The 72,089-nt window shown below is 43.9% G+C and overlaps 1 long non-coding RNA gene across 1 annotated transcript; it reads left to right on the plus strand.

Moving 5' to 3' along the window:
* The first annotated feature begins 592 nt into the window (after nt 1–592).
* Nucleotides 593–57,704, plus strand: LOC106022296. The gene is made up of 4 exons (XR_001197315.3): nt 593–768; nt 48,842–48,992; nt 54,593–54,723; nt 55,748–57,704. It is a non-coding gene; the product is annotated as an uncharacterized LOC106022296 (long non-coding RNA).
* Nucleotides 57,705–72,089: the final 14,385 nt, after the last annotated feature.

The following is a 72,089-nucleotide window of genomic DNA, read 5'->3' on the forward strand; positions in this document are numbered from 1 at the left end:
GCACGACCTGCGTTGTAACTTAATCGCGGAAACCTTGCCCTAATTTTCAGGCAATAGATCTGGAGAAAGGCAGTCAGGAAGAAACCAATGGTCCAGGTCCCTGGATGTAGACTTTAGTTGGATCGAAAAATCAGCGGGTTGGAAGAAGGATGGGGATTGTATTTTACCCCTATGCCCACACATGACCGTGGGTTTTCTGTCTAGATCTTTAAGGATTCGGGCCCTAGCTCTCTAGAGCTTGTTCCTGTAGTTCTCTTTGCTCAGTCTCTTTGGGCTACCCTTCCCAGCACTGCGGCACGCTACACACCAGGCTTTTCACAGCCCCCGGGAGGAGGCGCTGGTGGCCGGGATGCCTCTCATCCCTTCAAGCCCGAGTGCTGGAGCCCCCATTCACAAAGCCCCTCTTGCAAAGGGGACACACACACACTCACGCCGCCCCACACGCACTGCTTGGAGGGCAGTTTGATCTTGTCTCATTGGCGTCTCCGGCCTGAAAAGAAAATCGTTTGGGTAAACAGCCAAGCTTCCAGGCTTAACGCCCCGCTCCTGCCTCCGCCCCTCTGTCCCCTCCCGCCTCCCCCGCTCCCCTTCAACCCCACCCGCCACCCACACTCCGCTCCGGCTGCCGGGCCTCCAGCGAGTTCTGCGCATCCGGAAGGGAGCCAAGGGATCCCTGGTTCAAAGGGCCGCAGCCCGAGGGGATGCCCTCCTCGTGTGCCCCGGGGTGCAGAAGCAGACTGAAGGGCGGTGGGACCAGCCTGGGCCACGGTAGGAACCTCGAAACCTCATGCACCCTTATATAGCTGGTCCCAAGGGAGGGCACAGGGGAGTCCCGAGGCTGGTCGGACATTTCGTCAAGATCTAAGCCCTGGCCAGGCCAGCAACCGCTAGCTGCTGCACCTGTGGGCTGTTCTATGGCCTGGATGGGCCATCCTGGTTCCCACCACTTCACCACAAGCGTTTGTTCATTTGTGTGACCTAATAGGGAGGCGAGACTTGAGTTTCTTTGGCTGCCATGCGTTGCATAGACCCCATAGACCCCTGGGTTAACGATGACCAGGCCCCCACAGCCTTCAAAGGGCCTGGGTATTGGAGTAGCCTTGAATCCAGTATTAAGCGATTTCTGATGTTTGATCCTTCCCAAAGGAGAGCTCTTCACGTAACTGTAAACATAATTGTTATTAATATGGCAAAAAAGCGGTGCTTAAAAGGATACTGAATTCTCTCTAGCTCACACGTTTAAGCAGAGAGAACCTTGAGATCAGAAATACTGATGAGATTATTAGACTTGATTCGCCCCCACCCGGTTCTTTAATGAAAAATGTCCCTCTCCTGCGTAGTTCTGCGTCTCCCCCTCCTCCTTCTCCTAGTCGCAGGCTCACTCCAATCCAGGAGTCATTAGCAACACCCTCTGGCTGCATGTTTTGCGTCGGTGAAACATTGTGGCATCGTTGTAACACTAACTCTTGCACCGCATCTTGCGGCAGGAAGGGTAATAGCAAGAAAATAATTTTTCATCCGCAGGCTTTATTCTGTGTGTGTGTTGTGGGGGGGGATCTCAGAAAATAAGAATATGAGATGGGGGTTGATGGTGAAAGAGAAAGAATCGGAGAGAACAGGACAGAGAGAAAAGTTTCCAATTTAGAACCTCCTCCAAATGCTTGAAGTGCATTCTTCTCCGGTGACTTTCTCCTTTCTCTTTTTTTGTCTCTGCTCCTTATTGCCACTCCTCAGTGGATGATGCTAGGGCCCACTCTGGAATTGCCACTTAGCTCCTAGAATCTGTCAGTAGCCTTCTCCACAAGTTAGCATTCTCACCTCAAAGCCAGGGAACTTCTAAGAATCTGGCCACCCCTCTGCAGCTGGCCCCTTGAGGGACCCCGTTGATTCCCGCTAGGAATCTGAGACCTCTCTAGTATGGTCTCTCAGGAACCTGTTTTAACCTAGTGGAAAAGGGACAAGCCGGCCAGAAAACTAAACTGCCTATTTTCCCAGCTGAGCCCTATAATTTCTGAGCGGGAACCCTAAGAGCCTTCTAATCTGCCCTGTGGAGCAGAGAGGCAAGGCACTCACTCTATCTCCTGCCTGGCTGCCCAGGGACCAGGCTACCAACTCTGAGAAGTGCAAAGTTTCATAAAAGGCTCTCTAAGTTTGGTTTGCTCAGGCAGAAAAATAGAGGGGCTTGTATGCCACCACCTTCTTTTTCTCCCTCCACCCAGTGTCCCCAGTGAAATAATTTCATTTCACCCGAGGAATTTATTGAACACTCTACACACACACACACACACACACACACACACACACACACACACACACAGAGAGAGAGAGAGAGAGAGAGAGAGAGAGAGAGAGAGAAACTTAGAAAGGGGTTAAACAAATAAGTAAAAATTATGTTAGATGGAAACTCCATGTCTCTTTCAAAACAAATGGACCACACAGCTCTTCACTGGGCCATAAGCAAGACACTCCACAGTGGAAAATACCTTGTTTCTTATCACACTTGGCTCTGGGATGACTGGGATGAAAAAGAAAATGAAACAAAGACTCACCATAGCACATCCTCCAGTTAATTTTCTGTATATTTTACAATCTAGTCCAGTGGGTATATTTAAAGGTGAATAAACATCTTAACTGACCAACTGGTTGAAAAGAAGGCAAATAACCAGTTGCGCGTTGGAGGAAAATAATGTTGTGTAATTCAGAATTTCTGGCAGTTGCTACTCTCGTTGGTTGAAAGGTGGGCATGCTAAGGACTGCATTTGGCAACTTTTTGTTTTGTAAGGCTGGAAACGGATAGGAACTAGACTCCAATGGGGCAGACACTGGCCTGGCAGAGCCTCTCTGATACCCCACGGGTCAGAATGAATGGATTTCTGTGGAAATCATAATTGCGAGGTTATAACTTCATAGGCACCCGCTTCAAGGGGGACATTTGCATTGACCACAGCTGAATGACTCAAAACACACTGCAGCCCGAGCTGGTGGCCCCCTGCCAACATGTCTCATTTATTTTATCTTTTCTCTGAAAGTAGCTTTACAGCTTAGGTGACTACCCTTGTTTCATGAAATGATGCTTCTGTATTTTCTTCCATTGTGCAGTTACTTTGAGCTATGTGGGTCACAGATGATATCTATCTATCTATCTATCTATCTATCTATCTATCTATCTATCTATCTATCTATCTATCTATCTATCTATTTTTGCCTATGGGGAAGGAGGCCTAGGCTTTTTGGCTTCTTTGGAGATGTTAATAAAGGAAAAACTACGGGTGTAGAAGATCAAGTTAGGCTGCCAGAGAGTGGAAGGCTTGGCTGCGTCATTCCAGTTTCCGAAGCGAGGTGGCGCTCCAGGGCACTGCACTGCGCCCGGGTTTTAGCAGCCGAGCAGCTTCGTAGCGTTCGCTCTGGAAAGCGGCCTTCCCCGAGCGATGATGTAAACGCAGAGTTCCCAAACCTTCCAAGCGGAGTCCAAGGGTGCTCAGACCCTCCTAGGCCTAGTGGCCTACGAGGGTAACAGAAGACCCGAGGTCACAACTAGGGGCGACAAGGTGATGGCAACAGAGTGGGCAAACCCGCCAAGACCGGGTCATGCTCTGCGTTGGGTCTTTCCTGGAATCTGCAAAGTTCTAATTCTTGGTGGGACTCCAGTGGCTCGGAGATACTGCAGAGAGAACTGGGCCGACTCGCTGCAGAGTCATAGTCCCCAACTGCACTCAGCAAGGTTTCCTCCCCATCCGCCCACCTCAAGCTGCTTCTTTGGCCTCAGCCTCCCCCACACCCCCAACCCCGTCAAAAGAAAAAGAAAGGCGAAGGATGAGAAGGGGGAGGAGGAATAAGAAGAACATGGGAATCTGGTGCACCGCATTTTGTTCCCCAAGCTAGGTCTTTTTTTTTTTTCCTTCTGGGTTTCCTTTTCTCTTTATTGTCAGTTTCTTCCCGTCTCTCCCTCTTTTTTTGTACGTTTTCTTCCCTCCTTTCGTTATTCCTTGTACCCTTATTAGTGAGGGGAGAGAGAGAGAGAGAGAGAGAGAGAGAGAGAGAGAGAGAGAGAGAGAGAGAGAGAGAATGAACACCGAATAAATGGTAGATGGTAGCAATCGAATTTCAATCCAGGCAGTTTCGTTTCCACATCGCTTTTGCATTTCCCGGGGCTCCAGCTCAGAAGCTGCAAGTTAAAGAGGAGGGACGGAAAACGTCCTGCGCTCACTTAGACCACTTTGAAAACTATGATAGAGATAATAATGGCGGTAATCTAGCTGAGCAGCACTTCTGTATTATGGGAGTGTCACCGTGGTTTTGCAACCCTGCTTGGAGGACCGACAAGCATGCAGAATTTGTCCTCTTGGTCTGAGACCCTCTTGTCAGCTACTGGTTCTGCTGGGTCCCCTGACTCATGAAGTGCCCCTTCTTCCGTGCCCTTCCTTGTAGCCATTAGGCCGCCAGGAAACTTACAAGGGTTGAAGCTTGGGTCCTAGCTGTGCTACTTCCAGCCCCCCCCCAACTCATTCACTTTTCTGTAAGTTCTGAAGTAGAAATGGTGGGATTTGTTTTTTAAAACCCAGTTTAGGAGTCTAAAGAAACTCAGAGGGTCAGGTCATTAGGAATGTTAACGGCCTACCGAGAATTATAAACATGATCTGAAAGTCTCTTCCAATTCATTTCTTCAAGTATTTATTTGTGCTAAGTGATGAAAGGTGACAGTTGTGAAACAGACAGCTTTTAAAAGTAATGAAGTCAGATGAGCCTTTAACCTGTCGATTGCTATAAATCAACTTGGAAAAAGACAAATAGGGACTGTTATTTGGGCCCCTAACCTCCAGCATTTGCTGTGCTGCATTGGCCTGTCAGCGACTGGACTCAGCGAGAGTGGCAATGGGGTGTGCGTGGGGAGTCAAGTGCCACAAAGACCCAAAGGGGGGACATGTTGGTGAGCCTGTGTGGCCACTTGTACTTGAATACCAGTGGCGGGTTTAGGCTACTTTAATGTGTCCAGGCCAGCCTGATGACAGGCCCTAGGACAGTGGGGAATTCAGAGAGGCCATCACTCAAGGGACTGAATGTCACATTAGAGAGGAGAGCTCCCATCCAGCCCCACTGTCTGTCAGGGTTTGGAAGACTTCCTTGGGAAATGGTGGTTGTGGGTCCTCCCTCCCTGTGTGTGTGTGTGTGTGTGTGTGTGTGTATGTGTGTGTAACTGTAACTAAATTTTCTCTATTACACTGGCTGGTCTTTACAAGAAAAAGCGGGCACTGAGGGCCTACAGGTGTCTGCAGGTTCGAGGGAAGCAGTGATGTTCCCCAATGATGACTTCTAAAAAGGCAAAACGCTGTGGTGTTTTAATACCAGTTCCCCACAACTTTCATCTCAGTCATAGCGAGGCCTGGGGTGATGCGTTGAGAGAGAAATAAGCTGAAGGGATGGGGACTGTCTTCTTGCCATGAACTCCTGCTCTGTCCACGCTTCCCACCTATGCTGCCCCCCGTTTTTTAGTTCAGCCCTGAGTCAGAGAGGGTGCCCCAGCTTCTGACTTCTGGGCTTGTCTTTTCCCCTCCAAATGCTGCGGGGGGTACAGATGTTCTCGCGGTCTTGTCTCTCCCATAGTCTTGGAGAAACACTGGCAACCAGTGCCATCCTGAAGTGCAGAATGGCTTCCTGAGCGCTAGCAACAGGTCCATGCTGAGATTCCTCTCTGTCCTTCACCGCCGCCGCTTTCCTCCCCTCCCTCGTTGCTGGGGTCCGCGGCTGACAGGGAGAACTGCGCGCCGGGCCGCCTTTCTCCTGGGTCACCCACAACAGCCCTGGAAGGGCAGACATCAGACTGAGCTGTGTCTTAGGGTAAATGCCTGGCTAAGCGGTTCTAGTGCTGGCCTTTCGCTGGACACTCGCTTGGACCGAAGAGTGGATCTCATTGGAGGACGACACCTAAAAGAAACCACAAGAAAGCGGAAAGGATCGCATCCTTCATGGAGGATCCAGATAAACACCTAGGCTTTTGGGTCTGACCCTCTGCATCTCTATCTCCTCCTGCCTGGAGACCTGATTTGAACCTCCCCCCAGCGACTCCAGAGCCTTCAAAGCTGATGTCCCTTCATTAGGGATGTCAGCGGAGGTTCAATCCCGGCTAGGAAGGCTCCAACTCTTTCAGCCTAACCTTGAGGCAGCTGGAGCTGGAATCCAGCGGCTCCAGCACTTGCAAGGGGCTGTTGCTGGGCCACAGTCATCTCCTTCCCCGCAGGAACCTAGACATCCCTGCTCCCAGGCTAAGATAACCAAGTGAGAGGGGAAGCTCCCTGACCAGCCAGGTCGAAACAGTGAAACTGCAACTTCCATTTTTTTTCCCAGGCAGGGAGGAGGGAAATTCGTCGGAGGAGGTCGGTGGAGACTCCTCCTCGGTTCCGCCCGGAGGCAGCCAGAGCTCTGCGAGCGGTGCGTCTCCGCCCGCCCGAGCGTTTCCATAAATCAGGCCGCTGGCAGGCTGCTAATTAGCTCTGGCCGAAAAGAATGAGAGTTCTGTAGCACACGGTGGGTTGGGAGCGGGGGCTCAGTAGGTGGGAGATCAGAATTCCCCAGGATTAACTGGGAGACTCCTTGGGGGCATCTCAGCGTCCCCTACCCTAGCCACCTTCGATCACCTACTGCTAGCAAAGGCCTGCCGGGCCTCCAGATCCCGCGCCTCCCGCACTGCGCGCACCTCTGCGTTCGACCTGGCCCGCCCACCCACGCCGAGGCCCCCTCTCCCACTCGCTGAGCAAGCCTGGCGTTAATTAACTCCCCCCTTCACCCTGTGCAGTATCGGAAGACTTTCAAAACTCATCCCCAAGTGTTTCCTTCTCAAGCCTGAAGGCTGCGTTTGGAACAACCAGCAGAAAAAGAGGGGGGCTGGGGCTGGGGCTGGGGGGGAGGGTCAGTTACGTCGGGATTTGAGATAACAAGACTTCCCCAGCGACTGTGTGGGTTGAAGGATGGGCTGCTGTAACCCTATCCCTCCTCCCCCAGTGAAAAGGCGAGACTGTCAGGCAAGATTAAAAATAACATTAAAGTTGGATTATTGATTTCCATGTAAATTGCCAGCCGCGAGAGCTACTTCTGTTTATTTTCCCTTTTCCTCCCCCTCGCTTCTAAGACCTTTGGGCTCTGCGCCCCTCGGAGCCATTCCCACCTTCCTCAGGGAAGAGACTCCCAGATGACATCACCAAGCAGAAAGGCGGCCTCCCTGCCCCCGGCCCCAGGACCCCTGAGCAGAGATTGACAGGTGTCTCTTGCAAGGACAATGCCTTCCAGGTGCCACCGTCCCAGTCCCACCCCTCCCAACCCGCCCACTTTGCTACCCTTCCCAACAGCTCCTCTACCCACCCACTCTTCTCTCCTGGAGGCTCGTTCACCCCCCCCCCCCAGCTCGTTGCTCTTTGCATCTGGGCACTGGGCTTCAGGTCCAGCCAAGGAACCCGGGTGGCGCTGGTGTTTGTGCCGGCGAGGCCGTTCCGAGATGCCAAAGGCTCCGGTGAGGGTTCAGGCGGTGGCAGTGCTCAGAGATACAGTTGAGGGAAAACAAGTGAACATTTTAAAGGAGCCGGAGCAGTCTCGGGACTTTGTGTCTCCACTCTCTGTTCTCCACTCCTCACCCGTGCGCGTGCAACACACACGCGCGCGCGCACACGTACACACGCACACACACACACACACACACACACACACACAAACAGACACGAAGATAATCCCGCCATCTGGCAAATTCCAAATTTGGCGACCAAGCTACAAAAGCAACAACATTTCATCCCTAGCCGGGGTGTCTGGTCCTGCCCTACTCCCCGGAGCTGAGGAAAGGGCGCTGAGCTCTGTGCTCGCTAGCTTCCATCCCTGCCGCATCTCTGCCCTGGCCTAGTAAACCTTCGGTGCTTTCTCCCAGAGCAACTACTTAGGGATTCAGACGAGGAAAGATGTAGTTGGGAGTCTTCCACCCCAGTACCGCAGCAGCTATGAACTAAAACCCAAATTCAGCTTTATTATGTATAACCGAATGTAATTCATATCTGGGCGGCCTGTCGGTGGCGATTTAAATAATTTGGTGATAAGGATCACACTTATTAGATTTCTTCAAAGACATTGGGGATGTCTTTCTTTTTTCTTTTCTTTTTATTTTTTATTTTTGAGGAGGGCATTTGTGCTAAATTGCCCAGTGCTGGTATGATAACTGTCAAAAGTTTGACATCAAAGGGGCTAATATTATTCAGTTACCAGAGAAGCTGTCTGTCTAAATAAGAATATCTTAATTACAGCATCACAAAGGTAGAAAAGGGGTCGTAACTGAAAGGGGAGAGGTATTCAGCCTCTTCTTTTGATGCACTATCTATATTAGACGGATGCATGTACTTAAGCAGGCCTAGTCCGATTTCCTTTCCTCTCCTCATCGGTTCTCTGAACTTTATAACTATATGTAAACACGGCGTCACTGAGGACATAATCTTCTTGGGTTCTTATTCGAAGAGATTTTCATCCTCTCCTGTTCTAGATTAGGCACTGGAGTCTGCTCCATCAATGAAGGGACGAAGGTTCCGTGGACAATAATGTGGCAATTGTCGATGGTTTGTGACCCATAAAATGTGGAGGTGACTGTTCTGGCTTTGGTATGTAATTATGCAAAACACTTTCCATAAAGACTTGCCATTCGATCTAATGGCAGTTCCTCTGGTCTATTTCAAAAAGGGAGGGCCTATGTACAGAGAGAGGAAAGTAACATTTGTTTTAACACAGGTTTTATGGGTGTGTGTGATGTGTGTGTGATGTCTCTGCCCAAAGGATTTTTCCAGTCAAATTAAAATAATTACCAGGATGTTTAATAAGTTAATCATAGCAACACGGCATCCAAACACGTAAAAGGGGTGTCAGCCCACCTTCTCTGGACCTGGGACTCCTTCATATTGGTGATTCATGCCAGGAGTCTGGACGGGTGCAGTTTCACCTCTGTCTCAACTCATTCACTGGGGCGACCTGTTGGCCTCTAAAACTCCTGTCAGAGGCCGAAACTAGGACAAGGGTGTCCCATGTCTCCACCTCAATGCCTTGTGGGTGGAATATTTATTTGGCAGAGGGTATTTAAATACAGCAGTTCTATCTCAGGAAATACACCCATCGCCTTTCCTCCTAGTGCTCTCTAGTTCCAAAGAATGGCAGGGCAGGAATGAATGTCCAAGGCAGGAATCATGGATTTGGACAGACATTTTAAACGGGACACACTCAAGGAGGTATTGGCATCACACTGGGCATGCTTGGTGCAAGGAAGTTTCCCCTGCTCCTTCCAGGCCACCTGAGGTTTTGTTTTGTTTTAAATAATAACAAAAGGAATCTAAAAGGCCAGGAGAAAAATAAAGTGGAATGACATGGGTGTCCACAGCCAGCACTGACTGTTGGTTAAAAACAAGATTTTTTTTCCTGGTGTGGAAGTGGCCCCCACCCTGCTTGGAGATGTATCTGCCTTCCCAGGGCTAGATGTCAGGCCATGCTTCCTGGCTGACCACAGCTCTGTGATGTTGTAGGATCGAGGCAGACACTGGAGACAGTACACTTTTTTTTTCCAAAGGGAAAATGATGATTAAAAAAGTGAATCATCTAAATATCAAAGTGACACATGGGGAGACCTGGAAAAATATTTAAGCTAATGAAAAGCAAATAAAGAAGCCAGCGCTTAGGCTGAGAAATTAAATATTATGTTTAAGATGGTGCTTCTGTAAGGGCTTGGAGACTTCCGATTCATGTTCACATAATAAACACCCAGGTTTGTCATCTGGAGGTGCAAATCTGAAAGATATTCCAACAAATGAAGTGCTGGCAGCCGGAGGAATAAAGAGATCGGTGCCTGTCAGGGGTCAGGCAGCCTGAGATTGCTTCTAGAGATCTTTTGAAAATTTCACAGGATTGAAGGCTTAGGGGCTTCACTGCGCTCGCATTTCAAACTCAGATCAGTGGGATCACAATCAAAAATAGAGGTCTGGAAAATTTTGATGCAAAGATGGCCATGGCTGTAGGGTTTCTCTCACTAGCGTTCTCCCTCCCTCCCTATCTCTCTTTGCCCCCCTCCCTCTCTCTCTTTTTCTAGACAGATACCCTGACATGGCTATGATCCTGTGGATGACAGAGTCATCAGAAAAGAAAGGCAAAACTGCAACTGCATCCTAGTCTCAGAACTTCCTTTTAGGATAAAAAGAATTTAGGTTTTTATTTCCAATGTGTGTGTGTGTGTATGTGTGTGTGTGTGTGTGTGTGTGTGTGTGTGTGAGAGAGAGAGAGAGAGAGAGAGAGAGAGAAAGAAAGAGAGAAAGAGAGAGAGAATGAGAGAGAAAGAGTTGATGGTTCATTCCCAGCAAATGAAGGAAGCTCAAAAGAATTTTGGTTTTTATACCTAACGACTAACTCCTAAATGATTAGGCTTGCTTGTTTCCCCACACTGGAATGATTTCTCATTCAGTTTACACTCCAAGACTAGCATCCACATTATCAACTCCATACATAGTCATGTCTATGAGCATTGCATGAATATACACTTAAACACAGGCACAGACACAGGCACATGCACACGGACAGGACACACACACACACCTTCAATCCCTAAAAGATTGTCCTGGCTGCCTTATTTTTTTTTTAACCCCTCTCCCCGAACTAGAAGAACTTCCTGGTTCAAATAAATCAACCGTCCCTGTGATTGGTCCAGCAGAGGGAAAACAATAAAAGAACCTGATAAGATGACTTAGCCAAGAACAGAATAATCTAAGAAACCCCGAAATGAGAAGCAAAAGGTCTGGGCAGTCAGGGGAGCACTGAGACATTGCCTTGGGAACAAAATCAACCACAAAGAAGCAAAAATGAAAAAGGGGGTGACTTGTGTATGATTGAGCAACTTCAGGAGCAGAAAAAGGAACGAATTCAACATTGCTGTGACTGTTTTAACTTGCCCTGGTTTTCTCAGGGAAACGAACAGGCTATTTTTTTGGGGGGAATGGTGTCAATTAGATTTGTCTTCTTAACCCCCAAACCAAGACCAGTAGAAGTGAGATTTCTGAGTGTGCTCCTGCAGTGCATATATTACGTGTTAGAAGTGTGGAGCGGAATGCCCATAACAAAAAAGGTCTCTTGGTTTTTGGGCTTGTGGACTCAAGCCATTAATAATGTAATAGTTTCATAGGTGGGTTAAAAAGGGGAAAATGTGGGGACTGCTCTGTTCGCGTTCCTAGATTCACTTTGAAGATTTGAATCTTGTTCTGGGGAAGTCAGACACTCCAGGGTTGGGGTGCCAGGCTAAACTCTATGGGGTGACTGATAAGCTGGACAGACTTCCACTAAGCAGAACGAACAGAACTTGGTCCCTGACCACAGTCCACACCCAGAATCCACCAAAGTCACTCAAGTTGCCCACTTGAGCCAGCAAACTTCCTCTTCTGGGAATTTTGAAGGCAGAGGATATGTGTGGGAGCAGCGGAGGAATTGAAAGAAACTCAAGCATGTCGCTAAAATAGTTAAAATACTTGAACAGAGACGCAAAGAACCGGGAAGGTGTGTAGTGCAGAGAAGGACCACCTTAAAGACTCCCAGCATCCCCTTTTCTCCCGCTGGGAAGGATGATGGCATCTAACTGGGCTTTAAAAGAAGGCTTTTGTGCATGGATTTGAAAGGACTTCTAGAGTCCTGGATGGGTGTCTGAGAGAGAAAATGAGCAGGAAGCAAGAACTTGAGGGAATGGGGAGAACTAAAAAGGAAACTCCTGACCGATCCTAGACTGTACCGCCAACTAGCTTAAGAAGACGGAGTTCCAGGGAGAATGGCATAGGTTCTGCTGTCCTAGGGCGACCCAGAACCCCAGAGGTCTTCTGATACCTGCAGGTGGCTGAGATTCTATGCAGAATGAGAAGGTCATGGAGGCACCTTGGCAGTGTTTCTCCTTAACCACAACGACAAAACACCTTAATGTAGAGATCTTGTAGGCGACCCACTTTGTTCACAGAACAGGGCTGAAACCATGCAATCTGGACCTTGCCAAGGACTGGCGCAGAATGTCCCTTCGGCAACTTCTTAACCAAGCACTCTAGCGCAAAGACCCTCGAGGGCAGCAACCCCGGATCACAGGCAGCCGGCGACCTCTCATGATAGTTAACAGATCTTTTTCTTTTTTAAAAACCACTACCAGCTCAGGGTAACCCTTCCCCCACTGTTACATTCTCTCTTTTTAAAAAAATACTGAATAAACAACAAACAAACAAGAGCTTAGGGAAGGAGCATACACAGAGGCTGCCCCGAGCTTTGGATGAAACACGGTAGCTAGATTTTAAAGCAGAGAAAGCCGCAAGCATCCCAAAAGCCTGAAACAGTGCGCAGACCGGCTACCCTGTTGCCTTTGGGGCAGAACGAAGGCGGAGCAGAGCTCTGCACTCCAGGCCCATTAGGGACTCAAACTCTCAGGCTTGGACCAGTGGTTCCCAATCAAGAGACCCAGAGCACACCCAACTCATCGTCTCAATAAGCTGACTGCCAGAGAAGGGCGCAGCCCACAGCAAGACCTGAGGCGGCTCAAGTGGAGAACTAAGAAAAGGGCACCAGAGACTGCAGTTTTGGCCTGGCCTCACCCAAACCGGTGCCCTCCGCAAAAGCAAACACTGAAATCCTAGGCGGGCGTAGCCGCACGCTGGGTGAGAATATTCCCAAACCACTTGAACCTCCATCATGCCTCGCCCAGGAAAGCTTCTGCCACCGCAGGCGTGAATTGTCCTGCCGAATGGGGGACAACATGCCAGGACCCCCGAGTGACCATCCTGGCATTCCTAAAACGTTATTTTTTTTAAAAAAGGTATAAAGAGACCCAAAACTCCAGGCAACGCCTTTTTTCTTGTTCATTTATTTATATATCTATTTATTTATTGGTGGGTGAGTGGATGGGTATAGCATCTACTAAAGAAAATCTGCTTTCAACTTCAAAGAATGCTAATTTTACCCCTCACTTAAAAGCTTGCTGTGGCTGACTGCGCCTCTTCCTCCTCCAGCCCCCTCCCTCTGCTTCCTTTTAGTTGATACTTTTCATGCAGGGTACAAACCGACTTAATCATGGCTCAAAATTTAGTACGGGAGGCATGAGCCTTGGCTCTTGCAAGTGTTCAGGGTGCCTGTAATCTGCAGTCAGTCTAGATCTGGAGACAGAATAGGAGCCAATGGGACCCTTCCCTAGCCGCCTGCAGACCATGCTGGCTGGGTAGAGGACACTATTTCCCGATTGGAAACGCCATCAGTTCTCAATCCTGAGTGCGTTCAGAGCAGCTTCCGTGGTCACCCCAGGCAACTCTGCCACGGATGAGAATAATCGCTCTACTGCCACCGCGGAGGCAAGGAAGAAAACAGGGAAAACTTTCGGAGACCTTTCAGGTTCTATGTCCAGTTTTTAGGACTTCGTGCTAATTTCTCAGCGCGTTTTGTCCAGATAGTTTAAGCGCTTTGGGGTTAATTAACCCATGGCCTAGCTGCCTTTACAATCGAGTGGGAAAAAAAGGGGCGGGGGCTCAGCCGAAGGAATCAGGGGAAGGGACCGGGGAAAGGTGATGCGTCTGGATTCAGTCGCAGTTAGTTACCGACTTCCCAGCTGTGCGGACGATGCGCGCCATTTACTGTAATTGAATTGCTGTTATAACACCTTTCAGGGGACAGCAATGCCTATCAAAAAAAAGTTGTGTTTGCGGCCTGAGGCTGCCTGTGCCCCTGCCGGAGTGGCAGGCCACACTCCAGGCAGAGCTGCCCTACTGGGGATGGAGCACCGCTTTTAGACCCAGCCTGGAGCCCCAGGAGAATTCATGCTGAGCCCGAGTCCCTGTTCTTGCTGTTTCTCCACAAACTCTCTGGAGTCCAAAGCTCAACTACAGAAGTGGCAGATGTGACATGTGAAATGTCAGACAGCGGGGGTGGGGGTGGGGGCTAGGGATTATGATTTTTGGTAGGAGTTCCACATCCCTAGGCTTTTGCCTTCACTTCTCGGTTTAACCGGCACTCAGGAGCTATCTTCTGCAGAGTTCCACACCGTTCTGCCCTGTCTGTCCTCTGGTGGCCCCAGGAAATAAGGTTGACTGCAGCATGGTTGGGGCCAGAGACGCCCCCAGCCCCCATCCCACCGCCCAGTGTGGAACTGAATTGTTTACTTCGTCCAGTACCCTCCACCCCTCTCTGGATCCACCTCCCAGACTCTACTTCCCACTTATGCCAGGAACCAGAGTGACCACCTTGATTCTCAACGTCCAGTGCGCATGCCCCCACCGCACGCCCCACCCAGTCCTTCCTCACCTCTCATACTCTTCCTCACTCCTGACTTCTCCTGTGTGCCCTCTGACAGGAAAGACCAACACCTTTCCGGCCGCCCCTCACTCTTCACAACTCCCCCACTCTTGGCAGTGTAGAGTTTTCCAGGCACGAAACACACGTTAGATCTTTTTTCCCCTCTTGATGGCCCATCAGAGTCCTCCAACCTCAGTGTAGTTTTGGGCTCACTGGCCTCATAGCTGTACATATACCTGTCCACCCTACTCCCTCAACAGGGTTTGCAGGGCCAGTTTGGTAGGCTCCAGGAAAAGGCAGCAAGTGGGCCCTGGGAGGCTTCCTGCGAGAGTGTTCAGTGTGTGATTTGGGCCAACCAAAGGAGGGTACAAACCGGCTTAATCATCTTCCATCTTACCCCTACAAAAACACTTTCTAGTCCAGGTACTGGACCTCAAGTACCTGATTAGGTGTGGGGAAAGGATTTCTGTCTTGGAAATACTCAGTGGGCAAGATTGGAGCTGCCACAGCGCGCAGGCACGGGGGTGGGGTGGGTGGTGAGAACCATGGCAGATTTTAGTCCCCTTCCACAGACCAGTGTGTGGGTCTCCATTTGACCCTCTTTGCTGGGAGCTCTTCAGCTGTCCTCTTCAGAGACTATAGGTCCATTGCTCTGGAAGGCATCCCAAAAAGTGAGGGTGTACCTCTCAGAGAGCATTGATTGCTATACAACTACCTCATTCCTCTTCCCACCCACCCAGGGGCAAGTTGACAGCCTTTCTTTACATCGTCTGGTATGTTCTGGAGGTGGAGCGAGTGAGTTGTCACCACCATACTCCAGAATCCAGATAAGAACTGGATGAGATGGAGTTGGAGATGGTCAGGATGCCTGCAAGGCTGGAATACTGGGGCTCTGGCTCCGAGCTGGCCTGGGAGCTGTGGTAAGGATGAATTCTGGTGAGAAACCAGGTCCTACCTTCTGCAGGGAGTCCAAGGATATTTGATTTGCACTTCCTCTGCATTCTCAAGACCTGCAAAATCTGCATCTGCCTTTCTAGGTTTCCTTGCAAGTATAGGGAGGCACTCAAGGGAACAGGGGCTCCGAAGCACCTCAAGGACCCAAGGAAGATCCAGTTGCAGGGCTCTGTAGTCAGGCAGCTCCAAGACTCCCAGTTTAAGGACAGCAGCGAGCTAGGGAGGTTTTGCCCCCTGCTCTGGTTTCACTGCACTGGTCCCTGCCCACCCCTGCCACCGATCCTGATATAACCTATATCCTTACAGTTTTGACATTCACATCTCCAGGCTTGGCTGTGGCAGTTTTCACAGTATTACAGTGTAAAGTTCATGATGAAAAACATTACCCCAAACTGCAAGGATTTGGTTGGAAAGAACAGAAAGGAGGAAAGCCGAATACAATTCTGAGTCCTGTACAGCTAAGCATCTTCCCTCTGTCCTCTCCTTTCTTTTCTTCCTTTCCTTCCTTCTCCTTCTCATCCCACCCCTTTTCTTTTGTGTGAGATAAGGTCTCAAGTAGCTCAGGCTGGCTTCAAACTTGCTAGGTAGCTCATGAGAACCTTGAATTTCTGACCTCCTTTGCCTCTACCTCGTAAATCCTGGGAATACAAACTTGTACCACTAAGCCTGATTGTATATCGTGCACTGGCATAGAGGGCACTCAAACCCAAGGCTTTGCAATGGCTAGGCAAGCACTCTGTCACCCACAGAGATACACCCACAGACTCATATGATTTCTCTCTGCTCTACTAGGAATTGAACTCAGGGCTTCATGCATGCAAAGGAAGTACTCTACCATTGAGCTGCATCTCCAGGCCAAATGCATTATTTATTCTCAGCCACACACAGGTCATAAATTGCCTCTCTCTTCTCTCTTAATCTCTCTCTCTCTCATTATTGTTAGGAATATGGGTATAAGGAGATAAACAACCCTATATCAAGCTGAACCAACCATCTAGAATGAAGCTAACCCCAGGTACAGCCATGTTGACCATGCCAGCAACCAACTTTAGCCTCAGACTGGTTCAGGAGATAACTCAATTCTCTCAGATACTATGGGATGAGTCTCTCTGGGGACAGAAGAGTGCCCATATCTAGAGATTTATGTTACACTGCAGGGCCCCTAGGAAGGTCTTTGACATCTTGACTGCTCAACTGTAAAGTAGTAGACAGACAATAGAGAGCCCTCCATGACCACTGTGACTGCATTCTTTTTCATGTTTTAGAGATGAGCTAGGGGTTGTGATGTTTTTCAAGAAGTCTACAATGATCCCTTTGTGAGAGCACATCAGTTGAACATTACATTTGTAAGAGAATGGGGAAGTAATACTGGTTGGAAGACAGTAAAGCAATGTGATCCACAATACCAGAACATCAAGTATACTATAGCATATGCTCGGTAGTGATGGGCACAATACTGAAGGAAATACAAAGAGAACAATACTTGTCCTAAGTAACTGTCACACTCTGCATGAGACCACATGTGTGCTCTTAGAGCAGGCCACAGAAATGCCCATTTATGTTAGCAGTTCCTGTCTGCTGATGGAGGAACAAATAGTAACAGGCATCTTCCCACATCTTGCTCTTAATCTACCTCTATTATGTGCTTATAGTAATTTTAGGAGAACCAACATTTGTAAGCAAGTAGACAGTGTGAGGTTGATTTTAGCTGTATCTCACAGTCTTTATGATCAAGACCTTACCCATCATTTGTTGCCTGTTTTCTGCAAAACCTCTTGGGTGTATGACAAAAAACATGTTCTGATTTCATTCAGTGCTCTTTTTAATTTATCTCTTTCAGAAGCATGTGACACAGTGAATTGCTATATTTATATATAGTAGATATAGACAGAGAAGTTCAGAAGGATAAAGTGACATACTCAAGGTCAGTGGCAGAGACAAGGTTTGCAACAATGTCATGTGACCTCAAAGTTTCTGTTGGTAAAATCAGTACTACAACATTTGTCATTTTTTATTGAGCCCAGTGAATGCCTACTTGCAAAGACATTTTTTTTAGTTTCTGTTCTATAATTCCATCTTCATAGTTTCTTAATTTTTTTGGTGGGGTGGGCTTCTCTGTGTAACAGCCCTAACTGTCCTGGAACTCACTCTATAGACCAGGCTGGCCTTGAACTCACAGAGATCTGCCTGCCTCTGTCTCTACCTCGAGAGTTCTGGGATTAAATGTAGGTGCCACCTTGGCCTTACTGTTTCTTGACTCTTTTTTTTTTTAATGAAGATATCTTTTTCACCTTAGGTATATTCCCACTTGCACAGGTCTTCACAAACTTTCAGGAAATTGTTTGGTTTTATTTATTTTTGTGTTACATTCTGATCGGGGGCATTTTTTCCTCTGCAAGAAGAGTCTTTGCTTATTCTTCATGAGTAGGAAGCTTTTGCACACATAGTCTTTGCTTGAGAAATGATTCTTGAGGAGCAGAATGTACATGGATACCAAAAATCTGCTAGGCAGTCAATACCTTGTCCACTGGAGAGTCAGCCCCAAGCTTATTCTACATTCTGAGGTGCCAGATGAAATTTCAAACTTTGGTTCCACAACTTGGGACAGTTCCGGTCTCCTACTATTGACCTTTTTGGCTAATCAGTGATGGCACTGGAAGCAAACTGAATGGACATGTTCAACCAAACACAAGGGATAACTCAGACCAAGGACATGAGTGATTCAGAATCAAATTTGGTTCCTTCCTTTGCAGCATTAGTGCATCATCTATCTTTGCTTATAAATGTGATTGTGAAAGAAATCTCAGTGTGTCTTGTTACTATTTTATTGATTCAAAAAGACAAAATGAGATAGTATTTAAAACTCCAAGTTGTAGAAAAGAACCTCCCTTGCCTGTATTACTCATCCACTGAACAGTGAGTCAAGGTCAGGATGTCTCAGGAAAATATTAAAACTCAAGATAAAATTACCTACTTAATTATATTTCAAGTCTACCCTGAATTTGGAGATTTAGAGGTGATGTAAAATGTGACTGGGGCTGAGAGGGTGAGAGTTTAGTAGTGGAGAAAAGATGATTATCTTATTGCTTTTCATGAGAACATGCTCACTTGCACATTTATGTATTTATTGAATTGGTAAGAGATGTCCATCATGATGCAAGAAAGAGAGGCAAGAAAACATGCACTTTGATAGCTAATGGCAGAACTTTAGACACTTGAAAGAAAAGTTCCTAGCTTTTGCCAGGGACAACTACCTGCAGAAAAGCTACATGTTAGAGGTGTTTTTTACTTGGGACTCAGAAGTTGTGGGTCGTAGGGACAGACCACAGACAAGGAAACCAGAGACAGTCCTGCTGCTGGGAAGCACAGAGCAAAGGCAGGGGTCATCCATGTTCTACTTCCTCTGGGGATGATCAAAATCACTGTTCTTTAGATCACTGCAACTTCCTTAAAGAAACTACAAATTTCCACACAGTTCTGTGTCACATTGTCTTCTCTCTGTTGTTTTTTGAGTGGAGAAGAACTAAAATGGTAACCTAGAAGTGGAAGTTCCTATTTCAGTCAAATTTAGATGGGATCAATTCAGTTCCCTGTGTCTTGGACATTGATATGCAAGATTAAGGCAGAGAGAACACAGTAAACTAGACACAATTGTAGAAGCAGCAGAGCAGGTTAGTACAGGAGGAATGGTATCCAAAAACAACCCTTCCAGAAGGTACTGCTAACTTTGCATGGGTGGCAAAAATGTTGGTACTTTTGGCTTCCTCCTCAGAGTCCAGGCCTCCACCAGAACAGATGAAGCAAGCTGTTTTGGTTAGTTCTCAATGGGTCTCTCCCTCAGGGCTGGAAGCTCCTCAGAGGCTGGAAGTCTGGCTGATTTCACTTTTGTATCCAGATCCTGGCATCGTGCCAGGCTCATAATTAAAGCTCAGTATATTCTGAATGAATGAATGATGCATGTTGAAGAATATTGGTTTTTAATTTATGTAATGATGGTGGGAGCATCTGAATATCTTTTTATGTTTGCTATTTGGGATGTTTAATTATGATTGCATAAAATAGTCATTGTCAAATGGTTTATTATTTATGGTGGGACCAGCATGATGGAAAGCAAGACTCTGGTATAGATAGTGAACTGTGCACTCAAACTTGACCTAGGATACTTAGTTTCAAGAAACTCAAGTGTAAAAAAGACCGATCAAGAGGTTTCCAATCAATGCTTTCTTATTTGTTGCTTGAGTGATGTCTGAGCTTGATGTTAGTACTCAACCATGTTCCTCACACTGGTATTTCTATAACTTAAAGCCATTGTAAAACCTCACAGGACTAAAACCTGACCTTTGACTAATTATCTATATCTTTATGTATAGCATTGGCAACTCTAAAGATACTTTCTTAGTTGAGTTAAGCAGTAAGAGAAGACGACATCTTTTTTTTTCCCAGACAGCTTCCTTTTTTGAATGACCTGAAAAATGGGAATAACCTGGATTCCTGAGAGCTAACATCTTATGGCCAGTATCTTGGGCAGAGGGCAAGGTCCATGCAAGGGAAGATCCATGTACCTAAGAGGCCTTAATGCCTTTCTTTTAAAATGCTGCCCTGTTAACAACTTCCAAAGCAGGCATCAATTAGAACTCAGAGACAAGTATGGAGAAAAGCATTAAATTAAAACAAAACATGATCAGTTACCTCTAAATTCTACCTTATGTTTTAGCTATTGTGCTGGCTGTCTGGCCTGGAGTAATTTCAAATTCCCACTGGTTTAATGGTGAGACATTGTCCTATTCTTTTTTTAGACATATTCCTTCTTTAAAAATTCCTCATACTGCCCCATCTCTCATATGAATTATCTTTTAAGAATTCAAGTTAGATCCAGGCAGTGGTGGCACATGCCTTTAATCCCATCACTCAGGAGGCAGAGGCAGAGGCAGTCAGATCTCTATGAGTTTGAGGCCAGCCTGGTCTACAGAGTGAGCTCCAGGACAGACTCCAAAAGCTATACAGAGAAACCCTGTCTTTAAAAAAAAGAAAAAGAAAAACAGAAAGGAAGAATTCAAGCTGCAAAGGGCTTCATGAGCAAAGAGGAACACATTTTTGTATAGTGTGCCTTCTGGTGTTCACAGCTCTAGGGAACAATTAAAATTTTCAATAAAAAAGTTTCTGGCTTTTGTTTGCTTTGAGTTGGAAAGGCTGTGTTAGTACTAATAATAATCTCTCAGATATTTGATGATGTCTGGGTATCTGAATGGTTGAGGAAATGTACAAATACCTAGCCACTTTCACATGACTCAAAGATAGGCAAAATTATGAGACTCACAGGACAGGACAAACTTTGGCTGTCAACATCACACTGTGGTTCTATAAAAACCTGTTCCAAGAGATGTAGATGGGAGTAGATGACACAGATACACACCCAGATCATGTTTTAACTCTCTAGTGTTCTGGCTGCTCTGCCCATGCTGTATAGCATAGGCTGACTTTGCTTTTATGATTCTCATATGAACTTCCTGTCGTATCTTGTCTGTCCTCCAAAGTTCTTCAATATGACACATCCTGTTGCAACAGTAGAAGATGGAATTTAGTGGAAAGTCTTACATCACTTGGGCATCCCCCCAAGGGGAATGCTGGCCTCAATCCTCCTCTCAGGTATCTTCCTCCACAGCCTTGGGATATGTTCTGCCAATATGCTCCCACCCTGGTGTACTGCCTTCCACTGATAGATCGGAATCTGTAAAATTGTGAACCCTATTAACCTTTTGTCTTTATAAGTTGATTATCTCAGGTATGTGTTATAGTCATACAAAGCTGGCAAGCACAATAGCCGGTATAGTTTTGTTTTTGTTTTTTTTTTCCCTACCAGCTTGGAGAAATCTGTTCTCACACGAATGCCTACTACTAGGAATCCAAATAAAATTTTTTTCAACAAATTTGTCTGTTTGGTATTTTCAATGCAAGAAGTCCTAATAAACAGCAGGGAAGGAAGCTCTGTGACTTTATTTATAAAATAATTGCAAATAATATTCTTCAATCTTTTATTATATTTACTGGATGCAAAAATCAGGAGGGAAATTAAAAGATTCATTAATCATTGAGTATCAACTATAAATACCTAAATGTTTGGGATTTCCTGTTTAAATAATGGAGCCAAGTCCCTACTTTGCAAGCATAGGTTTGACCTTGTACGTATAGATCCAATCTGTTTTTCATCTAAAGACAAAACAAAGAAGTAGCTGGTACTAATTCTGTCTCTTGCTGAGAAAGGCAAAGCTGAGAACAAATAGTTAATATTTACCTGTCAGAAAGCAAGCATTGCAGGGCACTAAGCTATTATCTTGGTATAAATCTGAAATTGAAAAAAACCTGCAGAAATAGAGGGAGTTACAGAGAGAAGATTTTCTTGTGTTTACTCTGTCTGGGGAAGATGAAGTATATCCCTGAGCTACACTACGTAGAGAAGGGTTGTGTATGAAGGGACAATTGTTAAAAAAACGACATTATCAATTTATAAACTCCAAAGTTAAAAATGATTTTCATTTAAAATCTAAGATGCCAGGCAATTTACTTATGTGAACAGTAAAGCTGCCCAAGCAGTCTTTACTTGTGCAAGATCACCTTTAATAATCTTCCATAGTAGTCAATGAAAAAATTCTTCCTATGTTGCCAATTTAGTGAGCATAAATTACTGGGAACCTTATATGGAATAAATTATGTTCTTAAGCCTTCTCAGATGTGTAGCCAGTAGAGATTTTAAAGCAAGAACACGAAATGCAAAATTTAGCTGGAAGGGGTGTTGGTGGCATTTGGAGCCCTCCCTGGGTTTGTTTCCTCTCCACCCCACGAGGGGATTACAGGGCCACATTCCAACCCCAGGCTTCCTTAGCCACATGCAGCTCTTCAGAAACCCGAGTGTGGTTTTCTTCTTAGATTTAAATAGAGTAACAAGGAATGTTGCAGTGCTGGGGTGGCAGTGGTAGGGAGGAGAGACAGATGAAAAGTAGGCCTGAGTCACAGAGACGACAAAAAGAGAGAGTGTCACTGACTCCAAATGAACTGTTACCTGACCGCTATAGCCTTGCTGAGAACCACAAACCACCACCCCTTTTTGTAAAACCATTGTAGGTGCAATTCCTAGGTTCTTCTGAATGCAAGGACAGTTTACCTTTCCACATTGCTGATGATGACGTGGTACTTGTACTGTAGAACTTGATTTCAATTCAGAGATGAGATGCTGTATCCTCTAAAGTGACAGATGGAATTTCAGCTTCAGAATTCATTACAGAAGGTGAAGGCCAATGATGAAAAATGTGAATCTACTAGGCAGTTCAGCAGATCACAATACAGTCAGACCTTTAAAAGTTAAATAAGGAGATTGGGTCTCTGGCAGGGACCACCCGCCCATCACCCATCCCCCTCCATCTTCGGGGCCGCTCCCGGCTTCCAGAAGAGCCGCCCACACAGGAAAGAGATCAGCTCCTCCAAGACCCCAACCCAGCGAGCCCAGCTTCAGGTGAGATTGGGTCTCTGGCTGGGACCACCCGCCCATCACCCATCCCCCTCCATCTTCGGGGCCGCTCCCGGCTTCCAGAAGAGCCGCCCACACAGGAAAGAGATCAGCTCCTCCAAGACCCCAACCCAGCGAGCCCAGCTTCAGGTGAGATTGGGTCTCTGGCTGGGACCACCCGCCCATCACCCATCCCCCTCCATCTTCGGGGCCGCTCCCGGCTTCCAGAAGAGCCGCCCACACAGGAAAGAGATCAGCTCCTCCAAGACCCCAACCCAGCGAGCCCAGCTTCAGGTGAGATTGGGTCTCTGGCTGGGACCACCCGCCCATCACCCATCCCCTCCATCTTCGGGGCCGCTCCCGGCTTCCAGAAGAGCCGCCCACACAGGAAAGAGATCAGCTCCTCCAAGACCCCAACCCAGCGAGCCCAGCTTCAGGTGAGATTGGGTCTCTGGCTGGGACCACCCGCCCATCACCCATCCCCCTCCATCTTCGGGGCCGCTCCCGGCTTCCAGAAGAGCCGCCCACACAGGAAAGAGATCAGCTCCCCAAGACCCCAACCCAGCGAGTCCAGCTTCAGGTGAGATTGGGTCTCTGGCTGGGACCACCCGCCCACCACCCATCCCCCTCCATCTTCGGGGCCGCTCCCGGCTTCCAGAAGAGCCGCCCACACAGGAAAGAGATCAGCTCCTCCAAGACCCCAACCCAGCGAGCCCAGCTTCAGGTGAGATTGGGTCCCCGGCTGGGACCACCCGCCCATCACCCATCCCCCTCCATCTTCGGGGCCGCTCCCGGCTTCCAGAAGAGCCGCCCACACAGGAAAGAGATCAGCTCCTCCAAGACCCCAACCCAGCGAGCCCAGCTTCAGGTGAGATTGGGTCTCTGGCAGGGACCACCCGCCCATCACCCATCCCCCTCCATCTTCGGGGCCGCTCCCGGCTTCCAGAAGAGCCGCCCACACAGGAAAGAGATCAGCTCCTCCAAGACCCCAACCCAGCGAGCCCAGCTTCAGGTGAGATTGGGTCTCTGGCTGGGACCACCCGCCCATCACCCATCCCCCTCCATCTTCGGGGCCGCTCCCGGCTTCCAGAAGAGCCGCCCACACAGGAAAGAGATCAGCTCCTCCAAGACCCCAACCCAGCGAGCCCAGCTTCAGGTGAGATTGGGTCTCTGGCTGGGACCACCCGCCCATCACCCATCCCCCTCCATCTTCGGGGCCGCTCCCGGCTTCCAGAAGAGCCGCCCACACAGGAAAGAGATCAGCTCCTCCAAGACCCCAACCCAGCGAGCCCAGCTTCAGAAGAGCCACCCACACAGGAAAGAGATCAGCCCCTCCAAGACCCCAACCCCAGCGAGGCCAGCTTCAGCTTCAGCTGCAGTAAAGAAGGAGACCAGTGGAGACAGAAAGCCCCCACCAGCACCCACTGGAAGAAGAGATGGGAAGAAGACAGAATAAGAGATCACTCAGCAATAGAAACACCAACACGACCCCACCAGAATCCAGGGATCCAACACCAGCAAGACCTGAAAAGCACTACATAGATGAAGAAGAGGAGACAGACCTTAAAAATTATTTCATGAAGATGATGGAGAGCCTCAAGGAAGAAACGAGGAAATCCCTTAAAGAAATAGAAGAAAAAACAAACAAAAAAATCCATGAAATGGGGGAAAAATTCAAGAAATAAACAAATCTCTCAAAGAATCTAAAGAGCACCAAGAAAAAACAACCAAGAAAATTAAGGAAACAGCTCAAACAGTTGAAGGATTGAAAGCTGAAATAGAAACGATAAAGAAAACACAGAATGAAGGGATGCTGGAAATAGAAAAGCTCGGTAAACGGTCTGGAATCACAGATGCAAGCATCACCAATAGAATACAAGAGATAGAAGAGAGAATCTCAGGTGTTGAAGACTCATTAGAGGACATAGCATCGTCAACCAAAGAAAATCTCAAAACCAACAAATCCTTAACACAAAATATCCAGGAAATATGGGACACCGTGAAGAAGCCAAACCTGAGAATAATAGGTATAGAAGAAGGTGAAGAACTTCAACTTAAAGGTACAGAAAACATATTCAACAAAATCATAGAAGAAAACTTCCCTAACCTAAAGAAAGATATGCCTATGAAAGTACAAGAATCTTACAGAACACCAAATAGGCTTGACCAGAAAAAGAAGTCACCTCGCCATATAATAATCAAAACATCAAACCTACAGAGCAAAGAGAAAATATTAAGAGCAGCTAAAGAAAAAGGCCAAGTAACATACAAAGGCAGACCTATCCGAATTACACCTGACTTCTCAATGGAAACGATGAAAGCCAGAAGATCCTGGTCAGATGTCCTACAAACGCTAAGGGAACAAGGATGCCAGCCCAGACTACTATATCCAGCAAAGCTCTCAATTACCATAGATGGAGAAAACAAAATATTCCATGACAAAGCCAGATTTAAACAATACGTATCCATGAATCCAGCTCTACAGAAAATGCTAGAAGGAAAACCTAGAGCCAAGGAAGATAACTACATTCACAAAGACACAGGCAATATAGAATCATACTTTACAAAACACTAAAAGAAAAAGGGAGGAGAAACTACACAAAATAACTTCACTAACAATAAATCAAGCGCAAACAAGGATCACCAATCAATGGTCATTAATATCCCTCAATGTCAATGGCCTCAACTTACCTATAAAAAGACACAGACTAGCAGAATGGATACGAAGACAGAACCCTTCCTTCTGCTGCATACAAGAAACACATCTCAACACCAAAGACAGACGTTATCTCAGAGTAAAGGGCTGGGAAAAGATCTTCCAATCAAACGGCCCCAAGAAACAAGCGGGCGTAGCAATCCTAATATCTAACAAATTAGACTTCAAATTAAAATCAATCAAAAGAGATGAAGAAGGGCACTTCATATTCATCAAAGGAAAAATACATCAAGACGAAGTCTCGATTTTAAATATCTACGCCCCAAATACAAAGGCACCTACATTCGTGAAAGAAACATTACTAAAGCTCAAAATGCACATAAAATCTCACACACTAATAGTAGGAGACTTCAACACTCCGCTCTCACCGCTAGATAGGACCTCCAGACAGAAACTTAACAAAGAAACAAAAGAATTAATAGAAGTTATGACCCAACTGGGTTTAACAGACATCTATAGAACATTCCACCCAAATACAAAGGGATATACCTTCTTCTCGGCACCACATGGAACCTTCTCTAAAATTGACCACATAATAGGAAACATAGCAAATCTCCACAGATACAAAAAAATTGGAATAACCCCCTGCATCTTATCAGACCACCATGCATTAACATTAGAATTCAACAATAACACAAATCGCAGAAACCCTACAAACTCATGGAGATTGAACAATGCACAATTGCACCATCCCTGGGTAAAGGAACAAATAAAAAAAGAAATTAAAGACTTCCTCGATTTCAATGAGAATGAAGACACAACATACACAAACTTATGGGACACTTTGAAAGCAGTGCTGAGAGGAAAGTTTATAGCACTAAGTGCCCACATGAAAAAACTGGAGAACAGTCATACTAGAGAATTAATAGCACAGCTGAATGTTCTAGAACAAAAAGAAGCAAACTCCCCAGGAGGAGCAGACGCCAGGAAATAATCAAATTGAGGGCTGAAATCAATCAAGTAGAAACCAGGAAAACATTGAGAAGAATCAATGAAACAAAGAGTTGGTTCTTTGAGAAAATCAACAAAATAGACAAACCTCTGTCCAAACTAACCAAAAGACAGAGAGAGAACATGCTAATTAACAAAATCAGGGATGAGAAAGGGGACATAACAACGGACTCTGAGGAAATCAAGAGAATCATCAGGGCATACTTTGAAAATCTGTACTCCACAAAATTTGAAAATTTAAAGGAAATGGACAATTTCCTGGATAGATATCACTTGCCAAAACTAAATCAAGAACAGATAAATAATCTAAACAGACCCATAACCCCTAATGAAATAGAAGCAGTCATCAAAAGTCTCCCAAACAAAAAAAGCCCAGGCCCAGATGGCTTCAGTGCAGAATTCTACCAGAAATTCAAAGAAGAGCTCATTCCAATACTCGTCAAAGTATTCCACACTATAGAAGCAGGAGGCTCACTGCCAAACTCTTTCTATGAGGCTACAATTACCTTGATACCCAAGCCACACAAAGACACAACTAAGAAAGAGAACTATAGACCAATTTCCCTCATGAACATTGATGCAAAAATACTCAATAAAATACTTGCAAACCGGATTCAAGAACACATCAGAAAAATCATCCACCATGATCAAGTAGGCTTCATTCCAGGAATGCAGGGATGGTTCAACATTAGAAAATCTATCAATGTAATCCACCATATTAACAATCTGCGAAAGAAAAACCACATGATTATCTCACTAGATGCTGAAAAAGCCTTTGACAAAATCCAGCACCCCTTCATGATAAAGGTCCTAGAGAGATCAGGGATAACAGGAACGTACCTGAACATAATAAAAGCAATATACAGTAAACCAACAGCTAACATCAAACTAAATGGAGAGAAACTCAAAGCAATTCCTCTAAAATCAGGAACAAGACAAGGCTGTCCACTCTCTCCATATCTCTTCAATATTGTACTTGAAGTTCTAGCTACAGCAATAAGACAACAAAAGGAGATAAAGGGGATACAAATAGGAAAAGAAGAAGTCAAGCTTTCATTATTTGCAGATGATATGATAGTTTACATATGTGACCCAAAAAACTCCGCAAGGTTACTCCTAGAGCTGATAAACAGCTTCAGCAAAGTGGCAGGATACAAGGTAAACTCAAAAAAATCAGTGGCCCTATTATATACAGATGATGAAGTGACTGAGAAAGAAATCAGAGAAACATCACCTTTTACAATAGCCAAAAACAGCATCAAATATCTGGGGATAATGTTAACCAAGGAAGTGAAAGACCTGTATATCAAAAACTTTGTGTCTTTGAAGAAAGAAATCAAAGAAGATACCAGAAAATGGAAAGATCTCCCATGCTCTTGGATTGGTAGGATCAACATAATAAAAATGGCAATCTTGCCAAAAGCAGTCTATAGATTCAATGCAATCCCTATCAAAATTCCATCACAATTCTTCAAGGACCTGGAAAGATCATTAATCAACTTTATATGGAAAAACAAAAGGCCCAGGATAGCCAAAACATCCCTATACAATAAAGGAACTTCAGGAGGCATCACCATACCTGATTTCAAGCTCTATTATAGAGCTATAGTCCTGAAAACAGCTTGGTATTGGCACAAAAATAGGCAGGTAGACCAATGGAACCGAATCGAAAGCCCTAATTTTAACCCACACACCTATGAACACCTGATTTTTGACAAAGAAGCTAAAACTGTACAGTGGAAAAAAGAAAGCATCTTCAACAAATGGTGCTGGCATAACTGGGTAATGGTATGCAGAAGACTGCAGATAGATCCATGTTTATCGCCTTGTACAAAACTTAAGTCCAAATGGATCAAAGATCTCAACATACATCCAGCCACACTGAAACTTTTAGAAGAGAAAGTGGGAGATACTCTTCAACGAGTTGGTACAGGAGACCACTTCCTAAACATAACACCAGTGGCACAGGCACTGAGATCAACAATTAACAAATGGGACCTTCTGAAACTAAAAAGCTTTTGTAAGGCAAAGGACACAATCAAAAAGACAAAAAGGCAGGCCACAGAATGGGAAAAGATATTCACTAACCCTACATCTGACAGAGGGCTAATCTCCAAAATTTACAAAGAACTCAAGAAACAAGTCTCCAAAACACCAAAGGATCCACTTGAAAGGTGGGGTACAGAGCTAAATAGAGAATTCTCAGTAGAGGAGGCTAAAATGGCCAAGAGACACTTAAGAAAGTGCTCAACATCCTTAGCCATCAGGGAAATGCAAATCAAAACAACTCTGAGATACCATCTTACTCCTGTCAGAATGGCTAGAATCAAAAACACCGAAGACAATTTATGCTGGAGAGGATGTGGAGAGAGAGGATCACTCCTCCATTGCTGGTGGGAATGCCGACTCATACAGCCTCTTTGGAAATCAGTATGGAGATTCCTCAGGAAAATGGGAATTAATCTACCACTAGACCCAGCAATTCCACTCTTAGGCATTTATCCAAATGAGGCAGGTTCATACAACAAGGGCATCTGCTCCACTATGTTCATAGCAGCATTGTTTGTAATAGCCAGAACCTGGAAGCAACCTAGATGCCCCTCAACTGAAGAGTGGATAGAGAAAATGTGGTACATTTACACAATGGAGTATTACTCAGCAGAAAAAAACAATGGAATCTTGAAATTCGCAGGGAAATGGATAGCACTGGAAGAAACCATCCTGAGTGAGGTAACCCAGTCGCAAAAAGACAAACATGGTATGTACTCACTCATATATGGATTTTAAATATGGATCAGGATAGTGCCAGTCTGCACTTCCACAGATAGAGAGTCTGGGAAACAGGAAAGAACCTAAAAGATATGCATATATGCATAGTACCCAAGAGAAGAGGATGGAGACAAGATCCTCTGAATGGATGGGGAACAGGGCGAGGGGGGGTAGTGGGACCTGGGAAGAGTAGAGGGGGTAAAGAGGAAGGGAGTTGGTCATGGGGGAACAGGAAGTTGAGGGGGTGAGGGTAAAATAGGGGGAAGAGGGAATCATAGGATCGAAGACAGATCAGGCACCAGAGTGACCTCGAGTGATCTAAAGGTATAACATCAATTGGCAAGCTAAGCAATAGTGGAAGGACCACCTCGAATGCCCATTCCTGATAATGAACTTGATGTCTATAACTATCCGGGAGCCTTCATCCTGGGACTGATGGAAGCAGAGGCAAACACACAACTAAGCACTGAACTGAACCCAAGGAACCCAGTGACAGAGAGAGAGGAGTGATGAGCAAATTGGCAAGGAATGGGCTGGCAAAACCAGCAGAGACGGCTGATCTGAACAGGGGAGTGCTCTTGGACCCCAGACCGACAGTGGGGAGGCCAGAATGGGACTGATCTGGACCCCCCAAATGTGAGTGTCAGTGAGAAGGCCTGGGCAACCTATGGGGCTCTGAGCTGTGGATCAGTGTCTATCCCTGGTATACAATCTGTCTTCATGTGCCTATGGCACAAAGAGAGATGCTCTCTCAGCCTGGACTCTTAGGGGAGTGCCAAGAGTGAAATGATAGACTCTAGACATCCCCTATGTGGAGGGATTTGGCAATAGGGTGGGAGGGAGGGTGGAAGGGGAGTGCGGGAGGAGGGGAGGGAGAGGGAACTGGGATTGACATGTGAAACAAGCTATTTAAAATTAAAATAAAAAATGATTAAAAAAAAAAAAAGTTAAATAAACTGGAGAATTAAAATTCATTGGGAAATATATTTTTATGGAAGTTCCCAGGTTCTCCAATGATCTTAAGTTCCTGGGCCTCATGAGATGACTCAGTCTATAAGGCATTCGCTTGACAAGCTGAGTTCAATCCTTGGGACCCACATAGTGGAAGGAAAGAACCAACTTCCATTAATTGTCTTCTGGTTTACATAGGTGATGTGGCATGCAAACACCATATTCCTCAGAAGAAATAAATTAAGGTTCTATGACATCTTAATTTTCCCTGTTATCTTTGGGAAAGATACTGAAGTACCCATAACTACTAGAATTCTGCATATATGCAGTATGTTGACATGTGAATAGAAACAGCATCTTCTGGGGGAAAGGTTATCAGCATCTTCAAGAGAGATTTATGCTTCCCAGTTTCTTCTAAAAGGGATGAGAGAGGTCAGATTTGCCCTGGCCCAAGTCTAACTATTTCTCATCCTATGCCAAACATATAATGATATACATTACACTGATAGAAAATCAAATTTCAAAACAACACACACTGATTATAATGAGCAAAAATATGGAATATGAATGAAGGAAATGCTAACATTTTGTCCTTTTATTCAGTCCCCCTTTATAATTTTAAAATTGCTCCACTGATTCTGTGATAGTTGACCCCTTCAGCAGTGGCATCTAATTTCTGAGAGTGGCGTTGAACTACTCTGAAAACTGAGTGGTAAAAGGTCAGCTGTGGCCTCTAACTAGGATTCTCTTTGTGTGTCTCTGTCTCTGTCTCTCTCATTCATCACTGACGTGGGGAATGCCTTGAAGGAAGATCTAAGCAGAGAGCAACTTGAGTATCATCTGTGGCTAGTGAGGAACCAAGGACCCACCAACTGTGAGAGTGAACTTCCAAACAGGTCCCACCTTTTAGTTAAGTCTCAAAGTCATGCCAGCTCTCCCCACCAGCTTGATTGAGAGCTTCATGAGAGACTTTAAATGGAAACCACTCAGGAAAATTGACTTCACATTTTTGACCTTCAGAAATGATGAGGGAATAAAATGTCCGTTGTTTGAACTTACTATGTCTTTGGTTAATTTGTGGCAGGATTGGCTAACTAGTCAACCTTTAGGAAGGAAACAATATGGTACCTGGTACAGTTTCCAAACAGCACTTACTAAACGTTTGATGAACTTATGGACTAAGATGCACAAGTGCAAAGTTTGATTTACAGCCTGCCATACTTTCCTCTATTTTGATAGTCGCTTTTAAGGTAGGTTCACGAAAGAGTTTTCTAGAGGCAGGATGTCTTTAATTATTAAAAGTTAAACCAGTGGACACATATTTATTGTTGCTTCTATTTGTCAATGAATCAGTCTCTGCAGCTATGAAATACTTGTGAGCCTAATTGAGCATCTGTCGTGCTTTTGGGAAGGGATATTTATGAGTCTCCCACTTTAAGCCTCTCAGACTACAGAGGTTAAAACCCAGATGTTGCATTCAGTAAATATAGCTGACCAAGGAAAGTGAAGGGAATGTTAGTTTTACAGCTGACATGCCCAAGATATTCTTAGGAATGAAACGCTAAAATACCCATGACTTATCACAGCACAAGATGGTTCTCATGCACAACACATATTAACTGTTCAGGGTCTCTCTCAGACAATGACATATGAGCATGTCTTATTGATATAGACTGCTGCCTGGTCAATCATCAACTTAAATGTTCTATGAAAGAGTCAGATGCACATCAAGAAAGGTAGGAGAGGTGCATGTCAATGGCCATCATAGATGGCCTCTGTGTTCCACATTCCATCATGTAGTCAGCATAGGGCAATTAAGTAAATTGAGGCCTAAAAGAAACTGGAATACAGGGCAAGAAGTACACCTGAGGCAGAACCAGGGGTAGAATCCGGGTGTTCTGCTATAAAGTATTACTTCTATTGTTTATTTGAGTTGAGGGATTCTCACTGTGTAATACTATCTGGCTTGGAACTCACTATATAGATAAGGCTGCCCTCTAAGCTGTGCTTACATTCATGCCATTCAAGCACCAGAGGGCATTATCATGCTTATCTTCTGAGTGTCAACCTAGTATGTCTTTTCTACATTCTCAAGAAAATGTTAATTTTTTTTGTTGATTTACAATTTTAGTGTATACAAGTGTGTTTGCCTGGACCTGTGTGTGTAGAAACCAGAGGTCAAAGTCAGATATCTTTCTTTATCATTCTCCATCTTATTTTTGAGACAAGGTCTCTCACTGAACTCAGAGGTCACTCACCACTTTGACTAGAATGGCTGGCCGGGAAGCCCTCAGCATCTTCCTGTCTTTGCCGGGCAGCTTGATAGCAAGCTTAGTTTTTACATGATTCCAAGCTTATGCAGCAAGCACTCTACTATCTTCCAAGCCTCTCTATATTCTTATGTCAATAATAATATAATCTGTATTAATATCTGGAATATTACAGAGGCACAACTAATCTCTCCAGTGTTTGGATTCTCTTGGAAACATAGTAAACATTTTGATCTCCTTTGTTGATGAGATACAGCTAACAATAATACACCAAACTAGTCACTAGCAGAGTTCCTGTCATACTCTATGTGCTCTATGGTAACTTCTGTCACTAATTTTCAACATGACCAAGTAGAGATGGAATAGGGAACAACCCTTAAGAATTTGCTATTTCTGCTTCCTACTCCCAGGAAGCCAGTGGGGTCCCAACAGATGATGCACATAATATATGCAGCATTTCCACAACTGGAAAACTTCTTCAGATAGCAAGACTAATTTCAGGAACTGGTATAGGAAAAAAGAGAGAAAGAATGGAAAGGACTGACTGGGCAACTGATGCCACTAGGAAATTCCTTTCCTAGTCACCTGTCTCTGCTGAGTTTACATATTGCCAAATAGATTCTCTGTAGCTATCCATGGAGATGTCTACCAGTATCCTAAACATTCTGTCTTCATTGTTTAATATCTTTCCCAATATCTGCTTCAGACAGTTCACTGTTTGGATCTGTGGATCTTGTGGGGAAAAAGAAAACCTCAATAACTATCATTTTGACTGGTTTGGCTTAGGTCACCTGCCAAGAGATAGAGACAGTAGAGCAAACTCCTTTTAAAACTTAAGAATTGAGAATAGGGGAAAGGGGGAAGGTTTAAGGGAAAAATCAAGGTGATATTATTATGCTGGAGATAGAAAGATTGCAGATGTGTATTCTAGTACTCAACTCTGTGCTTGGCTACAAAACAAAGGCAGGAGTGAAAACAATTTCTTGTAATTGAGAACACCCCTTACATCATCAAGAGTCTGGATACTATAGACATGTAGACAAATCTGATAATTGATATTTTTCCAAATTACCTTGTGACACTACATTTTCCTAGCACCTCGAACTTGTAATAGAAATGGTAAAATCTTTTTGTTCTTTAATTTTATATAGAAAAACAGATGCATAGATTATAGACTATAAAACATAATTTTATAATATTGTAAGTGAACAGTCTTTTATTTTGTTTTGCTTTTTGAGACAGGGTTTCCCTGTGAAACAGACTTGGCTATCCTGGAACTCACTGTAGACCAGGATGTTCTCCAAATCACAGAGTTCCACCTGCAAAATCTGCTTCTGTCTCCTGAGTGCTGGGATTAAAGGCATGTGCTACCACTGCCCAACTATGTGTCATATTTTTATGTTTTTGCTAATGACCAGAATGAAACAGATAGCCACATCTTTCACAGCAGGCCCACTTGTCTCTGTGGACAAAATCCACCATTTATATCTCTTAATCATACTGTTTCAGAACTAATCTTTAATTGTTATACAAAAGTGCTCTGTAAATAACCACTGAATTCATATAATTCCACCAAGAGACTGTTCTTCTAAATAAATCTTACCAGCTGTCATTTGTGTAACACATTCTTATTTCCTAACTTCTTGTATATGGGCCATCTCACCAGATTATCTTGGAGACGTTAGAAGGGCAGATAACACTATCTTCTCATATGATAGATGGCAGAATAAGAAGATGAGGTGCCTTATTCAAACTGGTATGAGCAATAGCTAAAGTTGGTCTCAAGATTCAGATCTCAAATTTTTCTCAATGTTCATCAATGTCTGACTTTGGCTGAGGGCAGTATGGCTGATTAGAAGCTAACAAAAAGACGTTGCAATCAAATGACCAAGGAAGGGTTTGGAGCCAGATACTGCTGATTGTTAGTTATGCAACCTTGGCCAGGTTTCATAATCATTTACCCTCAAATTACTGCTGTGTATTGTGAGAGCATTCCCTAGCTCATAAGATTCTAGCATGGTTAAATGAAATAAGGATGGGCTAGCCATCACCAGAGGCTCCAAACACCGTTCTTGCTTTACATAGGCCGCGTCTTGCTGATGTTATCACCATGTATCTGGAAATGCAGACTCAACTTGCGCTGACACAGAGAAATAAGGAGCTGGAACCTTGGTGGATTGTGCTCTTTCGTTTCTGCTCATCACACCTTTCCAACATGGGTGCCACAGGACAGATCACCTCAAGATGTTGCCTGCTTCACTTCCTCACCTTCTACTTGTATTTTACTTCATTCTGACCATTCACCACAAAGCCAAGTGTATACCCATGTACTTTCCTGATTATAGGGCCAAGACAACTGTGTTTATTCTATAAGACAAATAGAAATGCTGCAGCTTGTTAATGAAATTTAAACCCACGTAAAAACCCACGGAAGTGTATTGGAATCTTTCTTTACATACTAAACTCTCCACGGAAATTGTTTCTCTCATTTTTGCTTTGTTTTGAACTTTTCCTGATTCAGATTTTAATTTTACGAAGGGCAGATCAGCTGTTTCCACATAGCTCAAGTTTTGGTGCTTTTGTAATGCTTGCTTTGAATGTAATGGTCAAGGCATCGGTTTCATTGGACCAGACTCTGACCAGTAGAAGGTCTCATATAATAAAAACAGACAAAAAGGAAAAGCATGTTCCAAAGTGGCAAAGCCTGTTCTGGTGATCTTGGTTGTCTCTTCCATCTATGCAGGACCACTGATCAGTATGGAAGTAGAGCACAATGGAAAAGTGAGTCAGCTTCTAGACATGGGCAGCTTCCAGTCTACTGCAGATGCAGAAAAGACAACCAAAGGTGGTTGATGAAAGTAGGTGGCTGTTAGTGAATGCAGGGGAAAGGCCTGGTCCAGATTAGGGGAGTTATCCTTTAAGATGCTGATATTTAAGCAAAGGGATGACTCTCTCCAGTTCAGGGTTGGTGGGGAATGGAAAGAGGCAATTACCTCAAGTCAAAAGAGGATTCTAGAACAAATTCTGGGACTGACATTAACTGGGTCATGGAATAGAGTCTTCTCTGGCAAACCAGTCAGATAGGAGATGAAAAAAGTGGTTGGAGTTGGATTAAGAGGCAAATATACAGTGAAAACATCTGACTCCTTTGCTCAAATCCATAAAAGTTGGTGTTCCTTTCCTGTTCTTTTCTCTATTACAGCCAGGCTTTCTGGAGACTGAATACAAATAACAGTGATGAGGACTTATTATGTGTCAGGCATAGTGGCAGATGCTTTATAGTTATTTAAACTTACAATGATCCTATGACGTGAGAGGCATGGCTCTGCCCATGTTAAAGATGAATTGATGGATACTAGATGAGTCAAATGACTGCTGCCCTCCATCTCCACTCCCCAGGAAAACGATGCATGAAGACTTTAGTTTTGATCTTCAGCACATAAAAGCTGGGTGTGGTAGTGTAGGCCTGTAAATCCAGCATCTGGGAGGTGGGACAATTAGGTTTCAGGGTTTACTAACAAACTAGTAGAGCTGAAATGGTGGACTCCAAAGTCAAGGACAGAACCAAAATAAGGAGGAGTAATAACCAAGGAAGGCACCTAATACTGATTTCTGGCTTGTAGATATGCCTGCCAGAACAAGCTAATCAGCACACACAAGTACACACTACACCACACACACACACACACACACACACACACACTCAGACCACATACACACACCATACTCAGAAACACTCACACCACATCACACATATCCACAGACACTCACACTACACACAGGCACACACATTACACCACACACACACACCACTCACACACACACCACTCACACAATACACACACCACACACACAGACACACACACCATACTCAGAAACACTCACACCACATCGCACATATCCACAGACACTCACACCACACACAGACACATACACTACATCACACATACATACCCCCCCCACACACACATACACATTTATCAGTATCAATTTCTTTTTAGTGGAAATGATTGGGACAATGTTTAAATAAGGCTTACAAAACAGAATTTATGTATTTGGACTTTGAGACAGAGTCTGGTTTGTAGTCCTGGCTTATCTGGTACATGGCAATGTAGCACAGGCTGGCTTCAGACTTGAGGCAATCCTCCTGCCCCACCCTTCTGAGTGATGAGATGACAGGCACGTGCCATGTATCCAGAGGAAAAAATGTTCTTAATGTCTAAGTTCTAACGCTTACGCGTCCACACGGTTTGCTTTGAGGTGCTTTCAGACACCTATCTTCTCTTTGACTTTCTCTTTAGCATTCGTAATAAAACTGGACATTCCATTGTCCCTTGTAGTCAGTAACACTTCTTGGTCCTCAAAGAGCTGGCAACTTTGCCTTTTCAGAACTATCATGCTTTTAGATTTTATTCAAAGACTAGATTTTACCATGACTTATTCAGGAGTTTGTCTTATTGCATTGTAATTTTTAGAGCGGTTTCTCTTCTCAGTATACTGTATACAGTGTTTTATCCCAAATGGAAATGCAGACTTTGCTTGGGCCTCACACGCATTTGCTCTCTCAGAAAGTCATTGGGAACATGCCTAAGGCACACTACTGCTTCTCACCTGTCTGTAATAGTAGGCAGCCAAGAGCTGCAAGATGCATCCCATTTCCAAGAAAGGGAAAAGAGAGAGGGAGATAAACAGGTGGGAGAAGATAACAGCTTTTTTTAAAGGCAGTATCCAAACCTTGATAACTTTATCAAAGAGCTTTCTTACTGACATTCAACGTGACAACCTCAAAATTAACATTGCCTTACTAATAACATCTGTATTGCACTTTCAGCTTTTCAGTCAGACTCTATTCTCCCTCAGGAGAGAAATGTCATACATATTAACTGTTTTCATATTTGTCAGGTATACTTCAAGAACGCTGGCCAAAGAATCAGATTTGAGAAATGCAAATCAGGGCTTGGGATGAGGCTCAGCGGGAGAGGGCTTGTCTTGTATGCACAAGACCCCAGGCTCAATCCTGAACTCCAAAACTGCATGGCAAAACATGAAACACAGCAAAATATCACATCTTATCTGTATTACCAGAGGATGTTTATGCTACAAAAATGATTTTAGGAATATCATTAATTCCTAGAATTGATTTTTTGTACTCTTTGATTTTTTTTGTTTCTGTCAAATAATATTTGGAATCTCGGATCCAGTCATTTGGTCTTCATATCCTATGTCCACTGTTCTTCTAGGACTTGTAAGCAAGGATCAACAGTCTTTAATTATCCTGATCAAGTATGGGGTATATCCTTTTGCTGACCTACTTATAATCAACTGTGATCTCCTAGAGGCAAGCAAATTGATTGATTCTCTCCTCTCCAATTAGCCACAGGAGTGGATCATACATTATCCTGCTCTATCTGAAAAAAAAAAACAACTTAGTGATTGATTTTGCAGCTGCCCATGCCTGAAAATTCCTCAGCATGAATCCCAGCAGGTGAAGAGGTATTTCCTACATCTTGCTTTAAATTTCCTTAGCATTAGTGTCTCTGCATGGCCTGGTCTCTTATGGGACAATGGAATACGGATCTTTCAGTTTTATTGCCTAGTACAAATCTTTAATGCCTAAGTAAATCTCTTCTATTGTCTAGTCTGTACTTAGTCATGCTAACTTTTGAAAACTCCTGTCATGATCTTATCTCTGTGTCATTTATGTCCTTGCTCTGTTCTGAAACAAGCTATCCCTACACTACATTGTTTATAATCTATAAATTTAACTTATTGTTATTATCATGTATATGTGTGCATGATTTATATGCTTGGGTCAGGGGACAACTTTATGGAGTTAGTTGTTTTCTTCTATATTTATTTGGGTTCCGATGATTGAATTCAGGTCATTTTGCTTGCATAGCAAGCACCTTTACCCACTCAGCTATCTCCACGGTCCATCTCATGCAACATTTCTTAAGGGGAGGATGTGAAGTTCAAAGACAACAATTCAAGTGGACAAGTATTGTTTTCCACAGAATGCTGATGTGTTATGCTCTTTCTTGTTTTTATTCTTTTCATTGACAACAAAGGCAAACATCTCTTTACAAAAACAAGGAAATTCATTGAATGCAAAGGAAAATTTCTTTGAAAGTATTTTTTTTATATCTACTTTGTTCTCAGTCAGGTGTGGTGGCACACACCTTAAATCCCAGTGCTCCTGAGGTGGAGGCAAACAGACCCCTGAATTCTAGGCTACCCTGGACTACAGTATAAGTTCCAGACCAACCAGTACTACAAGGAGAAATCCTGTCTCCATAAATAAAACATAACAAAACTACGTCTATTTCATCCTCATGTGCAGTGTGATGTGACCCTTTATAGAATTACATACCTTAGAATTTGTATGTGTGTGATGTTGTGAACACAGAAGTTAACCATGTCAGGCAAGTACTATAGCGGTGAGCTGCATTTTCAGCATCTTCCAAGAAAGTGTATGGGAACTATGCCTAGGGATCTTGGGATTATCTTGGCTTTAATTTCTGCATTCCATGAGGAGAGTAATAAACCTTATTTTTTAATTAAATCGAATATTTTTCTATCTTATGAAATAGATGCCTCAGGCATTGCTACTAATGAATCTTCGTACAAATAAAACACATAGTCGTCCAAGACCACATTTTCTATGGGGCTTCTCCAAATTAGCATGTTCTGTCTCCTCCCTCAAATGATATAATTTCTACTATCTTTCTTTTATGAGTTTTACAATGTAAGTATCAAACGGACTCATTATTTACTAGATATAACTTTTGTAATATTTTAAACCTTAAATAAAAGTTGTTTGACAAAACTGATTTCACCACTTATTTGAGATGTATATGACAGAATACTGGTTCTTAATTGTTGTGGAGACAATTGGGCTTGGAATTATATCTGACTTTGTGGGGTCAGGGTGTAGAAAAACAATCAGCACACATGTTCTCATACAATAAACAAAAACAGAAATGTGGGTGTCCATTTATGCAGGGTTGATTTTTAGTTTTGTTAATTTGGAAGTTTCTGTGAAGAAAATGGGCAAGAAAGAGAAGAAAGACACTGTGTTTGGGGGACAGACAGCCTGGAAATGGCTCTATAGTGGCGCTTCCTCTTTTCCTCCTTCATTTACCTCCCTTCTCTCCTTCCCTCCATCCCTTTCACCTTCTCTTATACTTCCAGGAATGATGGCACAGTAGATACTGTATATGTATTGGGCTTGGCTGTGTCCGGGACACACGGACAAGGCAAAGATGCCTGAAGAGTAGGGCCAGGCAAACCAAAAGCAATTGTGCTTGGTGTTGACCTAGCAAAATGGGAGGAACAAAGGTTTCCCATGAGCAATAATGTAAGGGGTGTGTGGGATTGAGCAGGGCCAATAGGAGAAGAGAAAACAGCCAAAGGAATGCACACAGAGGAGCTGAAGGAAGTCAGGAGGTATGGAGGGCAGGGTTGAAGGTGGAGAGTTCTCCAACAAAGGGAACCAGTTTATGCTTCAAGGAAAGCCAGAGATAATGCCAGCACTCAGAAAGCCATGGAGAACTGAGGTGTTGCTCACTGAGAGTGGTAGAAAAATTGCCCCACTTGTATGAGGCTTGATCTCCAGCACAGGAAATGGGAAGACTTGGGACAAAGAGAGTGTACTTGTTCCTAAATGTAATGATCAGGGAGAGAGAAAAACATTTTAGAAAAATCTTTTTGAAGTAGCTTTGGAATAGAACCTCAAAGAGCATCTTTAAAATTCAAGAACTAAGCTGGGGGAGTGGTTCGTTGCTAGAGTTCTTCTGTGGTCTGCACAGAACCCTGAGTTCTGTCCCCAGGGCTGCAAAAGACTGGCTGACACAGCTCAATGTCAGCACTCGGGAGGTGAGGCTGAAGCTGAAGAGTTGAAGGTCGTCATCCCTTGCTACTTAATGAGTTTGAGGTAAGCTGGGACACTGGCTCCATAATTCCTTCATTTGTTCATTCATTCATTCATTCACTCATTCACTCATTCAGGATTACATGAAATATCTGCATCTGTCTACTTCCTCAACAAGGACCTAAAAACGTGGCAAGACAGTCAACGAAAGCTGGGGCTGCCTTGCATCCAGTAGAGGCAGCTGTGCCTGTGAACTAGCAGAGCCACCCACAGGAATTGCTCACTGAGGCACCTTCTCTTCAGCATCAACACTCATAACTTTGAGATACCACAGAAAACATTTCCCGGATACTCAATGCTTTTGTTTTTAGTACTGGGAGCTGAGCCCAGTGCCTTGTGTATGCTAGGCAAGAGTTCTGCCACAAAGATTATATCTTTAGTTCTTGGTCTTAAAGCTGTAGCACAGGCTGGTCTTGAAATGGCACTCCCTCTGGCCTCCACACCCAAGACTATAATCATGTGCATTTGATACCGTGCCTGGCTCAGGCACGTAGCACTTTTAATATCAGTTCTTGAAAGAAACTCCTTTCTTCCCTTGATGTTTTCTTTTTCCATGACCCCCCCTATTTTTGATGGTGGTGGTGGTGGTGAGGTACTCAAATACATACAAATAAAATGTTAGGCAATTTGAGAATTCCACACCCCACAAAGTCATTCTTTTGACAATAAAAGGGATTTAAAGATTGGGCTCATATTTCCTCTGCCCATCTTCCTATTGGCTCAGAATGTCAATTTCAAGGTCCTATTTTAGTGGTGGCACACACACACACACACACACACACACACACACACACACACACACACAGCAGAGCTGAAAACAATCATACAGCAACAGGTCTCCAGTAGGAAACTTCTATTGTAAAATGCCTCTTCAGGTTCAGGCCAAGATGTGCCTGGCAGAGGTCTGACTCATTGTCCACAAAGAATGTGGTGTGAGTCACACCCTCCTCCCAAAGCATTCTAGATCTTACAGGACCATGTCAACTACTCACCTTCACACTTTCATAGGTTTATCTGTTGATGGGATTATCCGCGTTGTTTCAACGTTGATGTATTTTTTTGGGGAGGGGACTTGGCCTAACAGAAGAATGGTTAAGAGAGGTATTGAAACACATATTGTCTTTTTCCAAATGTAAGAATATATTCTGTTAACCTGGTGTTAAAGCACTGGTCTGTAATCCTAACTCTCAGAAGGTAAGGACTGCAAATTCAAGGCCAGCCTGGAACATGTAGTGGGACCCTTTTGAGGGGGAGTGAAGAGACAGGTGGATTCCTGGAGTTTGTTGGCCAGATAGCCTAGTCAGCTCTAGGTTTAGTGAGGGACCCTGTCTCAAAAAATTGTGGATTCAAGATGACATCTGACACTGGCCCTCAACCATCACATGCATGTGGACGAGTATGTGCACCTACCCCATAAATATGTGCAAAGACATGCATATGCATTTTTAAAAATGGAAGGAAGGAATTAAAAAGAAAAAAGCCTATAGTCTAAAACTTGGTAGGGGAAATCAGTGTAAGATCCTGGGTTGCTATACAGATTTTCCAACCTTTTATTTTAATTTAACGTATTGATTTTTAGTGGTCTACAGCCACTCTACATCTTTATTAACTCAGAAATTCAAACCAAAGATTGGGAAACAGATGACTTGTGCCAAGTTTTGAAGTAGTCATAGCTCACTCAGTCACATCTATATGGTGGCAGATACATACTCTGGATGCGAAGTGAGAGGCCATTCCGTCATGCCCTCCTGTGTCACACATAAGCCCTGAACTTTTGGACTTCTTAGATACATTTTCAGAGAAGAATTTTGAAAAGCTTTAAACTCATGTTATTATTATTATTATTATACTTTTGCTGATTCTTTGTGGATGTCACATCGTGCATATGCATTCTGATCCTTCTTATCTTCCCATTGTTAGTATTCAGGCATCTGTACTGGCCTGTCCTTGGGCTTTTGACAGGATACACCTTCAGCTGCAGCCACTAAGAGCACCACCTGTGCACATTCACTATGTTCCCTTTTGAAAGGGCCCTGCCCACCTCCCATCCTCTCTCTTTCTTTCTCTCCCTCTCTCTGTTCTGCTCTCTCTCCTCCTGTACTTCTCTCCCCACCCACTGTTCCTCTCTCTTCTCTCCTGCTGCTCCTGTCTCCAGAGACCTGTCTCCCCCTCCCTTTTCCCCCTTTTATGATCCTTTTCTCTAATTAAAAACATCCTTCTGCTTGAATCCTTTCCCATGGCATCTTTCTCTCAAGTGCTGCCTTTCTTAAATGACAGCACCCATCTCCTCACATCTGGCCTCTGATCTTGTAACCCTCTCCCCCAAAAGAAAAACAAAAAAAAATAAAAACAAAACAAAAGAAAAAGGTAAAGAGACTCTTGCTGTGGAAGCTGTGGTTTGATCTGTTGAGTCACATAGTTTATCCTTTAGTCTGTTCATCTTTACTTGCAAGTGCTCATTGCCACAAGGCAGTGTTCATTGGTCTGGCTGGAGGCCTCCAGTTTCTGCTACACCACCAATAATGGGATTTCCCCGGTGGTTGGGGAGGGTTCCTCTTGGATATCCTATTTTTGTCCTGTTTCATGGAGATTGTGCTGTTTTAGATCTGGAGGTTCATCCCCTTCTCATACTCTTGACAGTTCATAGATTCAGTGGATGTTTCAGGGAGCCAACTCGTAGCTCTGGCTCTGGGCTGTGTGGTAGCTGGGTTGGTTATTATCCAGATTCCCCTCATCATCACCACTCAGGCAAGCTCTCCAGCACTGCCTCTGCTGGCCTAGTTCACCCAATGTAGCGTACAGCAAGGAGCAGGCCAGTTCTCCTGCACTGGGGTCCTCCCAACAGGGACCTCCATCCATCATCAGGACCAGCTCTTCTAAACTATGATGATAAATACTTCAGTGAGCCCACGCCGTCAGATAAAATGAAAATTCTTTTATGTTTTAAGAAGCCAATCTGGACTGGTGAGATGGTTCACTGGGTGAAGGTATGCGTCAAGCTTGGTGACTTGAGTTTGAACCCCAGAACTCATGAGGTAGGAGCATTGACACCATCAACTAGCCCTCTTTTGGTACCCAACAGGAGTACCAAAGCTCTCACTGCTCCTCTGCCCCCACCAGCGGATAGATGTAAAAAGAAGGAGCTAATATTCTATGCTGAGGGGGTGTTTTATTTGCAAGGGCAATGTACAGGACAGCCAGTTTAACTGGGCAACTGTGTTTGGGGCCTTTCCCTGTACAAGTCACGTGATTGTTTGGCAGCATAGTTGGTGCCATTAAAGGATGCATAAATACCTGGTTCCAGCATCCATGTCTGGAGTTTGCTCTTGAGTTTCCTGTCTCAAGATAAATGGATATTCTATAGTGGGACTAGTCAACTTAGAATAGTAACAAAGATCTCCCGTGACAAACAAGACTGAGAATTTACTATATTGAAGAGACTCTGCCAAGAACTGTATGTAATCAACGAAGCAGGCACGAAGCATGTACCTGTTAGACTTTCTATTTTAAATAAGGAAATTGTGGCTCAGAGGAACATCGATCACCTGGGCAGAACTCAAGTCAAGGGTCTGATTCTGGATTTCATGTTGAAGCTCATCAGACTGGATTAGACAGTATAAAAACATTTTAGAAGGGCTGGAGAGATGGCTCAGTGGTTAAGAGCACTGACTGCTCTTTCAGAGGACCTGGGTTCAATTCCCAGCACCCACATGGCAGCTCACAACTGTCTGTAATTCCAGTGCCAGAGGATCTGACACCCATGGCAAAGCACCAGTGCATACAAAATAAAAATTAATAAATTAAAAAAATATTTTAGAAAAACAGAGATGTTTCCCTTGGCCCTTGTGCATCCAAAGCAAATTCAGAACGTGACTCTTACTTATTTTTTCATTCTTTCTTTTGCTCTTCATTTCTTTTTTCTTTTTTATTTTTTCCAACCCTACTTTCTTTCTTCTTTTTTTCTAGGCTGCCATGGAACTCCCTATGTTGCTCAGGTTGACCTCAAAGTTGCAGGAATCCTCCTGCCTCAGACTCCTAAGTGTTGGGATTATAACCATATACTACCATGCCCAATCTTACAACACTCTACAATCTATACACCGGGAACTATCGTGGCCACACCAGTGGGGCAAGTAAGACAAACAAGAAAGACCCAGTTCATTTCAGTTTTCTGCTCTCTATTCACCTTCACGGAGGGCACGAACTAGACAGGTTTGAAACCTGGCTGTTGCTGTCCTTTTGGAAGTCATGTGTATCCTGCGGTTTAGCTCTCAGATTCGGTTTGTCTAGAAATCTGAGTCAGGATTCTGAGCTCTACTGACAGATTTTAGTCTTCTAGTTGCTTAAAAATGTTTTGATCTAAATATGGCCTTAGTCTTGTATAGTAATGTGGGGAAGCAGACCCTCGCTGTGAGTGCTGCCTGGCAGCCTTTCGCCCCTCCCAGGCTATTGGGTTTCATTGTTTATTCTTGGTTAAAAACATTCCATATGTTGGGACTTAATGACACCTAAACCCTGCTCAGGCAGCTAAATTAAGAAGACTAGTTATTCGAGATCATGATGGCAAATCAACTAGTACACACTGGAACAGCTCCGTTCCCACTGGAGCATTAACACTGCAGAGAGAGCCATGGATTATTAATTAGGAACGCACAGGAGAGGATTTGCCTTTCGTTTGTTAATATCCAATACAAATCTAATCCCAAGAAGCTATAGTTACTGTGTATTTATTTCTCTCTGTTAGCATCTTTTGCTATATCATCATGTAAGAACTGCTCGAGGAAACTTAAAAAAAAATTACCACATGGATTGCTTAACATGGCTCCCTCCCACCTCCCTACAGAGGTGTCTGAGGAGAGAAAAGGCAGCAGAGTTACTCAGGCCCTGAGGGCGAGGAGTCTGCTCACGTGTGGGAATGCCAGTCAGCCTGGGTGCTGGCAGAGCAGGTTTTGGCAGGCCACCAGAGAGAGGGTATTTCGTAACTGAGGCCTTGCCCCAGAGGATTCTGAGCCAAGAGACTACAAGTAAGGAGCAGGGCTGCGAATCCAAGAAGGAAGTTTATTTCATGGACCGAAACCTCGAAGGAGGAAACAATTTCACTTGACTTCCATTCCCAGTTGTGGTTTCCTTTTAATTTTTTTTACCTGCCTGGGTACTTCGATTTTGCTCATCAGACTTGGTCAGCACATTTAATTATTCTATGTTTGGTGTGTCTGAGTGCATTGCCATACATATTCATGCCTAAGGGATGTGTTGGTTATTTAGTGGGGGAAGGTTACTAGGTAATAAGAAACTAAAATGACTAACATTTATTGAGCACTTACTTATACCAAGTGTTTTGCTAAGATCTCTATGGGACTTCCTAAGTAATCCTTGGAATCCTGGTATTTGGGTGCTATTATAGAGCCTAATTAGACCTGAGAAAACCTAATGTGGAAAGGTTTATAATTCTCCAGAGGTCACAGAGTAAGTAGGTCTCAAACTTAAAGGAGAATCTCTGTGGCCAATCAAGTCACTCTTTTATGTGATCCTGTGTTCCTCCAAATGCAGGCAGCTCTTGCCTCAGTATAATCATGGTGCATGTGTCAGTGTGTGGCGTTCCTATCAGCAGGATCTGGTTCTTGGCCTTTTAGATATGCCTGCTATTTTACTGTGTCTCTTTAATACACCCAAAGGGGCACCATATCAGAAGGCAATCTGACAATCTAACAGTTAAGTGAACGCACTAGGAACATTTGATCCAGCAGTCACATTCTTGTCATTTCCGGTGACAACTTGAAAACTTATGCTTCCACGAAAACTTTGTGCTCAAATGGTTTACAGCAGTTGTCATGGTTTATGTTTGACATGACGCCCACAGGCTCATGTTGCAAATGCTTGTTTCCCAGCTAGTGGTGCCATCTGGGTTGGGGGAATGGGACCCTTAAGAGACGGGTCTACCTGTGGAAGTAGGTCACTAAGGGATGGACTTTGAAAGTTTCACCCACCTGCAGCTCCCAAATCCCTGCTTCCTGGCCCACTGAGATGGGAACAGCCTCCAGCACAAGATCTCAAAGCTTGGACTGAACTGTGGAAGCTTCCCTTCTTCACCACAATGGACTGAATGCTCTGAAACCCTAAACCAGAATGAATCCTGCCTCCAAATAGTTTCTGTCACATATTTTGCCCCAGTGACAAGATAAGTAGCTATACCTTAATGCTTTTCTTAATTGCCAAAACATAGTTGCAGGTTATATGCATAAAATGTGTTTATGCAGGTGAGTGGACAAACTGTGTCAATCCAGACAAAGGGAAATTCATCCATAGAAAGAAATGAACCATCAAGGCATGAGTAGACACTGAGTAAATTAAAGGCATGATGCCAAGTGAAAGAAGCTGACCAGAAAAGGCTGCATAGTGTACAACTCCCACATAAAAAGACAGCAACTATAGGGACAGGAAAACATCAGCTATTTCCATGCCTTGGGGGAAAGACAGGTAAACAGGAGATGGAACTACTCTGTATGTTGCCGTAATGGCACATACATGTCATTGCAGCTTTGTGAAAGCCTATAGATCATACCACAACAACAGAAAATCAAAATGTAAGTATGAGTATGGAAATTTCTCAGTCGGGGTAATGGTGCATGCTTTTAATCCCAGCACTTGGGAGGTAGAGGCAGGAGAGTCTCTGTGAGTTTGAAACCAGCCTGATCTACAAAGCAAATTCCAGGACAGCCAGAGCTACACAGAGAAACCCTGTCTCAATTTTTTTCTCAACAACAATATATAATGCCACGGAAGATATTTGAAATATAATTTATAGCACTTTAGGACTTTGGATTCAGATAATTTATAAATTGTTGGTAGACAGTACACATCGCTTATGTGTGGAAATGAACTTAAATGGAAAAGGACTTACAATTACACTGAATTATGACAATGTATATTTTGCTATAACCAGTTTGCAATAATACTTAAATTTTGTGACACACACACCGTCATGATGTTGCCATTATAAAAAATGTGTTATACCAAAACAAAATATACATATTAAGAGAAACTGGCAGAGGATATATGTGACCTCTGTATACTTGCTATTCACACTTTCTATCTACCTAAGACTGCACGTGCACACACACACACACACACACACACACACACACACACACACACACACTCTGGGATGCAGCTTAAGGGCCCAAGGTCTCAAAAATGCTAAACATACGCATTCAGTTTCAATTAAGTTTTTGAAACAAAGCATTGGTAAACACGGGGTGGGGAGGGGTGAGGAGGGGTGAGGAGGAAGGACCAGCAGAATGTTGTCCTCTCCTTTCTACCTTTCCAATGTTTCTACTGCTGTTTCAAAACCAATTAATCTCGAAAAGTAAGGATCTCTATTACATATTCATAGTACACTAAAAATATTAAAGCCATGTGGCTGGGGGGTGTGGTTCAGTGGTAGGATACATGCTTAGCATGTGTAAGGTCTGGAGTTCAGTATCCAGAACCCAAACAAAACAAATCAAACCACTACAAAAGGAAGAACCCCAACGTAGGGGATGACCCTGAGGCCATACTCTCATGTGGGACCTATTTTTAATGGTGAACTCTTGGTGTCCTGTGTTCCTGTTACATTAGGAACACCTTGCTCAGGAATGGCCCACTTCGTTAGGAAGTGGTGGGTGTGCTCACATAGATGCATTCCCCCCCCATCTCCGTGCTATCTCCCCCTACCCTTTACGGTTCCCTTTGTTCCTCACTCTGAAGTGCTAGCCCTGGTCGTCTAGTTTGCATTTAGAGGTCACTGAGTTGAGACAGTGCTTGAGGAAAGGAGCAGAAATGAAGGACACATCATCTCAAGAAGCAGGGGAGAGGGGAAAGCACAAAGCGAGAAGGAAAAGAGGAGGGGCAGAGGATGAGAACAATTGTGGTGGACCAGGAAGGAAGGTGGGACAGCTTCAGGTGAAAACCTGCGTCTCGGTGAATGGCTCCTGTAAAACAAAGGTTGTCATCAGATTTTCCAGCAAAGGACAGAGCTGGAAGTTTGCCTGATCTTCTCCTTGTCAACCTTGGAAGGGGCACTACACAAAGAGACCAGCTCATATCTGCCACCATGTTCTGCATTCCTTCTACCAGGTCTGGTAGACACATTAATCATTCAGGGTGTCCATCTGTGTTCCTGTCATCTGGGCTGCTCCCTATGGTCAGAAAAGCAGCTGACAGGCAAATGCCAGGCACTTGGCTGTTTGGGTCGTGAGTGGTGCCTGGAAAGAGGAGTTCCTTCTCTTTGCGCACATTTTAACGTTCCCTGAATTCAATTTACTCTCACAGAATGTGACACTTACACTTGGAGAGGATAGAGCATAGTCAATTCCATTTGGCTTTCTTGTCCGAACTAATAGAGAAGAGATTTTGAATACTCCTGGGCAATATTAACAGGCACACACATACACACAAACTTGATTCAATTAGTAGTTATCTGAACAATTTGGTTAATGGATGTTTGGTTTTAAACACAGAACTGCAGAGTCAGCATGACCTGGACCCCAGCACCTCTCAGCTTCATAATACGCAGCCACCACACCTTCAACACAAGAGTGTTTGAAGGCACAAATCCCAACCATTGCAGAGTACAACTGTGAACTTTGATATATGAAGACGTTTGCTAAGGTATGGAACATTATCATCAATGTGAAATTTTGTTTAGGATATACGGAAACTTCCCAGACAGTTTCCCACAAAATTGAATTATTGGTTCAATGTGAAGTTCTCAAAGAAGCAGCAGTGCTGGGATCCTTCTAGATGATGTAAACTTTTTGCAGGGCCTGGAGGCTTCTGGCTTCAGCATTCTTTCGGTGTCTGAGACTGTAAATGATGCCACAGATTATCTTTAAAAAAACCTAGAAAGCTTTGGTCCTATTTCTAGAAGTGAATCATCGATATCAGAGAGTAAAATAATATATTCCAATTCTCCTTCAGATTGTAAGACAGATCGTTGGGCCAGCCTAGCATGTGTATGTGTTCATGGTGCATGTGTGTGCTATGTGCAAGTGTCATGTGAAGACTAAAGGAAGTTTTGGGTGTTCTGTTCAATTACTCCACTCCTATTCTTTTGACGTAGGGTCTCTCACTGAATCTGGAGCTAGGCCAGCAAGTTCCAGTGTCCTCACCATGCTGGACAATTTATACACTTCACCTAAGTTCTTTGTTTTCATAAATAAGTTGGGAATCAGTGCTTCCATTTCATAGAGGAAGATAATGACATTTCGGGAGTTCCCACCTTCCTTGTTTTTGTTGTAACTGTCACGAGCAGCAGCAATAAGTACACTTGCCTCTGAGAAATTGCTCTGCTTTTGGAAAACATGACTTCAAGAATCCTTGAATAAATGTATAAATTAAAAACCACCAACACTTTTATGGTAGAGAGTTAAAATGTGTACTCAAGGCTATAGAGAAGTTCTTATGAAGTATAAGAGTAAGTTTTATCATGCCTTTGGATAAAGGAGAAGAACTATATTACACTTGTGACTGGCAGAGTAATGGTCTTAAATTTTTTTTCATATTTTTTATTTAACTTTTTACACATGTCACTCTCAGTTTCCTCTCCATCCCCTCCTCCCCCACCCCCAATCCACCCAACCCCTCACCCCTACTCCATCCCCCTTCTGCTCCTCAGGGAGGGCAAGTTCATCCATGAGGGATTTTCAGAGTCTGTCACATCATCCCGGGAAGGGCCTAGGTCTTAAATTTTGAACATCTATTCTTTTGTTTTCAGATATAAGGTCTCACCGTGTAGCTCTGGCTGGACCAGGAGCTCACTATTTAGGCCAGGCTGACTTTGAACTTAGAGAGAGTCACCTGCCTATTCTTCCCAAGTGCTGGGATTAAAAGTGTGTGCTACAGTGCCCAGCTAGACATTTTTAATAACTATAGATCGCTACTAGCAAGAGGGTTCAGTGGATTAAGGGACTGCTGACCAAGCTTAACAAGCTGTTTGATCCCTGGAAACATACATGATGTAAAGAGAAAACCAACTGCCATAGGTTCTTCTCTGATCTACACATGCTTATTGTGACTGTGCACGTGTGTGCACACACTCACACAAATAAATAAATGTAATAAAATGCTATAAGCATTTAGAAAATAATGTTCACAATTATGTGCATATATTTTCAGTGTCAAAGCATGGCACTTCAGTTCCTGAGTCAATAAAAGGTGTTTGTAATGTTGTTAACAATACTTTTCAAGTTAAAACAGCCTTAATTCGGGCTGGAGAGATGGCTCAGAGGTTAAGCGCACTGACTGCTCTTCCAGAGGACCTGAGTTCAATTCCCAGCAACCACATGGTGGCTCACAACCATCTGTAATGAGATATGGCGCCCTCTTCTGGCATGCAGATATGAATGCAGGCAGAATACTGTATACATAATAAATAAATAAATCTTTAAAAAAACATCCTTAATTTATGTGATAGGAGAAGTTTGATAATAAGAGTATACCAGGGAGCTGCAGAGATTGCTTAGCAGCTAGCTCTTGCAGAGGGCCTGAGTTGGGTTTTCAGTACCCATATGGCAGCTCATAACCATCTGTGCTCTAGTTCCAGGGGATGTGATGGCCTCTTCTGGTCTCTGGGGGCTCCTACACACATGCAGTGCATATACTTTACACTGAGGCAACCAAACAAACAAACAGTTTTAAAAGGATACCGGATTAACTGGGTGTGGGTTGTACATACCTGTAATCTTAGTACTCAGCTGGCAGAGGGAGGAAGACCAGGAGTTCGAGGCCAGATTCATCTGCACAATGAGTCTGAAATGAGCCAGGGCTACATGAGACCCTATCGTAAACAAGAGAGCAAAACAAAACAAAAACAAAAATGAATGATAACAAGACATTGGATCCTGAGGTACTATAGTGTTGTTTTCCTTATGCACAACCACCATCCTACATAGTGGGTTAACTCCAGAAGCAAAATTCAGCACAGATAACTGGATTGTAAGAGTTATGAGTACAAATGATAGAGGGCGTGGATACTTCCACAAATCCGGAAGTTACCCTTAGGTAATATAGGATAACGTATGATGATATCTATCCACTAGTAACAAAGGGAATCTTCTTATTTGAATTCAGTATTCCCAGGTGTGGCCCTCAATGCCATCCATGGTTTCACACTCAATATTTAAGCCCATCCAGTTCACTTAAGGGATTAAAAATAAGGACATTTTTCTTTGATGAAGAAAGGACGTGTGGAAATGTGGCTTATTTAACAAAGTCTGCACAAATGTTTGGTTTCATTAATTTCATTTGTTGAGATTGATATGAACATCCTATGGAAGGTGAAATGACTTTCATCTGTGCATTTAGACACAATGAGCTTCAGGACAAGTGCCTTTGCACATGGCGCCACTTGGAAGCAAAGGGCTGTAGCCCCTGTATGCTTCATGGGCTGGTATCAATCTTTATGCCCCAGCACTCCACATCTCCTCCCTACCTACCGCCCATACTCACATATGCACTGTCATCATGGGAGAGATGGAAGTTTATTCTGCATAAACAATTTGTCCGTTGGCCGCTCTCTGAGTCTGCCAACCAGGTTGCCAATTCCAATGTCGACACCTGTCCATTTGGAACAGGAATGAAAACAGCCACTCATTTCCTAGAAACCATCAAACACCCTGTCTGTGAATAACAGCTCTCCCTTAACTGCAATATGGGCAAGACATGAATGGGTCACGCAGACAGATAATTGCTGATCAAATCCTCCAAGTCTCTCAACGTCCTTGAAATTGAAACTTTCATATCCCTTTCAGTACAGTGCAGTTTGGGGAGAGTCACCATTTTAGGACTGTGTTGTAAGGAGACTGAAACTTCATCTTTGTTATGGAATTGAGTTTCATTATCAAGATTTGCAAATGAGAGGATAAAGTCAATGGGAACTTTTGGGTAGCTTTCAAAAATCACACTCTCCTTGTGGAGATAGCAATACAGATTATGTCCAACCACATTACAGTTGGATTCTGGGAAATATGCATACTTTCACATAGGATCAAGGATATCTCTACCCTGTATATGTGCATGTGCTCACATATGTGTGTGCACGTGTGTGTGCTGGAGGTCTCTTTGGCACTTGCCTTGGTGCTTTGTTCTTTGCCTAAGGGAACACTGTCCTTGTCTTTGTAATAGGACATCCTCATGAATCTTGCGTGGCAAATATTTTAGCCACTGTTGCCAATGACTTGCAGGTGACATGTTACCACTGAAGTGAACTTTCAGAGCAGCCTGGGCCTTGCCTTTGGGAGCTCCTGCCTGGCAGAGACTGGGGACTAATGTGGGTTTAATGTTGTTATGAGCCAGGCAGCTGAGCCGGGTAACAATACGAGTCTGTTGGACATGTCTTCTGGGTTGTCACGTTCAATTTGCACATGACCTCCCGGCCAAAAAATGGGAAAGAAGTGGTAGAATGTGGGACTGAAAGCTCATATTATTGCTTTGACAGCTTCACTCATCTAGAAGTAATGCAAAATGCAATTTATATTTATACACTCTGACCTCCTGCGCAGAGAGGGAAAGTATCTAATGATGGGCCGAGGTAGTGGAGGAAGAAACAGATCTCAGTACAGCTGGAATTTGTCTACGTTTCTGCTCTTCAACCATTCAATTACAGTCAAAAGACAAATGAAGCAGGGACAGTGTGCTGGTGAGGTAGTGACACAATTATTTTATAGTGACTGGCTTCTGGCTTTGAGTCTTGGCAAAGGAGGCTACAACACGCCTTATTTCACTGGAGACAGATAATCTGCTTGCTCCCAGCGGACAAAGGCCCTCTGCTTGTAGGTGCGTCATTATGCCCATCAGAGAGGAGAGAAGACACTAGCCAGTCAGTGACACTCTGGGTATGCATTTGGAAGTTCTTGAGAGAGGCTGACACTTTAATCCTATTAACCAAGATAAATCAAGTCAGGCCTGGTGGTAACTGGGGCATTATTCACTTTTGAGTGGAAATAGGCATAAGGCAGAGAGCATCATTTTCTTTTGTGCATCAGGAAATTTACTGGCTTTTCTGTGTCCCTAGATAGCTTCATTTTGAATAGAATCCCCCAGCTAACTGGGAGAATGAGGGTATCATTGTCCAAATCTTCAGATACAACCTGAGTGTCTCAACCAGGGCTTTAAATGAAGAGTGGTTTCTGTAAAAGTTGGCCTCCTGGGGCTGGGGAGAGAATTCTGGCTTTCTCGAAGGATGGAAAGGGACAGAAGCGGTCACCTTCACTAAGCTGGTGGTGCTGGCAGAAGAACATGAAACCACCGCGTTTGGTCTGCATCAGGAGCCTCTCTAGAGACCACAGATCATACTTGAGAAAGAAACACAGCATTGGGGACTGTGGCTGACAAGGCAGCAGAGAGCTGTAATGTGTTCCCCATGTTGCTTTTGTTCTTTAGGGGACTAAAAAGCGCCTCCACATCCTGCTTAAATTCCCATAGATAGCACACTTTCCTCTACTGTATCTACCCATTGCCACTAAACTGATGACTTGGTAACTTCTGATGTAAAATGCTCAAATGTTATTTTTTTTTCTTTAAGCTGAGCACAATGGACTCTCTGTGGAGGGATATTATGCAACTCCTACATTGTACAATATCGCATGCCTCCCACATTATACAATATTGTATAACTCCCATCTGCAGAATTCAGCTGGCCAGTTTCTCAGGCTTCTTGGATTTTGACACTGTTGATTTCAAGTTCTTAGTAACTTCCTAGAATTAGAAGAAGGTAGTGTGTTTGTGTGTGTGTGTGTGTGTGTATGTGTGTGTGTGTGTGTGTGTGTATGATGTGCATAAAGTTAGAAAGGTACAGGGGAATCAGATGTGCATGTTGGGGACAGTGTTCATGGCCTTGTAGATGTCCAAGAGAGGTGTACTGATGTGCATCTATGTACACTGTATGTGAGAAGTACCACTTATGTTCACTGTAAGTAAGAAGGAATAAGGACTGGTCAGGAAGCAGGAGGATGGGCTGTTTTCCTGCATGGGAACAGTCTCATACTCCCCTCCCTTTGGGAACTCCAAAAAGGAGTTCTAGGACTGAAGTGAGGATCTAGAAGTGGGGAAGAGACCCAAGGCGACACCAGTGATGTGCTCTACACGTGTGGCCAGCATCTCCTTTGTCCCGAAGGTAAAATAATAAGGCAGTTTCAGAAACTCTCATTTACCTCCCCTTTCCCTGTCTGGGCTGTCCTCACTGACCTGAGCTCCCAATTCTCCTCCTCCAGCAGGTGATATCACAAGGACTCCCTAAACTCACCGAGTGTTGAAGATTCATGCACAATGTCTGGGAGACTCTGACACCCACCCACATCCTTACTTAGAGTATTCTAGAGTGACTTCTGAAGGGACTGGCCAGGTAAGAAGTGGGTTGGTTTCCTAAACACACAAAGTATCTTGTGGTACACACTGCCTGACTGGGGATGCAAACTCACTAGCTGAGTGAGATTTAGACCACCTGCTCACATTATCTTTTCAGGCACCCTGTGGGCAAGAAGCCATGCCTAAGTCTTCCTATTTTGTCCCCAGGGTTGTGGAAATAATGTTAGGTCAGTTTGGCTAACTGAGGAAGCAGATGCTAACTAACCCAGGTGAAAGCTCCTGGTATGTTGACCCAGGGGTCATTTTAACATCTTTCCCTGTGTCCCTGCCCACACTGTGTTTCTCTTCCTCAAGCCCACTCGGCCCAAAGAGTAAAAATAATGTTCTTTAGTTGAGGACTGCTTCTCAAAAGAGTGTAGTATGCAGCATCACAGGTCCAGAACTTTCTGAAAAGAACTCCTCTGTCAGGGCAGGGCACAGGCCAGGCACAAGATCTCCACTCTGGGGTGCCTAGGGATGCCATCCCCCAGCCACCTGAGGCCTCCTAGGGTGCTGGGTCTGCGGAGCAGCTAGTTCTCTGGAGCCGGCCCTGCAGGAGTTAAAGCCCCAGACAGACAAAAGCGAGGCCGCTGAGGCTCCTTTTCTCGGCTGTCAGCTGCAAATAGAACCGCTGCCCTCTGGACTTTAACTCCCGACAGAAAGGGCATTTTATTACAGGCTATGACAAGTTGCAGGGAGACCGCGGAGAACTCAATAAGAAGGAGCTGGCGAGTGGAATCAAAAACCCTCGGAATGTTTGGAAGACTGAGCGAAGATGGCCCCAAATGATAGGTGTGAGCAGGACTCAGGTCGCGGCTGCGGGCTGGGCGGGGTGGGAGCAGCGCAGCGACATTGCCCGCTGCTGAGGAACAGGACACATCCCCAGCCTTTCCCAGTCCTGCAACCGATGCGCAGAGCCTGTGGCCTGTCCGGGCACCATTTCAGTAGAGGCGGTTGCAGCTGATTGCTCCAGAAAAAGTTGGCTCCCCAAATTTGCAACTTTGTGTGTTTTTCATTCGCAGGCGGGAAATGGACGCTGTGCTCTTCTGAGCTGGTTTCTTCCTGATCCTCTGCGAGAAGCTGTCTTCCTACCATCAGCCTTTTGCAAACTTCTACTAGACTTTTTTTTTTCCTCCGTTCCCCTCTTCTTACGAAGTTAGCAGAGGAGGGGAAAAAAATGATACCGAGGAAGAGACATATTTTCTGTCAGTTTTTAATTTTTATTTTTTCTGGGTTTGCTTAGTACGGTGGCTTCAGTCACGCACAGGGTCTTTCGAGGAACTGATTTCTCAGAGAGGGGAGCTCTGTACGTGCTTTTAATCACCTATCTCCAATGAAAGAAATCACAAGTGTTGCTGTCCAGACCTGAAGAACTTGCTCTGCCCTAAAGCGGTGGAATGAGAGACCCGCCACCAGAACATTAGGCACCCCATCTGGATGTGGACCTAGTAGGATTCGGGTGGCCTTGAGGATGCCAGCTCAGCTGGAGAGTGCTGCAGAAGGATCAAGGGACTTCTGAGGAACCCTGTAATACAAAAAGTGAAATACGTTTATCCCAATTCTATTCTCAGAATCCCTGCCAAGAAAGGCAAAGTTGGTAGATGTCAAAGTTATCAGTGTCCACCTCCCCCCAGCTCATTTGCACGAAGGGTGTAGCTTCCCCAAGTCCCAGATCAGAAAAAAATTTAGAGCGATTCTCAGGGCACTGTGCAAACCGTTGAAAAGAAACTGCAGCTACCCTTCCCCTTCCTTTTCAAAAATCTATGCAAGTAAAAAGTGAGCAATCTTATCTAATTCCACAATCGAGGCAGAGAGAGTAGATGCATCGGAAATTCATAGCTTATGAGCGCAAAATTTCCCGATTCTTGTAAAAACAGGAATCTTGGTAAAAAACAAAAAACAAAACAAAAAAACAAAACAAAAACAAAAGGTAGCTGAAGTTTTTGGTTCTTGTTTAGTTGGAGAAATTTGGGTCCTTGTTTCGTCAGAAAAAGGATCCAAAGTGTTTAAAAGCTTGTGGTTTCAAAGAAACCAGATCTTGGACACATTTTGCGTAGTTTCATCCCCCTGTGTAACAAAACAGTGCCTTCTAATTTTGTTTTCTCAACCCCACCCAACTTTTATGTTTTTTTCTTTTCATAACTTAGCTTTTTTCCCCCTTCTGTCGAAGTGTTTCTGATCTTGATTAAATTTTAATTACCCATTCTCTGCCTGAAACTCGATTGCATTCCCCTAACCACTTCCATCAGAATACAAACAGATCCATACTTCCAGTGTCTGACCACGGCAAAGAAAGTTCACGTGGTTAGAACTGAGTCTAAAGCAAATGCCCTGTGTACTGAATAACAGCTGCAAAAAAATAGATATTAAAATTAAATAGCCACAAAACTAAGAGGATGGGGAAAACACACCACAAAACAGGATTTTTTAAACTAACAAAGAAGTTGTAAGATGAATGTAATGGGTGCTGTTTCTTCTTCTGGCGTGACATATGACTAGCAATAGCTGGACCATGAAGAGAAAACTCTATTTCTCTTCTCCTATGTTATTTTGCCAGAAATCTTTCAGAACTAAACGAATACAAAGTTCTTCAAAAGGCTATCTGCTAACTACTGCCAGGTAAAGAGTTCTAAAAGGGTGTGGCTCTTCTCACTACATATGCAACACATGAAATAATTCTAGAACCCTTGTCAAAGAAGTTTCCTTCAATATTTTGGTTTGGAAATGGCTGGGAGAGGGACACTGTAAACGAAATTATTTCCTTGGTATGGTCTGTGCAAATGTGTGTCCTTATATATCTGAGAGGATAATGGGGCTGGAGAGCAAAGCGAGCCAGGCTGGGGGTTATACTCCCTGACCCTTGGAGCATCTGGGAAAAGTAAAGGCGCAACTCAATCTTCTTATTTCTTTTCTTGTCTCCTTCTATATGAAATCTTGTTTCAATTTATATTCCAGAATAAAACTCCGGTGTGCTTTAAATTTCCTTGATTTTTTTCATCATCTCCTCTCCGTCTATGCACCACTTCATTCTCTCTTTCCTGGAAAGGGCAAATTGTTGGAAGAAAAAGGTATACATCTCAAATTTCCACCAGATCTTTCTGGCAAGTAAAGAAATGGGGGTATGCCCCTGGGGGTGGACACTCTCACCATGAAGACAGGTCACTTACAGAGAGTCAAAGTAGGAACCATCTTTGTAAGTGAATTGGTTCTGGCTAAGGTGGTCTTACTATGGGAAGAATTTGAGCAGAAATAGAGAAATAGTCATTGGGAATTGTACATTGGAAGCAGGGAGTGGGGTAAATTTGCAAATTTGAATCCATGAGAATGGGAAAAGTCTCAGGAAACCCCTCCGCCTTCACCTTTGCAAAGTTTTCAAGCATCTTGCTGAAGTCCTGAAGCATGTCTAGCAAGGGGACACTGGTCACTGGAGGAAAGCTGTGGGATAGCTCACCTTCTTTGGTAAAAGAGTTGGAGGGCATTTGTTTCTGCATTTTCCCTCCCTTCTGAGTCTCTGGAATAACAAACTCAAGTGGCTGCCCTCACCCTTGACTATCTTCCTTAGCAAACTTGACATTGTGGAAGAAACACGACATGTGAATTATTAAAGAGGAGCAGGTTGACTTTTCACCCTGGCTACATTGCTCAGGCTGCATTACCTGCGCACTTATCTGGGAATGCGGTACAAGAATTACAGGGTATGTGAGCCACAATGAGGAGAGGAGAAAGCAGAGGGAAGAGGCTGTAAAGATACCAGGGAAAGCAGGGTGTATATCCTACCTTTTCTGACACTCAAATGAAAGAGTAATATGTTTCAGAAAACTAACTGCTCCTTTAAGAAGGGGGGGTGAGTCAGTTTCTATGTCCAAGGAGAAAGAGATGAATTGAAAGTTCAGCCTCTTCAGACAGAGTTTCTCAGGATTTAAAAATTCCATTTACTTAAACAAATTCTTAGCTTTATGAACAAAAGCATATCGAGGGCTCTTCTTATCTTTTTTTCTTCTCATTTCAGTACAACTTCTACTTTCATTCAGTTACAAGCACTTCTCAAATGTTGAGAACCACTGTGTGCTAGAAAGGACATAGACATTTTCTAAGTCAGATGTTTGCAAAACTGAAGACGAATCCAGAAGATATTTAATTTGCACAACTGATAAAATGATAAAAAGCAGCAGAGATCATTCAGGGTTTCAGGCAAAAGTGTGTGTGTGTGTGTGTGTGTGTGTGTGTGTTATACTAATTAAACAACCATTATCCTCTGGTGGTGTCTTTCTGGGCAGCTGTTGATGGAATACAATAGGAAAGGGAGCATCAAGTATCTAAGATGTTATTTCAAAATTAAGAAGAAAGGGATCTACAGTAAGCCAATACTAAGAACTACTAATAACTATTGCCATTACTGTTTAGTCCTTTGGGTACCAATCTGTATATCCTGTTGCCAAGGCAAAGGTAATAATTGAATCTATCCTGAATCTGAGTGATGGAGTAGTCAGAAATGACTCCATCTGACAGGAGAGCCAGGAGGCAAGTGATGGATACTATTGTCCAGCCGTGACCCTCCATTAACACTACCTATCAGCATCTGGATCCTGTCACTGGTTCTCTTCTTAGAGCCAAGAGAGCTGCCTGGCAAAGTCCAAGCACTTCCAGGGTTTCTAGGCAGCATTGAACCCCTCTCACCAGCTGAGTAGTTGAAGAGACTAACCTAAATCCTCCATCTCCATCTGCCTTATTGCCCCTCTCCAGACCCATTGTTTGGCAGGTGCTGGCCATTTACTCCTTATCTTGCCTGTTTATGAGGGATTTTTAAAATTAATAACAAAGGGAGAAGTGGTATTAATATTAATTAACACCATAAAAATGAAACAGTTTTGGGATTTCACCCAGTGAATCCTCTCACTCTCTAATTGGAGCTTTGGAGAAAGGGGAGGAGGAGGAGAGGGGAAGGGGAGGGAGGGAAAATGTGTGTGTGTGGGAGATACAGATGACCTACTGGGTGACAGGCACAGGTTGGAAGGGTGACATTTTATTGTAAGCCTCCCAATGAAAGGAAGAAAAGGAAGGGACCAGTCAATTTAATGCAGGGACCAAGAGTGCAAGAGTGTTGCTAAGAGACAGAGATGCTGGTGAAGTTCTATCACAAGCCCTACTCTGACCTTATGCAAATAGAGGCGGCCAACTCTTTGTGGAACGGCTGAAAATTCCACCCCCTGTGTCACCAATACCTGGCATCGAGCCTTTCATTCAAATGCTCTCTGAAAACACACACAGAGGATGTGACAAAGTGTGACACATTCAGGGGGCTTTAACACACACACACACACCTCACAACAGTATGGGGGATAGTAATAGCAGCACTGCTTTTTAAATGGGGTGGTGGTGGTGGTGTCTATAGCAGATCATCCTGAGGATTTGTCATCCTTCTTTACCTTCTGTCACCTGAAGATCCAGAAATTGCCCTCTCCTTACAGAAATAGAAGCCTATTAAGATACTGCAGCACTGCTCAAAATACTGTCATTAATTCACGAGTGGAGGGGCATGAGGAGGGATGGTGTGAGGGTGGGTGGATGGGATGGGGAAGCTTGGTGCAAACTAGAGCAAACACAGTTTATCCCACTCTCCCTCCCCAACCCCCCCCAAAAAAAAGAAGAAGAAAAGAAACTTCCTTTCTGTAGGATAAGATGATGGTTTAAAAGGAAGAAACTTGGGGGGGGGATGAGTCTTTTAGGAAGTTGAATATTCTTAAGAGTTCACGAGGGAAGGCTGACAGGATACATCCCAGTGAGCTGGTGACACCTGGACCAACTGCAGAAAGGTCTTGGTCGTCTTGACAAAGGGGGGTGCCTTTGTTCAGAGCCCTCAAGCAGAGGAGTCTGCCTTGCCTCCTGGTCCTTCCTGGGTGCGGAAGGTGAGCTATGAGTTGGAACTGGATGCTGCAGCAGACCTGACCCTTAGGCTCTGTGGAACAGCCCCTGAGAGGCAGAAGAGCGAATCCTAACCCGCAGGCTCTGAATCCCCGCCTCCCTTTCTTTCTTGGGCAGTCTCATTTCCATCGTGTCTCTGCTTCTTTTCACCCCAAGTTAACTATTGGCTCTCCTCCTGGTAGGAGTATGGCCATTCACCAGCCCAAACGCAGCTCATAAGGTACCCCCCCCCAACCAGGGTATCAATCCGGAAACGTTGAGCACCACACAGAGAAATAGATTATTTCCATGGTTCTTAGCGAAGATTGCTCCCTTGGAGCCACAGGTAGGATGGCAGTTTTGGGTCCTTGTGGACCTTGGGGACTGTCAGGAAGGGGACAGGATTTGAGAAAGGCAGGGAGAGCTGCAGCCACACACCTGCCCTTGCGTAGCCCCTGGGGCTACTAAAGAGGATGGCAGCTAGAGAGGGAGCCAACCTGGAGAGCTTCTGGCTCGTCCCTCTCACACCTCACAGAAACCAGAACAGAATCGTTTTCTCTAAGTGAGGGCAAAGCCTAGCACACACAACTTGGAAAACTCAATTTAGTCAGCCTGTCCCCCCCCACTTCCTCCCTTTCTTTCGATTTCAATATTGATAACAAGCCCACTGCTTCGCATCTTTATGATAATAGTTGCAAATGAGTACGACCGCCCCCCCTCGCCTTGGCAAGCGCTCAGTGGCAAGTAACTTCTCAGGGTAACTTCTCCCTGAGATTCCCCCCTCCCCTTTTAATGGTGGAACTTTTCATAATGTGCACAATACTATTAAACTTTCATATTAGCACTGTGTATGGTGAACTTTGTAATGGGAAATTCAATAGCTGCTGTAAATATTAATGGAATATGAAATGAAGCCACAGCCTTGACCAGCCCTGACAGTAAAACCGAGTGAGCATGTGGCAGCCCCGGGGCGAGAGAGGCCTTCCCTCTTGTCACTCTCGCTTTATTACATTAGCGCTGGTCTCCCCACGCCGGAGTGGGCTCAGAAGCCGAGGCACAGGGTCACCCATGACAAATGTCCCGGTGTCTCGCCAACAGGCCCCGCCTGGCCCTGCCACTCCATCTGCCCAACAGCCCCCCAGAGAGTGCTTGCGGGTGTCAGTTTCGGGCACAGAGCTCTCAAGAGGCGCCAGCTTTCCAAAAAGCGTGCAGTGGTTCCAGTGTCTCCTCAAGTCACCGGCTCCCCAGACCTGGGGGAGGAGAGAACTCAAAATGCGAGTGTTAACGAACCCCAAGTGGCTTTCTGGGGTTGGAAGAGGTACTGGGAAAAACCAGACTCTCACTTTCATCTAAACCCCTATACCCCTCCCCCAAACCCCAGCCCAGCCCCAGTCCTAGCTTGCAGGACCTGTCTCAGAATTGCCTTGAGTTCTTTTTGGTGACAGCTGCCTTCACCTCTAGATCCCGGAGCAGTGCCGGGGTCGTAAACTGACCCATAGGCTCCCATTCCCTCTGCCCCCAGCCTAAACCACCCGGACAGTCTATTTGCAGCGCTGTGTGAACTATCAGAGTTTAGGCCTTGGAGCCGCCAGCTCAACCTTTTTTGCACTCGGGAATACTCCAGAAACCGCTAGGGAGGGTCTGTGTGTGTAGACTGAGGGAGTGGCAGCACTTCTTACAGGCAGAGGAGCAGACCCAACCTTTTGGGAGCCGGGGTCGCCATCAGGAAGGACTACAGACAGACAAACGTGGCCATCAACACCTTGTACCGCGAGTTTTTTCTACAGGCTGGGAACGACCCGTTTTGAGTGGCAGGCGATGCGTCTGCTTGCTTCCTGCGTTTATGTTGCACCGACAGCACTTAGGAGACCTTAATTTTTAGATGGGACATTAATCTTCACTTGTTAGGAGATCGGTTGTCAGCACTGAACTAGAGCCTTCCCGCTTCTGACAGCCCATAGTGTCCCGAACCCCGAGCTCTACCTGGAGTGCGGGGACGTGCAGGGCAGCATGCAACACCTGGGAACAAAGCTGGACAAGGCGGGCCCTGCAGGAGATGCCTGGCTGGAAAGGAAGGTTGAGGGAGCTCAGGGCCATATTGGAATCGTGCCCTTTCATTTTCCCCCTCTTTGTAGGGGGCAAAAGAGGGGCGCTTTTTCATTGAAAGGGTGCTCTTAAGGCACGAAGCTCTTAGCTCACAAGGTGGCATGCTGGCGGTTGGGTCAGGAGTCCACCCATTTCACATACACTGACCGCAGAGTCAGTTGCCAACCTCCCTCTTACCACGAGCCGGGCTGGGGACACTTCTATTCCGACTATCCTCTCCCGCTTTAAATTGTTTCCTGATCAGTTTTTCTTCTTCCCTGGAATCTATCCAGAGTAGGACTGCTGCTGCTTCCTCGTTTGTTCTTCAGGTACTCAAACTTTCAGGGCTCAAAGGAAGGGAAATAAAAAACGGGATTGAAATGCACCAGGGCTTTCCAGGCAGGGATCCATTCAACAAGCTAACCCTGGATTCCTGGACCCGAGCACTGCTTCAGGTGTGGTTTGCAGGTCACGATCCGTTGGCTACCCTACCCCTACTTCTCAATCGAGCTCAGCCTCCGTGTGTGTCTTCCGGGCCATTAAATGCACCCCCCACCCTCGCCATTTTTCGCCTTGCCCCTATAAAAGAGTTACAGTTTCGAAGAAGACAAAAAAAAAAAAAAAAAAGGACAAGAAATGGATATAGGTTTTGTAACCGTTAAATAACTTTCCCAGCGTGTATTAAAGGAAGATTGTATTTTATCAACAGCTGATTGATGCCCGTGTGATCCTGTCGGTTTGTCTATAGTATCATATTTATTTAACCTGCTGAGGGACTGTGTTCAGGGGCAGCCTGTTCACGCTGACAGGAGCGTGCACATTACACACTACCCCAGGTATTTTGATTGATTGTTCCCACCCCAAAGCCTTTGGTTCATAATTTAGCACAGCGGGTTCTGCATCATAGACTAGGCTAAAAGAAAAAAAAAATCCTGTAAGAGATTTCAATGAAAAACTACTGGCAACAAACCTTTCTCTACCTGCAACCCCCAAATATTTTAAATGCCTCTTCAGATGCTTCAGTTTGTATGATTAACAACCACAGGGCATTCAACTGTTATTTATCCCATATCCCCGAAGTGATATCAGAGGCTTCATTTTGAATCTGTGGCTGGACCAGCTTTTCTTAAATTGGGGGGTGAAGCGGTGGGGACGAGGCTACATAGTATAGACTTCTTTTTTTCTTCCTTCTCTTGCTTTTGCAATAGCAGGCTTGGGGTGTAGAAGGCATAGGCAGATAAGAATGTTTTTTTTCCCCCACAGATGCTCCTCTTGTGTGGCTTTGGAACATAGTTCATAAGGTCTTTTGCTGGAATTACTGCCATTATTTAACTCCACGAGGGAAAAAAGACTCTTTTTTTTCCTCCTCTAGGAGACAAACTCTTCAGTGTATCTAAGAAACATTCAAAATATTTATATACTTAAAAAATTTCAGCTGTCTGGGTTCATCCTAGCAAAATGTAATCCGAAGTTAGTAATACCTAGTAGAGAACCAATAAATAATTTTCTCTGAAGTGATTTCTAAGACGAAGGAAGCTTATTGGGAAAAATTATTTTTGTTTGTACCAGTGAAAGCACATGTTTTAGTTTGTGTGCATTTACACAATTGTTTTTGCTATGATAAAAATGGAAACACATATTTCTTTTTGTATTACTGTTATTCTGGCTAGTGATGTCTTTTAAGGGATGCAAAAGCAAAGTTTGGTATGTATGTTGTGACCAGTGACAAAATTATGCTCATTGTGCCTTGTGGTTTTACATTTGTGGTTTTGCATTTTTAGAGATTTTTGAAGCCTGAAAGGTCATCTTGGTAGTATTGTACATCTAGCACCCCTCCCCAGAGATTATTTTGGCATTCTGTGTCAGATGGGATGGTCATTACCAAAATGGTCAATTGTATGAGTTTTCAGGGTGTAGATATGCAGACACTAAAGAAAGATGTCTAGGGCATAATTGACCTCACATAAGTCAATATAGCTAGTTCAGTTCCCTGTACCACTTCTTAGGTTATTGTTGGAGCAAAAAGATTTTTAAAAAATCTATCTGTTGATCATGGATAATGATGATAGCGATTATTAAAACCTCCTTCTTCCTTCTTGAACAATATTCACAGAAACTATCTTTGGACTTGATGTGTGCTTTTAAATAAGGACAAGGACATTAACCAAATTTCCTACATTCCTCCCATTTCTATTTAATATCTCTTTTATTAAGTGTCCCTTATTTTTAATGTTGACACTAAAGCCTCCCTTCTATCATCTCACACTTGGGACAGGTTTGGGAGATCTCAATGCCATACTTTCTTTGCCAGTAATATATATCATGTTCAGCAACTCTTTTTATCCCTAGATGTTGCTATTTATCTTTAGATGATATTCAATGAAAAAGAAAAACTCAGAACATTTTAGAATTCCAGGAAAGTCATCTCTTTGCTGAGAAAACAGCTATCATCAAATGTAAGTGCAGACACGAAGTCCAGAGAGAAAGAAAGGGCAGGCTGGCAAAGGAAATATTTACCCATACCTCCACGGCAGCCAGCAGCACCAAGGCAGACTCAATGAGGTGAAGGGAAGGATAGCTTGTTTGCACTAAACAATTTCTATGCATCTTACTCACACATGTTAAGGAAGTATTGAGATGTCATGTGAATCTATTGGTGGTCATTTCCCAAAATGCTTAGAAATCACTGATTTCTTCCCTCCCTCCCTCCCTCTCTCCCTCTCTCCCTTCATCCCTCCCTTTCTCCCTCCCTTCCTCCTTCCCTCTCCCTCCCTCTCTCCCTCTCTCCCTCCATGCCTCCCTTTCTCCCTCCCTTCCTCCTTCCCTCTCCCTCCCTCTCTCCCTCTCTTCCTCCCTTTTTCCCTCCCTTCCTCCTTCCCCCTCTCTCCCTCCCTCCTTTCCTCCTTCCCTCTCCCTCCCTCTCTCCCTCCCTTCCTCCCTTTTCCCTCCCTTCCTCCTTCCCCCCTCTCTCCCTCCCTCCCTCCCTTTCTTCCTCCCTTCCTCCTTCCCCCTCTCTCCCTCCCTCCCTCTCTTCCTTCCATCTTACAGGTTTTATGTAGCCCCAGCTGACCTCTAACTTGATATGTAGTTGTAGGATGACCTTGAGCTTCTCATACCTACCTCTGTCTTGCAATATTACAGACATGTGCTAGCATACCTGATTTAAATGGTGCTGGAGTTGGACTCAGCAACCCTTGTGTACTCACTCAGCAAGTGCTCTAGCAACCAAGCCACATGCCAGCTCTGGGGATGAACTTTTGGAAAAAAAATCATCCACCACCAGTTTTCTTTAATAGGACACTATGTCAATTAACCACATTAATGAATAAAATAATTTCACATGCTGTTTCCTGGGGAAATCAAACCGAATAAGGTCCCAACAATTTTTGAGGGAATATTTTGATTAGTTTAAATACATGCTGACACACACACAAATTAACCTCTTTGAAGTTTGGAAACTTCTTAATTGTATAGCTCTGGGCTGGTTACTCCATTTCTCTCTCCCTGAGTTCCTTTATGTAGAGACATAATAATCTTACCTGTTATCAGGGCTTGTGGAAAGGGTTATGTGAACTAACTCCTGAGAGGCTCTTAAAGCAAAGCTGGGAAGGTACCACTCTTAGTCGCCCAGCAGCCATTGCTATAGCCCATGGTATGCCTTAATGTTTTAATATTATTATTGAAAATGACATTTTCCCTCTGATCACCTATAGTGAATATTGTATGACCATACCCTGAAACGCAAACTAAGGTTTTGAATTGGTTCTAATAAGGTCGCCAAAAACAAAAACAAACAAATAAAAAAAACCCAAATCCAAAACAAACAAACCAAAAACTATACTGTAGTCGAGTGTCAGCAAACAAAACATCCCCCAAGGAACAAAGCAATTTTTGTTTTCCTTGTGTCTTTATGCTCAAGGCACATTAAAAATCCTTATATATAAAGTCTACACAAAAATCCAGAAAGTGGTGAGAATGCCACCAAAATGTTTGCACACTAAATCCGAAAAACCTGACTGGAAGCTCCTAAAGAGTCAAATAGCTATGCTCTCGAGTTCCAGCCCCTTTATTTCATAAGGGTATTAGCACGCTTCTTATGCTTGCCTATGCTAGGTATCTATATCCTTCATAGCATATTCTAACTGCCTCTGTTAATATTTAACATGGTAGGGGCATTTCAGCTTTCTTTGCGAAAGCATCCTTTTGCAATATGTGCTTTATATGTGTCCTATTAGGTTTCACAAGTCCAAATTTATTCCTAGGAGAAAGTGATATGCTCTGGTAACATGTTAGACTGCTGATTAAAAACTAGGACAACAATGTGAAATAATAGATGGAAATAATATTTTTAAGGTATCGATTGTTTCCTAATCTATATGTTGAGTTTTGGGCTACAACAACACCACCCTCAAGTGGAAATTGTCACAGCATTAGCAGACTATGGAGTCTCTTTGTCTGTGAACTGGTCTATTGCCACTTCCAGTAGTAACTTGAGATGAGAGCGCCAGGGAAAGTAGAACACTTGAGAGGTGGTAGACAGAGCCCTCCCTTCCTCCACAAGCCACCTTTTGTGGATACAGAACTAGACTTTCTGTTGTTCCAGTCAGATCCCAGCACTTCAGGTATGAATAGCTTCCTTCCTTCTTTTCTTTCTTTCTTTCCTTCCTTCCTTCCTTCCTTCCTTCCTTCCTTCCTTCCTTCTTTCTTTCTTTCTTTCTTTCATTCTTTCTTTTTGTTCCTCCCCCAAGGAGGATCAAGCAGGCAGGGGCTGGTGTCAGCATCAACATCACACTGGAAACCACACCCTTCTTTTCTTTCTCAGTCACTTCTTTCACTATAGTGCCTCTGTGGTCTGAAGGAAGTCCTTTTCCATTCTGTATGTAAACCAGAAACACAGGAAATCCTGAGACCCTGGGTTTTGTGGACATTGAACTGACCTTAACCAGGGATGGAATTGATCAGATAAGATATTTTTTTTCCGAAATGTCATTCTTAGTGCTCCGCTTGATTTGAAAATGAATTTTAGGTGTTTAAACTCAGCCTCAGCGTTAGACATTATTTTTAACTTTCCCCTGTTTTTAAGATGAGGATGAAGAAAACCTTACCGAAATATATAATCCTTCTTTCAAAATTTTCATTATCATCCCGTAAACCTGAAAGGAAACCTTGATTTTCTCATATCCAAGCAAACAGCAGTGTCAAAATTGCCTTTAAACCACCAAACAGATATTAGGCTAACCCCACGGTCTGTTGTTTCCTGTATGCAGAAAGTGAGCTTGAAGGAAGTACCATAGCTCGTCTCTAATTCATAAATAAATTCCTTTTTAAACATTGCTCCCTTTGAGATTTGGCAAATAGTTAAACTAGTTTACACATGTCTTTTCTCTCCCCTTCCTTTTAAGTACAGCTCATGAGTAAGCAGACACCTTAACTGGCTTTCATAGTCGACAGCTTTCTCTTTATTACCTTTTCATAGCAGAGCTATCAAAAATAAGATAATGCCCCAAGATCTGGGGCCTAATCAGCTTTCTTGCTGAGTTTAAAGAGTCCTGAGGTTGTTTAAGTTAGCACTGGTTATGCATGCGGGTGGTTGCTGTGTTTGCTCTCCCGCGTTTTGATGGAGAGGGTAATGTGTTTGCTAGATAAGGGGAAAGGGACCAGCCACAAACACAGGGCTCTGTTTGATAAACCCTGACATGGTTAGCCATTTTTCACACACATGAAAGGAAGCTTTCAAACCTGAAGGAAAATAGAGGTGTCCATTCAAGCTTACTCATGTTTATCCAGGCAAAAAAGGTAAATAAAGAAAATTGGCATCCTGTAGTCTATTTTATTAATTAGCTCCAGTGCTTATCATGAAATTGAAAAGTTGGATAAAGTACAAGTCTGCTTCTTTCAGCTGTGATTTAGTGAGAGAGGTAAGTTTCTCAGGTTCATATACATTGGAAAGACAGCTGTTTTGCTGGCTCCATGTTGCCCCATTGGGAGGTTCAGGCTCCATGAGAAGAAGTTCTTGAATTGAAGTCTAGTCTTTATAGGGCTTCTCTGGGTGTTCTTGGAATAAGAACAACATTTGACATCAGTGTTAAAATTCATGATAGATGCCACACACTGTAAAGGCTTATAGCCTAAAAGAGATAAGGCTGGGCACAAAAATAGCCTGTTTGGAGTATATACTTAATAACTTGAGGTTGGTCTGTTCTAGAACTCCAGGTAAGATAAGTGTACATATAAAGGTGTTTTAAAATGATAAAAAACTGCTTTGGGGTTACAGCTCAGTTGATAGAGAAATAGCTATCATAAATGAGGTTGTGGGGCCAATTCTTAGTGCTGTATGAACTAGGCATGGTGGCACATACCTACAATCTCATCACTCAGAGGACAGAGGTGTGTGTGTGTGTGTGTGTGTGTGTGTGTGTGTGTGTGTGTGAGAGAGAGAGAGAGAGAGAGAGAGGTTCAAGGTCATCTTCAGTTTCATAGTGACTTTGGGATCAGCTTAATGTATGTGACACCATGCCTCAATAAATTAAATAAAATAACAACAAATAACTTTATTATTTAGAATGATTTTTAAAATGCTGGGGATTGGGACTGGAGAGATAGCTCCTCAGGGAGTAAGAATACTTGCTGCTCTTCTAGAGGACCTCAGTTCAGTTCCTAGCACCTACAATGGGTGGCTTACAACCACCTGTAACTCCGGGTTCAGGGTAGACCCAAAGACTTCTTCTGGCCTCTGAGGGAACATACCCCCTCCACTATGTGAAAAGTAAAATGTTTAAATGTGAATGTTGTTGTTAAACTACGAATTGTTTTATACAATTTTTTCTTGTCTAGAAAAGAAAGAAAATCAAATGTGCCAAAAAGTTAAATCATTTCTTGAAATAAAAGTTCAGTTATTTTTGTTATTACCACTGTAATAATTTAATGATTCATGCTTAATTTGTAAGGGAATAGAAACTTCAGCTTAATGTCTTAGCAGATTTTTCTAATTTTCTTTTTAGGAAATACTACTTTTCTGGTTTCTTCTAAATTGAAAGTGTTTAATAAACTAGGTAAATGACCTCCAATGATTATCTCATCTATAGAATACTTAAGAATTTGATCTGTGGAGTTCTAGAACTGTACCTTTTCTATATATGAATCAATTTAAACATTTTGTGCTTTGGTGTTAATAATCTATATGAATATAGAGTTTTAGATGAATTTAATGTCAACTGGGGATTAATGTGCATTAATTAAATTGACAGTATCTTCTTTAATGAGTAAAAAGGATTTAGTTTTAATACTGATGATCTTAATAAAGCTCCCCTCTACTTGTCTGTATTTTCTCAACATTAGGAATTATTTTTATTAGAAGGTGAAGTAATTGAGTGCTGGCTGGGTGGCAGAACTCAAATAAATCAAGTGATTGCAAACCAACTTTGTTTTTATTATCGAGGCTATATAACCAAGCCATCTAACTTTCAATTAAAAAGGAATCAATTTATATCAGCTATTGAAAAATAAAAGCACAAATTGAACTCCATTTTCCTCTGAGTATTATGGAAGATGGCTAAGCATTTGGAGGGATTAGACTTAGGCAGTGTCTACCGCGTAATGTTCAACATGCTTGGTTCAATCTTCTTACATAGTTTAAAAACCATATTTCCCCCAAAGCTTTCAAAGTAAAATCCTTGTCACAAAAGGTACCATAGTTTGTAGTAAAATCCTTCCACAAACCTGTGAAGTGTCTCCAATGATTTTGTCATCACATTGAGAAGGTAACACACCGCCCCAAACACATGTGGGAGTGCAAAGGGGTCCTGATGTGTTCCTTCCTAGCACATTATCCATAGAATGGAATGTGTACCTTCGTTATGTACCAGACACCTTGAGGCTCTTGTGCACTCCTCACTCTGCCCTCCTCTCTCTTGAGATAGGATCTTGTTTTGAAGCTCAGCCCACAAGGGCTTCAAATTCACAATCCTTCTGCATCTTTATGTCTTCAATGGCTTTCTAAATTACAGCTTCACTATTATTTTGAAATGGAAAGTAGAAGAGGGAATGCAGAAAGAGGAGGAATTACCAAAAATAAAGTGCTATTCATGAAGTACATTGATTTCACTTAATAAACAGATTATTATGGGTCATATATATATATACACACAAACACACATTCATACAAATATTTTTTTTGTTGTTTTTTGGTTTTTTTTTAAGATAAGGTTTCTCTTTGTAATAGCCTCGGTTGCCCTGGAACTCGCTTTTTAGACCAGGCTGGACTTGAACTCACAGACATCCTCTTAACTCTGCCTCCTGAGTGCTGGGATTAAAGGCACACACCACTATAGCCTGACTTTTTCCTTTTAAAAACAAGGTCTCACTGCTGACCCTGATCTTAAACTTAAGGCTTAAGCCAAACTGACCTTGAACTCATAGAGACCCACCTGCCTCAGCCTCCCAAGAGCTAGGGTCAAAGGTGTGCGCCACCATGCTTAGCAAAATTATATGTACATGGCTGGCAAGATGACTTAGTGGGTAAAGGTTTTGGCCACCAAGCCTGATGAACAGAGTTCAATCCCTGGGGCTCACATGGTGAAGGGAGAGAACTGAGTTCTGAAAGTTGCTTCCTGACCTCCACATGTGCATGAATATGCTCATTCACTCAAGCACATGCATGTATGCACGCTCACACAGACACACACACACATTTACATACTAACATATAACACAAACAAAAAATAATAAAAGAACGCATCAGAAGTTCAAAGCACACACACACACATCTGTATTCACTTACTAACATAAACACAAACAAATAAATAATAAAAGAACACATCAGAAGTTCAAAGCACAACACACACACACAAAGGAAAAGTTAAAAAAATAAAAAATGTTAGGTCTGCTCCCCTTTCACATTTCCATACACTGTCCACACTTTATTCATCAGTTAGTTTGTCTGCTGACGTACTTCCCTTGCTATATGCTGCTGGTGACCACACCCATAGCCTTGCTCACATTAGCCAAGCCCTCTGCTACTGAATCAGTTCTCTAGCCCCAGAATAGTTTTTGTTTTTCCCTCCAATAATACTCAAGCTCTTATTGAGCTCCTTCTGTAGCCTTCTTACAATGGATTTTCACTTGTCTGCCCCCACAGCTACCCCCCTGCTTGTCAAGGGTCTTGTTTTATATGTCAGGGTCCAACAACCACAGTTCTGGGGATGCATGCTACCAGATGAGGAAAAGCCTAAGGCAAATGAAGTAAAGGAAGTAAAGATTTATTTATTAATTTTAAGCCTGGAAACAGAGTGATCAAAGGAAGAACTCTACTTTAAAATGGCTATCATACTCATATTCCCCTACCCAACATGTTTGCCTTGCAGAAAACCTTTAAAAAGT

The sequence above is a fragment of the Mesocricetus auratus genome, unplaced genomic scaffold (assembly GCF_017639785.1).
Source record: "Mesocricetus auratus isolate SY011 unplaced genomic scaffold, BCM_Maur_2.0 Super-Scaffold_4256, whole genome shotgun sequence".
NCBI lineage: Eukaryota > Metazoa > Chordata > Mammalia > Rodentia > Cricetidae > Mesocricetus > Mesocricetus auratus.